Raw genomic sequence first — 72,089 nt, forward strand, 5'->3', positions numbered from 1 at the left:
CAAAAAAAAGATTACAGTGATGCCAACTGTCTCCCTAGATACTTGCTCTATCTGTCTCTCTCTTTCTCACTCATATATACAGAACAGCACTGACATGATGAGTCTGCGTTTTCTGATGCAGCTACATCAAGTCTTACTTATATTGTTTTCTATCTCAATTACCAAATCAATATTGGAGTCTTGGGGGAGCTACAGACAGAAAAAGAATGAAAGAGATTAGCATTCCACAAATTTTATAACATGACCCTCTCCATCTCACACACACACACACACGCACACACACACATATTTCTGACCACATGATTTGGTTTTGGATTCTGCATCGCACTGAGTCTGGACTCAAGTCTGATTCTAGATCTAAATCTGAGTCTTGTATTACCTAAGTCAGAATCTAAGTGTAGTTTGAGACTAGAGACTAGGTCTGAATCTAAGTCTGAATCTGAGTTTTTATTTATGTCTGAACCCTAAGCACCTGTGTAAGTGAAATCTGAATGAAGAGAGCGTTCCCAGAGTAAATACTAACGTTGCTTTTTAAATTAAGTTACTGACTCTGAAAACCGCCTAATGTGTTGGAGAAAATTGTTGAATGTTGAAAGCAGTTTGTGTCTGCACCATGTTTGGGTTGGCAAGTGAGGGTGGTCTCATCTTCTCAAGTGGAGGCTGGGGGGCCGGCTTCTTCAGGAGCCTATGAGTCGAGAGAGAGAGAGAGAGAGAGAGAGAGATTCATTAGTTCTCAGCTTTGATAACGAGAGTAGCATTCTTTGTCTTCTCCCAATGTGCAACTCTTTTGTGTTGCCTTGATTGAGCTGCCAGCTGGGATTGTTCTGAATAATCATCAGTCTCTAACAGCGGGTTATCAGACCTGGCCTGCTTCAGGCACACATTTATTTGTTATTGTGAAAGCTGTCAAGTGCACCATGGTGTTTTCTGGACTTGCTGCTGATCTTCCAACACGGCAGTGATGTCTTCCTGCAAGGTTGGGCATCACACACCATTTTTTCCCAGATTCATTTGGAACAAAAGCAACATTTAATCACAGCTTCAGTTTCTCTCCCTTAAAGCCGAACAGAATAAAGATCATCAGCTGATGATATAGTAAGTGTGGCATTGTAACTGTTCACATCCTGATTCCTTTAGAAAGCACACCAGTGGTGCAACAAATGTAGCCTAAGTGTCAGCGTCTTACTCAGTCAGAAAGTCATTCTGATTATGTGTCTGGGTCTGAATTACATTACTACGTTGTTCTTGTACATGCATCCTGCCTCACCATTCTTACGGCTGGACCAGCATTTAACACATTATCACCCTAGGTGTCCATCAAAAAGTGGGAAATCAAAAAGTGGGAATGAATCAATAGGAATTTTTTAAAAACATTAAAAAAATGTTTAAAAGGTTTTTTTCACCCTACCATGCCACCGTTTCCAAGAAACAGTATTCTTCCTGGTTGCCAGTTTATTACTGACTGGCAGTAGAACTCAATTTAATGACTCAGTTCTTTCCAACAAACATGCTTAAGTAGAACAAACTATGCAAGGTTAACAATAACGACTCAGTAGAGCTGCATAGATCTATTCACACAGTTTTATTGGAGTTTTTCCTCAAGCCCAAGGTCCAGATTGAGGAAAAGCACATTTTATACAGTTGTATGTGCAAAAGTTTGGGCACCCTTGGCCAAAATTTGTAGATTTTTGTAAACACAATCTGTAGCAAACAATTTTATTTTTTTTAGTTAGTAAGTGGCATGTGCAAAATGGACACCCTTGCATGCACAGCATGGTTAAAATCTACCCACAGATTTTCACATAGATAATGTTCAAGACAGGGGAATGAAAGGGCCTTTCCAAAAGCTTCATCTTGTATTTCTTGAAGTAGTTGTGCAAGCAACATTGCACAGTAGAATTGTGCACAACCGTTCCTGTGTCAGCTATACCTTCCTGCAGGTCCTTAGTGTCATATAGGGGGATTTCCTTTGCCTTTCTGGACAGTATGTGCACTATATGGCCAAAAGTTTATGGACACCTGACCATCACACCCATATGTGCGTCTTCTCCAAACTGCTGCCACAAAGTCGGAAGCACAGAGTTGTCTAGGATGTTTTTGTATAGTGTAGCATTACAGTTTCCCTTCACTGGAACTAAGAGGCTGAAACATGTTCCAGCAAAACAATGCCCCTGTGCACAAAGCAAGCTTCATGAACACTAGAAGAACTCGAGTGTCCTGCACAGATCCCTGACCTCAATCCCACTGAACACCTTTGGGATGAACTGGAACTCCATCTGCACCCAAGACCTCCTCACCCAACATCAGTGCCTGATCTCACTAATGCTCTTGTAGCTGAATGAACATAAGTCCCCACAACCACACACCAAGTGGAAAGCCTTCCCAGAAGAGTGGAGATTATAGTAACAGCAAAGGGGGAATAAATCTGGAATGGGATGTTCAGCAAGCACACATAGGTGTGACGGTCAGGTGTCCACAAATTTTTGGCCTGTAGTGTAGTTTGCAGTTCTATCTGTCAGTTCTATATTCTATTGCCTTGACTTCCACAGTTCCCTTTAACTGCCATTTATTAATTTAATTTTCAGCAGTGGAAATTGTGAGCTTAAAGCACTTTGATATATTTTCATTGCCTTCTTCTGCTTTGTAGACATCAGTTCATTTCATTTTCAGATCCTCTATTAGCTGCTTAATAGACCCCATGGTTGTTGAATCAAAGATTTTATTATGCTCTGGAATTGTTATTAATAATGATAATAATGACAACCTAATGACAATTTTTGACCTGCCTAAGAAGTTCTAACGAGTCAGTTAAGGCCTAATGAGTTAATTAAGTTCTGAGACTCCACAACTGGAAGGGTGGCCAAACTTTTGCACATTCCACAATTACTATGATTTTTTTTTTCCTTTTTTTAAGCTCATCAGTATAAAGTAAGTGTGTAATAACATTTGCAGAATTTTAAAAAAAATGTGTTTTTCTGCTGAGGTTGTATTTATTTCTTTTCACTTCGAAAATCAATTTTAAAAAACTTTTGCATGTACATTCATACTGCAAATCTCCCATTCTACCACATCCCAAAGATGTCCAATTGGCTTCAGCTCTGCTGACTGGGGAGGCCATTGAAGATCACTGAACTCACTGTCATGTTCAAGGAACCAATTTGAGCCGATTTGCACTTTGTGACATGCTGCATTATCGTGCTGGAAGTAGCCATTATGGGTGGATGGGTAAGATGGGTAAATTGTGGTGATAAAGGGATGCAGTGACAGTACTCAGATAGGCTGTGGCATTCAAACAATGCTTGAATGGTTTTAAAAGCAGCAATGTGTGCCAAGAAAACATTCACCACACCATTACATCACCACCACCATGCCGAACTGTTGACACAAGGCAGTTTGGGTCCATGGATTCATGACCCTATCATCCGCATATCACAATATTAACTGAGATTCATCAGACCAGGCTAAATTCTTCAACAGTTCAGTTTCACTGAGCCCATGCCCACTGTAGCCTCAGATTCCTGTTTTTGGTTGACAGGAGTGGAACCTGATGTGGTCTTCTCCTGGTGCGGCTTGGCGTGCTGTGCATTTTGAGATGCTTTTCTTCTCACCACGGTTGTAAAGAGTTACAACTATTTCTTGTAAACATATTTTTTGGAAGTAGGTACTTTTTGTAAATAGGTACAATTGTTAAGTATGGTGTAATTTGTAAGCAGGGTCATATGGTGCGGGGTCAGTTGTAAGATCTTAATTAATTAGTTCTGTGACAGATACTGTATAAGTATATTTTGTGCAAGTTTCTATAATGCAGGAAAATTACCCCTTATGTACTAGGTGTACAGTGTTCTCCAGACGAAGGTGTACAGTGTTTTCCAGACGAAGGTGTACAGTGTTCTCCAGACGAAGGTGTACAGTGTTTTCCAGACGAAGGTGTACAGTGTTTTCCAGACGAAGGTGTACAGTGTTCTCCAGACGAAGGTGTACAGTGTTCTCCACTGTACAAGAAGCACTTTCTTTGCTAAAGCGTATTCTTAAGTGGGTGCATAAATGTCAATCATATGAATAATAGCTGCTGTGCTCTGGTCTTTGAGCTTCATCCTTGAGCAAAGTAGCAAACCATTTTGACTTAAATGGAATCTCTTTTGAGCTTTGTTAAATACTTAAAAACACGGATTGATAACACTGTTAAAACTAACCCTACACTGTCAACCATCTTGAAATCTGATATGCTGGCTAACCAATCATGTGAACTAGACAGTGATCATAACTAGCCTATTCTGGTTTTGGTTACGGTTCTGCATACAAAATGAACACATAACTCAATAATGATTTTGGAAAATGACATTTTTGCACCTTAAAATCTGAATTCTGATGAGAAATTCTTTACTGTAGCTTGTTGCTGATTGGAGCAATCGATAGTGTTACGACTGACCCCACTCTCTCTCGTACTTATTGTCTGATGGAATTATTATAACGAGAGACAATAACTTGACATAAAAACTGTTCTGATTATTCAGTTTCTACATTTGTAATCAGATACTTTCCATTTATCAGGTTGACATTTAACTTCATGTTCTTTTCTCTGTCACTAACTATTGTTAAATGTAATATTTTCATTTTCCCCCTAATCTTTATGCATAACAGTGGCAGTTTGAGTTTGGGCAGTTTTATGGGTTTGTCATTCATTTGATTGACATTTACGCACCCATCTAAGCCATCCACACACCGATTTAATTTTGCCCTGGCTGTAATTAAGCTTTGTCTACAGGTTACTGTAAATTAAGAAACTTATGACATTTATTTCCGCTTGGTCTTTAAAATACTGCCTTTTTATTCCACACATCCTTGTTTTATTTCTCTGTGTAAGTCGAAGTGTTCCATAAGGATCCTATTAACATTCATTTAATCATTTCGATAAACGTGTAATGATTCATGACTCTCCATTATGGTACTCTATTGAAATAAGATTGAAAGCTTCCCTTTTGATCTAAGCTCACTATTTCGTAGACTTATCCCTGTCCTTTCAGTAGCAAATCTCTCATTATATACAATTATTCCACACATTTTATGAAACTTTATAACACAGGTCTGTTCTGTTTCTCTCATTTAATTCAGAGAGCTACTCATTCTGTTCCTAATTGTTTTTGCCAATATCTTAGAATCAACATTCATCAGACTTAACCATCTGTAGTAGGCTAATCATGAGGGTCACATTTTATATACATATATGTATACACACACACAGGGAACTATGCTTGGTCGGTTGGTCTACAACACTTCCAGTCTTTTTGAATTTGTTAATAAGTTTGGCAACAGTGTCGTGTGATGTGCTTGCCATGTTTCTTGTTAAAATCCAACGCAACCTTGCGATAGCTTCCCAATCCAGCCATGAGAATGATTTTCATACATTCTTTGTTAATTTCTCCTATGTATGGAGAATTTTGGGACACCCTGTATAAATAAAAGGATAAAAATATAAGTATAAATAATAAAATATAAGTATAAATTCTCTAAAAATCTCAATTTTCTCAATTAATCAGTGCTTCACTGGGGAATCTGTGCTGTATATGGATTCATTCTTATATTTTCAAACTGACTTTTAAATATTACTGATTCACACTGTGTATAGCTTATAACTTGTAGTCAATCTATGTTTATTAATTTATTAATGCAAATATAAAGCTTATATTTTTCTCCACATTGATTCATGCTTATTTGCACATTTCCGTTTATATTTTATTTTATTTGGATTTTTATTTAGCAGTAAATGGGTAGATTAAAGTTTTCTCTTTTGCTGTATTTTTAAAATGATTATTAACTTGTTGTTCTTTTAAAATGATTGTTAACTTAAATTAACTGTCATCGAGGTAGACAGATACAGATGCATGTTTATGAGTTTTATTAAAACCACTCAGACAATCAAAGAAAAGGGCTGGGCAATACTCAAAACCAAAGACAAGTTAAGGGTAAAGCATTTGGTAAATGGGCATAAATAATAAATAAATCTATTTAAAATGAAGATTGCTCCCAGTAATGGACAAATGGCTGTACTTTTGCATAAGTGGCTGTAAAGTGACTGAGTTCCAGAAATGGCTTGTGAGCCATTTCTGTGCCATCATTCCACACACTATATGAACCTCAAGAAAATGCCAGTTGTGGCCAACATCTGGGCCACACCAACTTTACTATCTGGGTTCCAGTGCTCGTAATTTTGCTTTGCCGCACTGCTTTGTCATGTCACAGCCGATATGAGCACAGGGTTAAGTAGGATTGTGGCAGCGGTGTTAGATATCATCATTTCTCTTGGCCCTGACCTTTATCCAATTCCCTGATGTCCAACAGGCACGTGTGAAACAGGACTTCCAAGCATTTGCTGGTCAGTTATTGTGGCTACTGACTGCAGTCTTGTCACAGTTATAGCCTAATCAGAAAATAAATTTAATTATCATAAGAATTTAAAGTTAAATTAAAAGCTTCAGCTGATTTGCAATGCTCATTTGTTAAATATTAAAATTTTGCATATAAACATACAATCAGCGCATCTTGTTTTCCTGTGGCACTAACAAATTAATGTTACAATCTTTTTTGTAGCTACAAATTTTTCTATTTCAAAATTGGTATTAAAAAAATCAATTAAAATTAAAATAAAAAACACACATTTCTCTTACTATCCTTGTGAGGACCATCCACTGACATAGTTATTAATGCAGCTAATTCATTTGTCTAAAAAGAAACCCCTTGGCTCCTTAATTTATTTTCTTTAATAAAAGCTGCACTTTTTATTTTATTTTTTATTTTTTTGGTGCAAAATTCCTATCCACACACATGCACTCTTTTTTCACACTCTCTCTTTCTCTCCAGCCCAAAAAAAAAAAAAAACCCAGACTCTCTTCTCCAACACTTCACTTAATTAAACTCTGAGTCCTATTCATGTGTGTGGGTGGGTGTGTGGGCGTGTGTGTGTGTGTGTGTGTGTGTGTGTGTGTGTGTTGTGGGGAGGGGGGGCGGGGAGGGGGGGGGGGGCAACTTAAAAGCTTAAAAGTAATTAATGAATATTTATGCAATGCATGCACACCTGCACACCACACACACACACACTCATCTTCTTAAATTAGAACGTGTGATCTGCCACTAATAGGCTCCACTTGAACAGGTTTGATTTTCTAACATAACACCACACTCTTCTACCCATAAATGCTATAACTAAAATAACTACACCACTTATCGGCTAAAAATATTATCACATAAAGTAATGTAATTGATTATAGTTGATTAATACAATGATGATTAATTAACACATGCTAAACACTCATGCCTGAGGACGCCAATCTTACAATTCCCATGAAATTATCTAGAGGGATTGTGTGAACAGACACTACAACGGTCTCCCAATGCTATAACGCTCTCTCACATCTTTTGAAGCTGTTGATTTAAAACATTAGCACAGAGAAGTGACAACAGAAGGAAAAGTCTAAGGTCAACGAAAAAAAGGAAGAAGAGCAGAAATGTTGTTGGAGTGATTCAGAAATGAAGGATGTGTGGGTAATTTTAAAGACTTTGGTCTGTGTTATACAGTGGGGTCCAACAATGTGAGCCCACATTGAAAATCTCGGAATTTTTTTTTTTTCATTTAAAATTGGAATTGGAACAGAAGGGTTTAGAATTTTGAAATATTTAAATCAAAGACATTAATTGTTCAGTATCTTGAATATTTAATAATTAAGATTCTGCGCTATTTCTAGTTCCCTATTTAAATGTAAGCAAATTTGTCATATTGACTATGTTAACTGCTTTGTACGAAAGATTAGATTTTCCTCACGTCTAATCTCTTCTACTGAAGCATGTGTTCAGATGACACGCTGATGGATTTGATCTAAAATGGATCATAAGATTTTGCACAAACTTGTGAAGTCCATGCCTCGAGTGCGCACAAAGGGGACACACCAAATACTAAGAACTCTGAAATTCATGTAAATATTTAAAATATTCTACTTTTCACTAAAGTTGTTGTCAATAATATAACTTAGTAATAAAAATAGTTGAATTAAATTAGAAAAGAATGCAAAATAGAAGCATTTTCACTTGTGTGCTCAGACCTTTGGACCTCACTGTATGTGCATCTAAACTGCTGACTTTAAAGCTGATAATTTGTTGAATTTATTGATTTGCTGATTTTATTAACCTGTTTCATCCATCTTAACAGCAGCGTATGTCAAAAATGCTGTGCGTCAAAAGAACAGGTGGCTGACAGATGCTTTTGCTGTTTGGTTGGTGGTGAGAACAGACTGAATCACAAATATAATTGGAAAGCAATTCTGACTAACCCTACGTTCACACTAGCATGCGAGAAGTCACTCATGTCGCTTGTCGTTTGTCTCTTGTGAGTGTGTTGCGACCATTATTGTTGTTGCTTGTGGATATGTACTGTCGCGTACATTGAAAATAAATGGAAAATGAGTTGCTTTTTGCTCTGTAGTGTGAACATTCCACTTAACACTGCTCGCCAACACAGTACAGTAACAAATCTAAACAGCAGTTCTGTTTGTTTTCTTTTCGCTGACGTTAATCTACTGTGCCAAGAGACACGAGATAAAAATAAAAGCTCACATGCATTCTTACCCCTGTGTGCTGTGTTTCCTGCTGCCAAATTTGTTACAGTCACCACCCCATAACCTCCACAACAACCACCTACTAACATGGGTGGAAAAGTACTATAAGCTAGCTATTTTTTATTTATTTATTTATTTTTTTGGCTGTCTTTTGGTTTGTATTCTCTATTACTTCTTGTCATTCTTAACCCTAGAGTGAGAAAGAATCCACCATTTCTGCATCTTTTTTTCTAGTGCGACGTCATTTTTTCATTGCCGATCGGCTCTCATACTACATGAACTCCCAAAATAGTGGATTAGGTAATAACCAAAGAGTAAGTCAGAGCACTAGTGCACTAATTATTGACGTTAATACTGCATTTAGTGATGTCCAATTACATTAGTTTGTTGTTGTTAATGGGATTTGTACTGAGCATATGGTTGGAGGGATGATGGGGTCCCTGAGGACAGCAGAGCTTTATAAATAATCTGATCTGGGAAACACACACACACACACGTCTTCTCTGCGTCTCTCACTCTCAAAGACACAGACTGTAGCAGACAGAAGACACATTTAGCAAACCATAGGCTTCCTATTAAAGGAGAAAGTGAGAGTGAGAATGAAAATAAACAGAGAGTTAGCTCTGCTGCGGAGTGACAGAGGAACATTTTAAAAAGGGATATGTTACACCAAAGTCGTATTTGCACAAGCACTACATAACGCAAGCACAGCGGCTCGAGCAGCCCCGTGACCGCTCAGAATTATGGCACCAAACAGCTCAAATAGAGATTTAAAGTAGCAGAGAAGAGCAAATTTCCCTGCCATTGATGAAATCAACAGAGCATCTGGAGCAACCGTTGACAAATTTGATGAACGGAAAAAAGTGCACCTGCTATCCATGTCTGTATTTGTATGTGTTTAGAATAGAGTATATGTGTTATTGTAAATCACTGAATATAAAAAAGAGAGTGATGTAGTGGCTTGGCTGAGAGGCACCATGTGAGAGCGAAGGAAAGTAAAGCTGGCCACTTCATTCACACACACATTCACTGGTGCCACTGAAGTAGCTACAGACACTGAATCGAACCGACAGTAATCCTCTATGGAGCTCACTCTCTAAATACTGCAAAAAGGGAAGGAGACAGAGGAAGAGAAGAGAAAGGAAGAGAGGGGATAACATAAGCAAGGAAGAAAAGATATAGAGAAATTTGATGAAGATGGGAAGTGTTAATCACAATAAGTGTGGAGAGGGACGCTGAGCATTTATTTACCCATCTCCAAGTCGAGATTAATGAAGCACATATTCAGGCTCTGGAGTAGGAAAGGGATTGAGGGCTTTAGTCAATGCTTCACAGAGTTAATGAAGAATTAAGAGGGGCAATTCTGGAAAATTCAAGGAAAGGCATATTTATGATAGTGTTTATATGCAATGAGTTTAGAGACAGAGAGAGAGAGAGAGAGAGAGAGAGAGAGAGAGAGAGAGAGAGAGAGACTGTTCATGCAGCATTAATAAGCAATATTTTTTCCTGCATTTCCAAATTCTCTACTCTGTCAAGTTTCATGACTTTATTTAGTCTGGTTTCTATGTTATGAGTATAGTTTTCTCCAGTATTGATTTGTCAGTTTATTAAAGACTCATGGAAACAAATGAGGCTAAGTCACACTTGGTATTCTTCTCTAGCTTCCCAAGTGTAACCTTACATTCACACTGGCAAGTGACTCATATCCTAGCTTCACTGGCAGATTAGCAAAGCAAACTAACTTTACCAGCTACATACATGCATCGGCGGCACCAGCAATCTCTGCTAGCTTTATTCTTCCTCGTAATATACACATTAATGAGAGGTCATATTATGACCTCTTATCACATGAAATCATGGATATATGTTTTCTTCCACTTTTGCAATAAATGGGAATTAATTGCAGATGGGAAGTAAAGTCGTGTGTGGGAAGCTGAAGAAACTTCGGACCAATCCTGTGGTGCATGTGGTCCAAGGTTTCTTCGGTTTCCCACGCACAACTTTAATCATTTGAGCCAATGATTTGAGAAAATATTTTGTGACGCATAAGCATACATATTTAAAATAAATGTTCACTTGTTGCTTTGTCACTTGCTAGTGTGAAAGTATGGCTAAAAGACAAGAGCACTGCTTTGATAAAAAGTCAGACTGATGCAATAAATACATGAAATATTAAAGTAAACAGAATCTACGAATAGTACATGCTTATATGTACACTAAATATAGAGGAAGTTAAAACTGTCTATTTTTTATAGTGAACAATTAGTAACAATTTCAAACAAGCCTATTAATGCTATCCAGAAGTATCCATCATTAAAGTTAGAATTTATTATTATTATAGTTATTAGCCTATTTGACTATTAATAATAATAATAATAATAATAATAATAATAATGTGTCCGGTAAGTAGAAATTTCTATGAGGAGGAATTAAAAATCTCTGTATTCAATTAATAGCCAGTATATTTTGTTTGTACATGTTTAAAATTTAAATAAGTTTGTACTAAGGCACTCACAGTGGCTTCGTGTTTAGCACATTTACTTCGCACAACAGGGGGTGGGGGTGGGTGTGCACAGAGACTGCATGTTCTCCCCGTGATTCAGGGGTTTTCTCGGGGTGCTCTGGTTTCCACTCCTAGTCCAAAGACATGCGTCGTAGTCTTTTCTAAATTGTCCGTAGTGTGTGTGTGTGTGTGTGAGATTGTGCCCTCCGATGGGTTGGCATCCCGTCCAGGTTGTCCCCTGCCCTGTGCTCCGAGTTCCCTGGGACAGGCTCCAGGCTCCCCGTGACCCTTGTGTAGGATAAGCGGTATGGATGGATGTACTAAGGTGATCCATGAAGTGTATTTTACAATTGAAGAATACCCTGGCTGCAAAAAGTTTGAGAACTCCTGCTGAGCAATAACAATTCAAAGGTGTTTTGTTGTGGAGAGAAACCTCAGTATGTGTTCCAGTAAGTGTGCCTTGAATGTGTGCTTTGTGTGAAAGATTTGAACTTTCTTGGTTCTCCTTGACCTTGTTTTTCTTTTTTCTTTTTTTTCCACGTATTGAGTTATTGGAATTCATACATGTGTGTATGTCTATGCATGTGTCCTGTAACTTCAGGAACACACACACATAAACACAAACACACACTTAGCTTAACGGAACGTGATAGTCCTTGAGTCCTTGGGTGATTTTGTTTAGCGTAGGTCAAGAAATCTGCAGGAAAAAAGTATGTTCACTCTAGAACTGATATGTTACATAATTAAATGGCACACAAGTGACATGTCTGCTTAGCTCTAGCGTAGCATAAACAACCTTCTATCCATTATACATTGCTGCTGACCCTGTTCCCATAGTGATGTTAGTGGGAATAGGGAACAGTACACTTTGATTTTATAAAGAAAATTAACGCCCATAAGTACAAAATCTTAACTAGAAAATGGTGGGTGGAGAAAGAGTTCGATATTAGATATAGGATGCAAGGACAGCAAAGAAACAGCATATTTGTGTTTATTTTGTGTTTATTATTCTGCTCTGAAATGTTGCAGATTGTAATTTTAAATACAGTTCAAAAACGTATATAAAAGAATGTTGTGGAATTTGAATCTATAGAAAATAAGGCTGAGACAAATGTGAAATGGATGACAGAAACTGTGTGATTTCGCAATAAGTGATAAAGCATAAAATAGGCTATAGTGCCACAATCAGGTCAGTGTGGGTCTCTTTACCTTTCTGCCAAATTTGGTGTTTCAGGGCCTTACAGTCTTTCCTCACCTCATGATTTATTGGAGAATAATAATAAGAAAAATCAGAACAAAAGCAAGGATTGCTTGGACCCCTAATAACAGTGAAAAGTTGCTGTATATTTTGTGGCCTAATGTCTCTCCCTGTCTAAGAGTAATGTTTTATTTTTTCAAGTTGACAGTTTTCTCTCTCTAAAGCTGCACAAATACAAATTTAATCCATTGCTATGGTTACAAAGGTAAAATAACTACCCTGTGGCATCATGATGTTATTATATTTGATAAAGGCCATGCTAAGGTTGTCTTATAAACATAGAATGCTTTCACTGAACATTATAGAGCTGCTCAATATTGACACATTTTGTGTGTGTGTGTGTGTGTGTGTGTGTGTGTGTGTGTGTGTTTGTGAAAGAGAGAGAGAGAGAGAGAGAGAGAGAGAAAGAGAGAGAGAGAGAGTCTGGGCGTGTGTTTACCCACATGGGAGTGACAAAGTCATTTACAGCATACACACTCTCTTTTTCATCTTCTTTTTTTTTTTTAATTAACCAGTGTGTGTGTGTAAAGTGTGCTGTAATTAAGTCAATTAATCAAGAGTGAGGCAGCATAAACCCTGGGCATGAATGCCATCATTGTCCACTGAGAAATGAGAAGAGAAAGAATGAAAGAAGAAGGAAGAAAAATAATGAGAAAGGTAGGAAAAACAGAGGGAGAGAAAGAAACAGGAAAATGCTTAATGACTTTGAGTAAATAGCCACAATTATAGCTGTTTCAGAATCTCTTATATCAAATTAAAATACCCTCACCATCCACTTTATTAGGAACATCTGTACACCAGCACATTCATGCAGTTATCTAATCAGCCAACCATGTGGCAGCAGCACAATGCATAAAATCATGCAGATACAGGTCAAGAGATTCAGTAAATGTTCACATCAAACATCAGAATGAAGAAAAAGTATGATCTCTGAGGCTTTAACCATGGCAAGGTTGTTGGTGCCAGATGAGCTGGTTTGAGTATTTCAGAAACTGCTGATCTCCTGAGATTTGCACACACAACAGTCTCTAGAGTTTACACAGAATGGTGAACATAACACATCAAACCTTGAGGTGGATGGGGTACAACAGCAGAAAACCACATGAGGTTCCGCTCCTGTTAGCCAAGACCAAGAATCTGAGGCTATCATGGGCACAGACTCACCCAAACTGGACAGTTCAAGACTGGAAAAAGACCAGGTGATTTTTTTTTTTCTAATCTTCAGCTGTCCAGTTTGGGTGAGCATGTGTGATTCCTGTTCTTGGCTGACGGGAGAGGAACCCAATGAGATGCTTTTCTGCTCACCACAGTTGTAAAGAGTGATTATATGAGTTACTATATCCTTCCCTGCAGCTCAAACCAATCTGGCTATTTTCCTCTGACCTCTCTTATCAACTAGGTGTTTCCACCGAAAGAACTGTTGCTCTCTTAATGTTTTTTGTTTTTCGCACCATTCTGTGTAAACTCTTAGAAACTGATGTGTGTGAAAATCTCAGGAGATCAGCAATTTCTGAAATACTCAAACCAGCTCATCTGATACCAATATCCATGCCATGAACAAAGTCACAGAGATCACACTTTTTCCCCATTCTGATATTTGATGTGAACATTAACTGAAGCTCTTGACCTGTATCTGTCTGATTTTTTGCATTTCTCTGCTGCCACATGATTGGCTGATCAGATAACTGCATGAACATGCAGGTGTACAGGTGTTCCTAACAAAGTGGATGGCGAGTGTATATATGCCTCAACATTTAGCTTTTTGGCACACCATTCAATTGTGAGGAAATAAATGTTTGCCTTCACAAAGCATGCAAATTAACACACATAATCTCTTTTCTGGCAAGATGAGAAATAAACAAAAGTTGGCAGCTGAATGTATGAGCTGCAGTTTCCACTAAAACAGAAAATAAATATTAATCTTACACTGAAAATTGGCTGTGTGACATATTTAGTAATGTGGTTCTAATTCAAGGGGTAAATAAAGACATCTGCACACCCATCCCACACACTTAGACTTTGTATGGAGTTATATTTCTGTTTTATTGTTATATTTCTCCCTAAATACCCTCTCTTGATAGTTCTTGAAATAGCTAACTATAAGGATAACTAAGGGTTAAATTGCTTTTTATTGATGTGTGTGGGTTAATTTAAAGTATTATAGAGCTGTGATAAGGTAAGACACTCACCATATTGCAAATCCATAAATGCATAAAATAATTTTTTTTTTTTTTTACTTATTTATTTATTTTTAGTTTAAATAAACTAAGGTAATATCCACTTTCAAGAAACAGTTATCAAAATCTTCATGTTTATTTGCAGTATATACAGTATGTACACATATACCCATGTAACACATATAGGATCGTAACACACAGTGTTAATTTTCTTATTAACTAACACTTCATATTTCAACATTTGCCGAAATGTATTCTAGTTGGGTAACTGAAATAAAGTGTTCTTGGTAGAGGACTCAGATTTATAGACCCTATTGTACACCAGCCTCTGAGTCATGCCTAATAAATAAATCAAATCTGTCCAGAATGTTTATCCTACGCTTTAGTGTAATGAAAGGCAGCAAGTGAAGAACGTGAAGCTATTTCCTAATTGTACCTCTCCTTAGCAGAGATTAAACACATTTTTTACAAAGTACTGTGTGTGGGTGTGTATGAGTGCACATACAGCATGTGTATGTCAAAGATGGCTTGATGCTAGATTTTTTTTCTATGTTTATGAACCCCATATATGAATCTTTATCTAGGGGAAGGAAATGTAATATTCCATTTAAATAAACCAGTATTTTGTTGGAAGAACTTTTAGACTTTTATAGGTAAGTTGTAGCATTTTGTCTGCATGATGTAATAACAGTATGTTTCTTATGTTTCTTACAGAGAAGAAGATGCAATGTTTCTTTGATAAGACATGGCTGGCCCAGTAGTGTTTTCTCCCTGAGCTTTAAGCAAGAGATTAAATCAATAATCACACCAAGGTTACACTTGATAAAATCAAAAGGCCATCATATTTTCCCATGAAAGCAAACAACTAGCTTCTAGCCGCATTTGGAAAGAATAACAGCACTTCCATATTTTTGGAATTAAAGAGGAAGAATTACTCAATATCCACATCTTGATTCCATTAGACACTCTTTACACTTGTTCATTTGGCACCCATTGGCTCCTGAGTGGCACAACAGAAAAGTGTTCACCTTATCATCAGTAGATCGAATCCTGATGATGCCACAGCCATCTGTGGCCGGGAGCTAAAGAAAGCAGAATTGGCCATGCTTTCAGGGAAGGAAGGGTGGCATACTCTCTCTCTCTCCCCTATCAACTACAGTGACACTACAGTGACACTAGCCAATCATGGGCATTTGTGAGCTCATGTATGCAGAAGTGGGTAGATAGCGCTTTCCTCCATGTGTGTTACAGAGCCCCCTGATGTTGCATGGCTTCACGTGCCTTTGGAGGAAGCATGTGATAGCCTTTACCCTCCCTGGTTGGTAGCTGTCATGTGATAGCTGCCTGCCTGATGGGAATTGGTCATGACTAAATTAGAGAGAAAATCTGGGAAAAACAGTACTAACAACAACAACAACAACAAGTTTTCACCCATTATTTGGTTTAGCTGATACATACAGTTGAGTGTTATCAACATAGCAATGCAAATTAATAAGATATTAATGAATAAATGTGTCTAGTGTCAGTATATATACAGAAAAAAAATGAAGTCTTGTATTGTACACATTCACAATTTATATTCTCAACTTGACGGTGGTCAGATAGATAAGCTTTGAACCAACAGAACATCAGGTTCAATGCTACCAGGGAAGCCAGAACCTTTGTATCACAACTGAATGTTTAATAAAGAATAAGTGACGTTCGGGTTTGTCAGAAGAAAATATTAGTGTGCGCAAGTATAGCATAGCAATGAAAATTAATAGAATGTTAATGATGGTGTCCAGTGGCAGCATATATATAGGAAAAAAAGCAATGGTCGTAGGAGACAGCCTTGTAAGACACCGGATTTACACAGTCAGGGATTTTTCCTTTGTATTGTGTCTGTGTTTGTTTCTGTTTGTTTTGGTCCTCTGTCTCCCCCATTATGTCATTGGCTTATTACCTGATTGTGTGCACCTGATTGTGTGCACCTGTTTTCTTTTAGTTCTTGATTAGTTTTCCCATTTATACCTTGCTGTGTGTGTGGAATGTTAAATCTATGTTGTGCATTGTTTTGCTCTGATACCTTATTTCCACGCTCTGGTCTCTTGATTTTTGATTCTCGCCTGTTCTTCTGGTTCAGATTATAGATTAGTCTTGTTGCATTTTTCCTGCCTGTGACCACCACCATGGAGCTCCTTCTTGAACTGCACATAAAATCACACAGAAAATCTACTATTTACATTTACAAATTGTTTCAATGATTATTACACTTGATTACAAATTCTTCTTCTTCCCTTACTTCATATATAACAATAAATAAGCATGTTTAACAAATAATAAATAGATGAAATAATTATCATCAGGACTTTTTTTGTACATAGAGGACCACATTAACTGAGTTAATATCAGCTGTTAAATGTTAAGAGATGCCAGTATCAGGTGAATACATGTGTTACTATTTTAATATAATATATGTCCTTCACGCCATATAATAATTTAATAGAACTAGCTCAAGCTAAACAACAATGTCAGTCATTTGTCAGGAATGACAATAGTAAAGTGAGTGTCGGTATTTAAAGGTAATGGCACATGGTAAGCAGGCTCCATTAGGTACAGGAACTCAGAAGGTCAAACTCACTAATAACTCAGGACATGCCTTTTTGAACTAGAGAGAGAGAGAGAGAGAAAACAAGAGAAGTATTTATCATAATTTATACCACAGCATGGTTGAATTCTCAAATCTGTTTGGTCGTGAAGTTTTTTGTGCAAAATGTCCTAACAAGGGAGTCGTTTCAATACAGAGGAGTTTGCGATTCTGGTTTGTCTGTAAAATGGCATGCTACATTTTTGAGACAGAGAGAAAGAGAGAAAAGGACATGCTGGAGAAGAAATGTCTGTATATCGTTGTTATAATGTAAGTGATAGCAGGAACTAACTTGTCTTGAAGATGTTCTGCAGCAATAATGTATCTATAAACTGTTAAAAAGTGTGACATGCTGTTCATTAATAAATTATTTTCATGTAACCACACAGTCTCTTGTGTACCTTCTACATACTGTATATACCCCTTTTGTTTGGTGAAGCTTTGCATGTGTTTGCATTTCCAGTTCTTAACAATATCCCAATGATTTCTGATATGTTTCTGTAATTTCCCAGTCTTACTCACCTATTGGCTAGTCATACACTGACTAGTCTCCTGATTCTGTGAATCGCAAGTAACCTAGTTCTCTTGTTTGAAGTCTTCTAGTTGCCTGATTTCCTAGTTTCTTATTCTAGTCATGTCTCATCTGTCTTCTCCTGTTTTAGGCATACTCTGTCTTTTTGCAGTATAATTAAAGATTTGTGATGTGTTAAACAGGACAAAAGAGAACATCTGCAAATGTATTCATGATTTCAGGTTTCATTTTCTGATAAGAGAAAGAAAGAAAGAGCTAGGATGAGAAAACAAGCAAAAAAAGTGATAGAGACAAAGTGATAGAGACAAAATGATAGAGACTGACTATGAGAGATGATTAAATAGAACAAAAGAGAACATCAGTAATCATACACATCTTTACAATATTAAAATGTCTTATGACCGAGGGGGAGAGAGTCTTTATGTGCCAGGCTTGATTACTTTGATTATACATAAAAAGACATTTTAAATACCATATAGATTTATCATACAGTTTATTTTCAGGGTCATTTATGCAGATTTAGATTTTTTTTTAAAAAATCTATAAAAGTGGTTAAAAATCTTTTTTTTTACTTAAACAAATAGGTGAGTTTAGTCACTGACCCATGTCCTCTGTCTTTTATTTAAACAGAAAAATCTCTCTCTCTCTCTCTCTCTCTCTCTCTCTCATACACACACACACACACACACACACACACACACACATGCATACGCACACAGTAATTTATCAGTGTGGCAAAGCCTGCCAGTTTTTCACTGGCTCCGAGGAATAACATGACAGTCCAGTGTAGATCTCTACAGCAGCACAGTGGATTTACAGTCTGTCACTGCTTTCTCTCTCTCCCTCCCTCTCTCTCTCTCTCACACATACACACACACACAGAGAGAGAGAGAGGGATTCAGAGATAGCACCATGCTGTTATTGTGACATTTACTCCTACAAAGATACATATGCAGTAGCCTATTTTCTTCATGTGCATGTGCCAGTCATAAAACACCATTCGACCTGCATAATCATCATACTCTGCACTACAGCACAATCCAGGCATATGCAGTGCCCTTTTCAATGTAAATAATATTCTTTTAGGCAATTTTGAATTGAAATATCATATTTGCAAAATGATAAGAGAAAAATACAGCAGACCAAAATGCCAATTTCTGCTTCTTTTTGGCTTGTGCGTGTTTATCCCTATTCATCTTGCTAGCTGTGTGTTCTGTGTGGGTGAGGAAGAGGTGAGGGATTAGGGTCCTAAGTACTACTTAAAGTTTTGAAATGCAGGTTGGAAGCATTATGGGTAGCAGCCTATGAGTGTGAGTATGAGTATCATGATGGTGAATTGGTTATTTTGTAACCCACATTTTCAAAAGTATAACATTTTCAACTGAAATAGGAACTTACCTGCGTGTTAGCATAAACCTACAGAAGCCCATAATTAGCATTCCTCTTAATAAGACCTTCGACTCTTTTCTTTATATATTTCTAATACAATTTCATGAAATTACCAAATCATGCAGGCGAATAACCTGCTTTTTCGACGTGTCATTAGCATTATATTACAGCAACAAATCCCATTTCTGTGCAGTGGAGCAGCTTTTTTGTTCACAGAGTCATTTGCTGTGATTAGCTTAGTGTATTGTTCACTGGTTTGGTGTTTATTAGGATGATTTGCTAGTGCGTTGACAGATTAATGATCCTCTAGACAAAAGCTTCTGCCAACGGCATAGTACTGTATATAGCACTCTAATCTCATTTGGATTTAATGACAACAATATAAACAGCAGTCGTGTGGATCAGGTGCTTTTCTCATCTTGTCAAACTTTGTGCAGGCTTTAATATGTTCTAACAGAGCTGCATTTCAACAATGAGAAAATAAAACCTTGTATTCATTGGTGCTCAGTAACATAAAGATGCTCATAACCAGTGCAAACATGGCAGTTAAGGCACAGAAAATTGCAATTAAGAGGGGCAGGAATATACAGTATATAATATATTCATAATTGTCATAATTGGCCACAGTCATAATTGTCATAACTGGCCACTTTAACAGAAACACCTGTACACTTGCCTCATGCAATTCATGCAATTACCACTCTTTACAACTATGGTGAGCAGAAAAGCATCCCAGAATGCACAACGCACTGAACAAACAGTGTTTATATATATAAACTTATAATTCTTTGATAACATGAGAGTATTATGTGTTTCTTATTTATTGTATATTAACATAGATGTAATTGATTTTCACTTTTGGGGTTAATTATATTCTACTTCTCTACTTCTGTTTGAGAAACATGCAAAGAGAAACATATTTCAGTTCAGTAAAACCTGCAAATTTCAAAACTTCATAATAATATGAGTTCATATTTCATTATAATAGAATAACCATAATAATCCTAATAATAATAGACATGTTGAAATTTGACCATGTAAAGGGTTTTCCCAGGCCTCCACGCATAAAAGCTTATTTGTTCATTAATTAGATTATTTTTTTATTAAGTCATTTATGTATTAAGTTTATTTATTTTTCCATTTTGGCAGATCTGGCCCTTTCGCCAGTTAATCAGCTGACTCGATGAGGACAGGCTCTAGCAGGTTGACTGTTGCATCAGCTTGATTTTATTGTTCCTAATCAGCTAAGCATGTACAGTAAATCTAGGAACAATGAGTAAATCTGAGTAAAAGTGAATCTGTGAAAGTTAGTAAAAAAAAAAATCTTTATAGAAATGCCTACTAATCAATAGTAATTCAGTATGCATGTCTTCACAGCATACTGAAGCTTTAAAGTGAGAGATTTAAAGTCCATCATAGGTTTATTTTTCATTATAGGGAAGTATTTAAAAGGTATTGCGAATGGATGGAGGGATAGTGCCCTGGTGGAGGACAGATGAGAAATATTGAGCAGATAGAGGATGGTTGTTTTTTCCCTAAAATTACCTCTCTTGTGATATTATCTCTGCTTTTTATATGTGATGCATCTTCCATAGTAATGTCTTTATGCTATATGCACTACAGCTTTATTAGTCCTTGTTTTACTGCTTCCTTCAAACAATTAAAACATTTGAAGTTGCACTGAGTTAGCGTCATACTGTATAGGAATAATTTTACATGTGCAACTGCAATGTATAAATATATTATAAATAAAATTCTAAGGACAGCTTTACAGCTAAGAGAAGCTCAGTTGAGATAGAGTAAGCATTCTGAGCAGAAATCAGGAGTTAATCAGGGTAGTAAGGTACAGATAGAGGTGAGGTGCTAACCTTTCAATCGTCTGTTCTGCCTGAGAGAACAGCAGAAATAAGAAAATTTCCATTATAACAGAGAGAAACAGAGAAACGGAGCAGAGGGAAGCAGGTGCACAGAGCTGGAGGGAAAGAGACGTGCGAGAACGACGAGAGGAGATAATCAGACGGAATAAGAATCATAGAATAAGCTAATACAGAGGAAAGGCGGAGAAGATGCAAATTGAAATACCAGTTCAAATCATTTTAGGAAGTTACAGAAATGACTAGACTATGCAAATAGTGTGTGATACAGTGGAAGAGAACAAAAAGAAATGATAACACATTTGGACTTTCACTTTTTCTCAATCACAGCATGACTCTGTTTAATGATCAAACACGAGAGTAAACACATAGGCTCGAATCAAAAAATGAGAGCAAAAAGACCAGTTTTTGAAATAGTGAGACTCATAGCAGTTATGACTCATAGTACAGTATGTCTGTTCAATTGTATATGCAAAAACCTTTATCATGGCAGCTGTTCTCTGGGCTCATTTCATCACTGCCTTATCTCACAGTTATCTGTACAATCTGACATTTGTGTCATCCTTGATTTTACTTCAACTTCCTTGATTCTTGCTTGTATAAAGTGTATCCACTACATAACAGTATAAAAGTCAGTGTTCATTTTAAAAATTAAAATGTATAAATTAAAAAAATTAATAAAAAAAAAAAGACAGGACTCTCTCTTTCACACTCAGAGAGGGAAAATCCTTCCTGTATGGGTGACACTGGACTGCGGTATTTTCAATCATTCCTCTTTTACAACTGTATACTATAAAGCAGTCAAACAGTTCTGAATGCGTCGAAAGCATGTTTATTACGAGCAGGACAGTCTTTACGATTACAGCAGCAGTTCTTAGGTACAAGTCTAAAGTATCCAGATGATTCCTTATGCAAGGAAGCAAGGGTGAGACTAACTAACTTACAGTACTAAATAACAGTACATGAATAATCATGCACTAATACCTGAATTACTTACTTGCCTAAATATGAATTAATGATGAGTTAAGGCATGTACTAATCATGAACTAATGAAGAGCTAACCTTAATGACATGAGTGAATTCATGTGTGAATAACAACCACCTTAAATACATATTATTACGTTTGTTAGTTAACACATAGGGGTAAACTAAATCAAAAATGCTCTATAAGAAAGAATATGAATTAAACAAGCAGAATTTCAAATTGTTTATATAATTTGCCATATGCAGCTACTTACACAAACATCATTGGATGGCGCCGGATTACTTTTACATTTTAATTTACATTGATCCTCCTTATAGAATGTAGAAAGACGCACTAATAATAAACACCAATAATTTCATCTCAACCCATTTTGCATCATGGTCTGTCATTCCCAGACTAAAACGCTGGAAAATAATCTTATGGAACACTGGTTTTAAGTGTTAATAGATAAGAGCGTCTGCTAAATGAATGAATGTTACTGTATTAATTTCACCTTTGTGGGCAAGGGAGCAGTGCCCCAGGCCTTAGCCACCCAGAGTACATACTAATACTACCGAGGGATTTGAAGAGGAATGGATGGAGAATGACGGAGATTAAAATTAAGGTTAGCTCTTCATTAGTTCATGATTAGTACAAGTCTTAACTCATCATTAGTTCATATTTAAGTAAGTATTACATTCAGGTATTAGTGCGTCATTATTCATGTATTGTTATGGTAAAGTGTTACCAAGTTTACCATAATACAATAAATAAAAAAAAAAAACAACTTAAGAGAAAAGTTCAGAGCTTGATAAAACAGAAAACACATTTATAATGTCTGCCCTTTTTTTTAACCACCAAATTAGTGAGATTTAATGCATTTGGCATACATCCGTAACTAGAGTGACTGTGAGTGAAATGAATTCAGAAGTGACATGAAATCTATAAGTGAAAGCTAACTGTATGTAATTATTAAAAATGTCACTGCACAGCACTGAGCACATTCTATTTTTAAAGGGAATGAGAGGAGCTTATTTGATTGCCTTTCACCCAAGCACAACTCTGGATAATGTATTCATCCTTTCCTAACCCAACCCTGTTTTACAATTACAAACCTGCCTGTGCTGATGGGCATAAAATGATCACAAATGTGTCTGCCACACACGCCAACACTGCAATCTCATTCCTTATTTTTGCTTTTGTGTTATGATCACAAAGAAACGGCCATCAGACTGAATAGCACTGAAAATAGAAAGAGCTAAAATAGAGCATTGGACTAGAAAATTCTACAATAAAGATTATTAAAAATGTGAAGATTTTTACAACACAAACACACACAAATGCAAGTCTTACTATCCATGTGAGGACGTTCTATATCATAATTATTAATAAGCAGTGCTATGCCTAAACCTAAATCTAAGCCTCAGTAAACAAAAGGAAACATTTTGGCACTTTTAGTGTTTTAAATAAAAGATGCATTTTTAACTGTATAATAATAATAATAGAAAAGCAGTTTTTAAAGCAGTCAAAACTTTCAGATATTTCTATGCTTGTGGGATATTTGACCCCACCAAGAAATAAACACACACACAAACATACATACACACAAAGAAAAAGTGAAAAAGACTGACACACCAAGTCTCTCTCATGAATATACCCAAAATTTCACATAATTCCTCAAGTTTCTTTGTTGTTTTAATCTTTCTCCCACCCTGTATCTCCCTCTTTCTCCCTTCTTCACTTTCCCCTCCTTCTTTGCCCAACCAGAACACTTCTTAATTAGCTAATCTTATGAGCTGTGAATGCACATGTCAGAAAAGTCAACAGGAGATTACATCTTTCGGTGAGAACTGCTTCTCCAGCTTATGCTGTGTTTAGAGGCCTTGCAGCAGTAATTATGCCTGTTTCTTGTCTGGACTCCTTAATTAGGGTTAAGACATAATTAGGACAATGTTAAAAAAGCAGCACCTAGAGAAGCTCTTCTTAGCCCATGAGGGCAGGTCATTCCAACTGATCTCTTATTGCCTATGTTGATATATGTGGAATTATATATGTGCAAAAGTATTTGTGCACACACACTATAGACCCCTGGGTGAAACACGTCACATTGACATCAGCCATGCCTCTTGGTTGCAAAAACAAAGTATAGTGATTTTCCATTCAAATACCATTCAAATCTGACACTGTTCCAAGGCAACAAAAGACGGTTGTGGTTACAGGCAATTGGAGGGATAATTAGCTGTCTTTGCAGTGCTCATTTCATCTCAACTAAGAAGCCACTATCACATCAGTGAAGTTGGCTTGCTAACTAAGAATTTAACAGACTTAGCATGCTAGTTAGATAACTTACTTAATTTAGATTGCCCTAACAAACCTACATACATAGCTCGCTTAAAATCTACATCAATAAACTGGCTAGCTAACACTAGATACTGTAGCTAGGTCACGTTGTTACTGAGGCAGTGGCTATAATGGACACATTTAGCTAGCTAACTTTGTTCAGGTAATAAGTGAGTTTATGGCATCTAGCTGGGCAGCACCATGGCTTTCAGTGCCACTACGACGTCTTCGATGTTGTAGTCGTACCATGAACATGGTCACAATGTGATACGTATATATGTACGGTCATTGCAGGCTAGGCCACAACTTAGCATTATTTAGCCACTGCCAAGCCATGAATATCTTCTAGAGTTACACTACTTGAAAGTGTTAAACAGAGTATCCACTTGTCATTAGTGTAATCCTTAATAATAAGTGAATAACACTTTAGCTAATCTCAGTCCAATTCCTAGATAAAATTCTTGATAGATTCTACAATCAGATTATAACCAAGTAGCATCAGGTTGCTAGGCTATTCAGGTCTTTTTGCAACCAGGTTGCATGCACATCTCTTTTTGATTACTAACGATAAAGGGGTCTATACACAAGTAATAGGCATCTTAATACGTGATTGAACATAAATTTACAGATTTACAGGTTTTTGGTATAAAAAGGCCACCCTGTTCATGTGTCCTCATGTTACTTTTAAAACTTTAGGAAGTTACAAACATTATTCAAGGAGAGTGTAAAACTTTTCTAACTGAAAGTATTAAGCAAATGTCTTAGGTGCCCTACATTTGTGTGCATTTTTACTAATGCTTACTGCATTAGTAGTTCTTGAGTAGAAAAAAAAAAGGGTTACAATAGAACTGTAGGTGTTTCTACAAGAAGCCTGGAAAAAAAAAATTAATACCCAATTTATTTTGAAAGCTGCTGTAATAACCAATTTATTTTGAAACCTGCTCTAATAACCAATTTATTTTGAAAACTGCTATAATTCGCTGTGTGATGAGGCAGGACACAAGTGTATTTACTTAGAAAGGGCTTTATCGTGGTTAATCCAAGGATCATAGTCATAGTTTGATGCAAGGCTCAAAACACATGCTGGCAATCACAAAAGAGGATAAACTAGAAATCAGAAATGTACAATAGCTTAGGCAAGACTTCACAAGGAGGACAACAGGGAAAAAAATGACCAAACTAATCAAGGTATAGCACAGAACAGGTGAACACATTAGGGCAACCAACCAATGCCATGACAGGTGCGAAGGCATGAATAAAAAACAAAACAAACGCACATGAATGAAAGAACTAAACTAGAGAAAGCAATGCTAGCTTATAGTTTGATTACATTTTTTTTTTATGTTTTTTGCTTGATATAGTAATTATTTTGAAACGTTTCATTATATTTTATTATTAGACTGTACTATACAGTATATCTTGAGAATATGAATAAGAAAATATACCATAGATGAATTATATAATGATGAAGCTTTAAGTTATGGATATGTTGATATTATTTTAGTATAAACACAGTATAAATACTGCGGTTTATAATTATTCAGTTTGCAGATGTTAATTTTTTTTTATATTATCCTTTAACAGCCTTTAATGTCATGGCAATAATTTTCCACTGTATGATCCAGGTCACCATAGTTTAGTGATCTTAAGGGCCAACAACATATGACCTCTAACCTTCGGACACTGGCTCCCGCACACACACGCGCACACACACACACATACACATACACACATATACACACACTTCGTACAGCCACTAGACAAGCATCAGTAAAAAATTAATTTATTAGATGCATTCCCATACTCATGTAATATCATATTATATTCTACTTCTTCCCGACTTAATCCTATAAGAACATTCATACCACAGAAAATGAACCATTGATGTCCCTATGACAAATTGGAATTGATTTGTGGCTGGGGGGGATTTTTAGTGTCATGAACTTACACTGCTGAAAACACCTTGCAGCCATTAGCATTCTGAGTGATCGCTCCTTGGTGGCGAGATTTTCACGCCCTGAATAAAATCAATTGCTATTTTTTCTCATTTTTCCCCCACCATTTTTTGCCCTTTCACCCACAGGGTTGCCATTTTAAAAGGAAAACAGGAATACAGTAGAAATGCCCAGCATGTGAAAATGTAGCCAAGCCATATCACGTTGGTTAAAACTGGAATCTGTGGTCTGTGCACCATTTGGAGTTCAGCTGGAAGTCACTGGATATTGTGCAGATATAGAGACCAGTGCTTGATGGATGTAATTGAGTAATGTGACATGGTGAAAAGAAGTGCAATATCCTAGTGGTTCACAAGTTTAGGCGTGAACTGAAAAAAGGAAGTGGGTAGTGAAAGGTGTAAGATCTTGGCGAATCATGAGCTAATAACTCATGAGACCACGTTATAAATCGGCAGAAGTAAATGGTAACCGTAAGTACCATATTATACCAGTTTCAACCACAAGGGGCAGGTAATGTGTGAAAATAAATCTAATCTTATCTAATGGGGTAATAGCTATTAGTTATCACATGGGTTTCAGGAACAAAATATATAACCGTAGCTATCTTTTAAGCCTTTGTGCCTTATCTCATTCCTTTAAGGGATTTAATCATTTAAAACAGCTTTTATAAAACGGATGGTTTCAGTTCTCAGATCTGATATCCTGACCTATGCTTGAAGCCATTGTAAAATCCTCGATACACACACACACACACACCTGTGACCGCATTACAGAAATTGAATTCTGTATTTATGTCCATGGTTTTAAACCAATAAAACCATTATACTTAGCCGTAGCCCTGTCCATGCTACATTGTGTGGTAGTATAACTGTTTATTGCAAATATTATTAATAATAGATTTAATTATTTAATTATTTATTACGTATTAAAAGCAGTAAGCCATTCAAGGATATGCTTTACTCTGCTACACATGCGCTCTCTTGGGCACATCGCTATAATTTCACATCTGTAGTTAAAAGTGAGTGAGCTGTTTGTACAGATTAGCTATGTACCAGTTTCCTAGCTAAAGAGATCGGTTTTTATATTTGGAAGATGCTGTTATGTGTAACATAGCTGATGGTTATTTGTAAGATGGGAATTCAGAAAGGCTTGTACGTTTGTACGTTTAAACTGAAGACGTGATAGAAAGAGTTTTTTTGGGATAAAGATGACGTGGTAAGTTTGCGTTCGGGTCTCTGTTGAGTGTTTACCACATGTTTACCATATTGTTGCTTCTCATTCAGAATAAATATGATAACAGTAGTTGATAAAAACAAGGAAATATTTTCTAAAAGTGAATCTATAATATTTAAACAATTGGTTGTGGTGCTTTCAAAGTGTTTCGAGGAGTGTTGAGTCTCTATCTTATCTTATGCTCGAGGACTGTGAAAACAATAGCCTGTACAGGCAGGCAGGACAGCTTGTGTAAACAAGAACGACAACATGTGTGTGTGTGTGTGTGTGTATGTGTGTGTGTGTGTGTGTGTGTGTATGTATGAGAGAGAGATTGTGTTTTCCTATGGGGGGCTTTGTGTCTGAAAGAATAAAAAATATGGCAGACCATACAGGATGAATAAATGTGCTATGTTGGTTATACACTGTGTGTGTTTGTTTGTTTGTGATGGGCTATAATCCATAAAAAAACTTTGTTTACCGTGTAGCATCATCACTTGAATTTAAAAGGTTGTACAAGTAGTGTGTGTGTGTGTGTGTGTGTGTGTGTGTGTGTGAGAGAGAGAGAGAGAGAGAGAGAGAGAGATTGGGAAAAACCTGTCAGAAAGAATATGCCAGATCATACAGCATCAACAAATGGTTATACACTCTGTTTGTGTGTGTGCGTGTGTGTGTGTGCGCACGTGTGTGAATTACAGAAAGTATAGTCTTGCTCTCTCTACCACCAGCCACCAACCAGCATGAAAGCATAAACCACAAATGAACACTGCAATATGTCACGTCAACATGAACCATACTACGAGTGTGTGTGTGTGTGTGTGTGTGTGTGTGTGTGTATGTGTGTGTGTGTGCATGGATCTTATTTTCCTCTTCATTTTCAGGGAAAGCGCAACACCTGCTACTGTTGATGCCTCTTATGGGGTCTGTGTGTGTGTGTGTGTGTCTGAAAAAGAAAAGGTCAGATGGAGTTATGAGGGAATGTCAGCTGCCCATCTCTCAGTTTGATTTTCTCATAACCTCCAGAAATAAACATCAAATGCTTGAGGCAGACACACACACACACACACACACTCACCCACACAAACATAAATGCCTCCCATCTGAGTCACAAAGGTCTGATCTGATGTGAGAAATCATAAGGTAAGAAGGAGGGTTTTACTGTGTATATGTGTGTTGTTGGATTTTGGTGATAAAATTCTACGTCTTTAAATGAACACGCAGATGAACAGCGCAGTTGTTGGAGAGCAAATATGTTGTACTGTGAAGCTCTCAGCACCACACACACACAAAATGTGCTAACAACCAACGATTACAATAAATGAATATTAATTAAATACATGAATGATATGACTGAATTGATAATTAAATGATGGAAGGAATAATAAAGATAGCTGTAGGAGGTGAAACCAAATTTGATAACAGTAGTTGATGAAAACATTATAAATTTATTTACTTTACAATTTCCTTTTGAAGAAACGAGCTTTAAATATTTAATATATCACTTCCTACAGCCTAAGAAGCTGTTTTCTTGCACAGCTGATGAAAGATTTATCTGAAACTTCCTGTTTGCCTAGAGACTTTGTGTATTAGACTTCACTTACTACATCTACTATTTGTACTGAAGTACACGGCAGTTACTTCCTGGATTCTTAGATGGATGGATGGATGGATGGATGGACGGATGGAATTGTTACTGCTGCTTTCGTTAAACTGCTCCTTACCCAACATAATCTATGCATGCAAACACTTTAGACAAGGTTAAAAAGTCTATAAAAAATATTTCCATATCATTATAAAATATTTCTGGTTTTTTAAAGTTGAAGTGTCAGAATATGTTACTGTAAGAGAAAAACTATCATAGCCAAAAACTAATTTTTCATCTTTTTTGGTAGTTTGTCAGATTTTTTCCAGATGGACACACATATATCACACATACAATACATTCATTCAATTTAGCCAGCATGCATGTCTGTGGAAACAAAAATGACATTCAGACATAGTGAGGAGATAATTGGCGAAGGTGATGATGAAAATGACAGTCTGGTGTGTTTGACAAAGTGTAGAGCAGGTCCACAGTCATGAGAATGGCTTGGAATATGATATACCGTACTGTATGTCATTTGCCACAGGGGAAAAGGCTCTTTAATTTTGGGTGGAATTTCCAAACCGTAATTGTAATCCTTAAACAATTCATGGTAGAGTTTAATCAGGGGTGGTTTCCTTATGCCAGTCTTTCTTATGCCATATAAGGTGCAGTTGTGCTTGATTAATGATCACTGTACTGTTTATGTATGCACAGCAAACAATTTTTGACCTAAAGAACAAAGTCACAGCATTCAAGGAAAAGAATTCGGCTGTGGGAAACAAAGATCAATGCTGGTAAATTTCTGTTTCCACTGATGAGCAACAGTATTGATGAGACTGAACTGGAAGTTTCGAGTTTCAAGTTTTAAGTGGTTTTGAGAAATCATTTGTGTACCCTCAAAGCCAGTCTGGACAAATACTTTCCAGAATGTAGCACAAAACAGAATGACTGGCTCATGGAACTCTTTCTGATGAAGCTAGAAACTCTTACCGTAGATGAGATTCAAGAATAACTCATTGAACAGCAGAGTGACAGATCTGCAGAGATGCAGTTCAACAGCCAGCCAGAACTTAGTTATTGCTTAGTTTTGCTGTATTTTCAACCAGAACTTAGTCACTGCAGGACTGCTAAATATTGCTGAAGTCACGAAGCAGTAACTTTAGCAGTGACTAAGTTCTGGTTGAAAATACAGCAAGACTATCCAATCGTGACAAAACGAGTAATGAGAGGCCTTCTGCCATTTGGCTCATCATATATACTATGTGAACCTGGATCCTCTCCACTGGCCATCCTGAAGCCAAAGTACAGGTCAAATTTGGAGGTGGAGAACAACTTAAGACTGGCTATATGTAAGACACAACCTGATATTGAGAGGCTCTGTGCATAAAATCAGGCATACCCCTTACAATAAAATGAGTAAGTTGAATTACATTTAATTTATGTAGAAAATTAAGTTTTGGTTGATTAATGGATGACATAGTCTGCATGTGAGTACATGTCTATCATTTAAAATTGAGGGAAAATGTATTTTTATTTATCTTTTATTTTCATTTTATGATATTTTATTTCATTTCATTTCATTTTTTCTGTCAGTTCATAATAGACTCTAAAAGCTCTGGGCAAAATGAATGATGTGGCCCTTGTGTTCAAAAAAAAGCTGGAAAGTAGAGCCCATAATGAAAAGGTTTGAATATGTCTGGCTTAGGGTATTGTTATAAATAGAACAGTGCCTCCTCCTTGGCCAATTAAATGAAGGTGATGTACTATATAGCTTTATCCGGGAGGGTTAGACACATTTAAAGCTGAGTACTTGACTGGTGTAATCCAAGTCTCTGTTGAACAAAGTATATTAATTCCCTGGTCAGTTGTAGTTTCATTTACAATAAGAACTTTAGATGTAAGGGATCTGATATTTAGCAGTTCTACCTTCAGTTCAAATGTGCTATGCATTTGGTATGATCTAATTTTATGTTAATTAGATGACTAAAATAAACTTTCTGAGATGTTCTATCACAGTCTCAATATGGTGGAACCTAGGTGACATCTCAAGATAGCTAGCAGACAGTCAGTTTAGCCTTTTTGTCTGCTGCCTGCCCCTGGCTCTTGATTGTCACTGATTAACTTAGCCTGTCATAAAACAGGTGAGCTATGTTACAAGAAATGAGAGCAACACTTTCCAGAGTGGGATGAATACCATCCCACCCTAAAATGCCAGATTTGGCCTTTAAAAAAAACACACACATTGTTTTCTGAACATCGGCTTTCATGCTCTTTCTCTCGGTCTTCTGATTGGCTGCTGGCGCCAGCCTGTCACCATGTAGGCAGACACCTTTCATGCCTAAAGTTGGAACATGATACCAATTTAACAGTGATTGTGAATTATTATTACGGATTGTCCGAGGACTGATAAGTTTTCCTATTCACGTTCACACTTACAGCATTTGTTCTTATCATACGGAATCTGCCCTCTACTCTCTGAATAGAATCCGTATAATCCACCTCTTCATGTAAATATTAAATATAATACAACACGTGAAATGGCATTTTGTTAAGCCGGACAGAATCTCTTTAAAAACTCTAATTTAAAACTAATTTCTAAAAAAATGTATTTTAATTGTCTGAGACAGCTTTCATAGACCTCTACTGAACTGCGTCCTTCTTTTCAGCAATTTTCTTAACATATTTTTTTATAGACATTTGTTTGGAGATAACCATTTTTGCCAAGATACAGACACTGGTCTATGTGCAGCAGTTACAGTATTTATGTAAATCACTGGCTTCCATGTTGCCTGTGTATGGTAGTTTTAAAAACATACCCCATTTCCATACAAGAGCTTATATAAGTTAACTTAGCTAATGTAGCCTTATGTTTATGTTCTTATTACAGTACCATATAGTCTCGTTAAAAGCCAAATTTTGAAATCAAAATGAAGGCAATAAGCAAATACCTGCTTATTGTATAAATAACCAAGATAATTAGTGACACCAAATGACTGCATGGACGTGCATGGCAAAGGCTAATTGCATGTTAATTGTTAGCTATTAAATTAGCTATTTAATGAAGCTATACGAGTCAGAGTTTGAAGAATCCATTGTTATTCCCATAATGGGGGAAGATATTGCACAAACAAGATGGCATATCCAAGCAGAATGACTGAAACCTCATTGCGCTTCAGTACATTGGTCTTTTATAAATTCCCATCTCAAACTCGAAAACATGATTTCAGATGGAATAACTGGATTGCTGAAGTTAAGCTGAAATCACTTATATTTTTAAACTTCTAGAACAATTAAAAATATGACTTTTTTTTTTTTTTTACAGTGTATGACATATGTAAAATTGTGGAGAGGACTTTCTGACAAGACTGTATAGAACAAATGATAATAGGATATATAACAAAACTATTGGATAAATCTCAATCTGCCTAATCCAAAGGTATAGATGAATCTTATATACAATGAAAAGTAGTCCTTAAAAGTAAACAAGAATTTTTTTTTTTTTGTACTGATTGTGTATGTCATTATATTCCATTCATCACATGCCACCGTGTTCTGGATCAGTGGCTGATGGGAGGAAAACGAGAACCTCATAATGGCTTTGCTCAACACATTAATGAGAGAAAAATAAAGCGTGATAAAGACAGATGATCTCTAATTGGATGGAGACTAAATGGCGCATCACCTCTTTGGTGCACGTCTTCATTTGTTTGCAGCACAAACACGGCCTTGTTAGTTTGGGTGCATATTATTACGCTGTATGATATGACTGATTAAATCATTATTGCCCATAATTAAGGACAGATCATGTGCTTTAATGAAAATGTTGCAATTACATTTTGACTGTGCGTGTGTGTTTGTGAGACAGCACATGCATCCTCTCTAAAGTTTTCATAATTCATAATAAAATCTAAAGTTTTATTATGAATTATGAAATTGTGAATTATAATATAATATAATATAATATAATATAATATAATTATGAAAGTATTACTGTGAATTTGAGCCTAAAACAAACCATTTCATCTGGATTTACACTACATTATTTTTTTTGTTTTGTGTGTTAATGCATATAGTCATTGCCATTTTTTGCATTTTTTTTACTGATTGTTACCTTGGTCTTATCATGGTCTTATCGTATCAAATATCTTTTATTTTTTACATTCACATAAAATCTATTCTCATTCATTTCTACAAACATCTACAAATCACAGGTCTCCACACTAATTTCACAGCCCGAGTGTCAAATGCAGTGCTTTAAATGGTACATTACACAAAAAACGAACAGAGTGAACGAGTAAGAGAAAGATTGTTGCTGACAGAATAAGTGTGTGTATTGGGAAGATGGTGTGCTCAGTGTCAAAAAAGAAATGAACTGAAGATGAGTGTGCGTTTATTACAAGGATTCGATGAGAAGCCTATGGAATGGGGAAGAACGCAGGACAGCAAAGAAAAAAAAGAGGAAAAGAGACAAACAAGACTTACATTCCACACAGTTTGCTACATAATGTTGGCATATAAATTGTATAAGATATTCATTTTTGAGCTGTGAATATTGTAAAATTCTTCAAGGGGCTGTTAATATTGTGTGATCAGGTACTAAACACTCACGATAGAGCTTGTAGAAACATGATGCTGATGGCATAATGGATGAAATAGCTCAAAATGTATATAAAAAATGTTATTTATTTATTTATCTATTTATTTATTTAGGCTCAGGAAATCTACAAAATCTTGTACAATACATACTTTTTTGTTGTTGAAAAAATTATTATATTGGAAAAAAATAAAATAAGTCACTTATGGTCCAGTAAGAAAATAATCATTACATTGAATAGAATATTGCCAGAATATTATGAATAATAATAATGTCAGATTCTTAAATGCACCTGAATCTGACAGTGTACCTGTATCTGACAATCCTTAGTCTATTAGACCTTAGAAGATCAAATCCTCTACGACTGGCTAGCTTTCAGACGTTGTAAAACAACTAAAAGTGCATCTGCCAAGCTCATACTGTCACATTATCACCAAAGAACTTGTCATTTCCTGTGCCATCCATCATCTCCCACCAGTTCATTCTCAATTAATGCAATTAGAGGACAAAGGCAAACCGTTCACCCGTGACAGGGAGTAATTATGGCAGATAAACCATAGGGGTGCCAGGAAGACATGTATCATCACTGATTGAGCAGGTCCCCAGTTTCTCATTTCTTGTGACAGGAATCATACATCTTAATGAGACACCAGGACAAAGAATAAGTGCTAATCATTCAACGACAGAGACCCAAGAAGTCTCTAAGCTACTCTTGAGTTCACTACACTCAGTTCACTTCCTTTACTGTAACTCTGGATTTAACTTGTAAATCAGTTCACAATTCATTGATTTCACTACTAATGAGTAAACATTTTATCATGTTCACTATATACAATTCAAGATTCATTTGCAGATGATTTATTAACTTCTCTTCAGCTCTTATGCTCACTACATCTAATTAATTTGCTATTACAGTATATATACAGTACTGTGCAAAAGTCTCAGGCACCTTATTTTGTCAGTACAAACTTTGTTGTACATTTTTATTTTATGACTTCTACATTATTGATTCAGTACAAAAACATTTTAGATTTCCAAACATTAGTTTTCCAGCACAAAATTAAATGTTACAGAAAAACGTTTGTATGTCAGTAAAGAAAGCAGAATATTACATAAGAGACACTTTTCAGACTAAAAACATAATGAAGGCTGCTGGGTTTTGCTGCAAAAATAAGAAGCGAGTCTCCAGAAGAACTGTGGCTGCTTCTGCAAGATGCTCAGTAACACTTACAGCTCATTTCCTTATAAAACTGCACACACTGTACCTGAGACTACTATTTTTTTAAGCAAAGGGTCATCACACCAGATATTTTTTGCTCTATATAGTATTTAGAAATATTTAATTTTATTATTTTTGAAGGCATCTTTGCTCTACAGCATTTCTTTGCATGTGCCTAAGACTTTTGCACAGTGTATATAAAATGAAGTTATTATGTTCACTACACATTATTTATATTGCTAAATTAATTACATATTATTTGTTCACTTGATTGTAATCCTGGAGTTTACTACACATGGTTCATATGTTCACTTGAAATGTATGCAGATTATTTATTTATTTAATTAGATAGTTATTTTAGGGTTTTTTTGTTTGTTTGTTTTTAGAATTGTTTTTTGGCATCATTTATCACACTCCATAATTAGTCAGTAAGAATCAACATGATCTCACACTTCAGAATTTGTAACAATTCATACAACTCAATTACGGTTAGAGGCTGCGTTAGCTTTTGGACTAGAGATGTATCCGAATATTAACAGTATTTGAAATGTGTGTCATAATAATGTGTTCTAAATAGATTCAAAATATTTGAAAATAGATACAAATAGGAGGTACACTTTTTTTTTTTTTTTTGGTTAAAATCCCGGATGTGAGCGGGAAGTTTTTAATTTTCTTGTGGGTGAGCGGTCACATATGAAGCTCACAGGACAAAGACCACATTTATTCATGTGAATGTAAGTCGCTGAGCAATGCATTTAGTGTTCATTCATTCATTCATTCAGAGTATCGCTAACAAGTAAAAGTAAATAAATAATAAATATTGTGCTAGAGGGATTAAAAACCGTCATACGTACATCTCTTGGATGATGTAGCTGAGGTTGAACTCTCACAGCCAGAATTCACAGATCATCCTCACAGTGCTGCCATTTTTACCTCCAGGTTTTTTTTCCAGTGTTTTCCGGGGGCATAGTGGTAGGATTCATATATAATAAAAAAAACAAAAAAAAAAACCACACACAATATATTAAAAAAAAACTTTTCCAGATTAAGCCACACCATCTCCAGGTGTAAATCTAAATACATATATAGATATGAATCTTTGAAGCACTAAATAGATACAAATACAGATAGTGTCATTGCATTACAACCCTAATGTTTACCTTTTCTGAGGATAAATTGCAGTTATATTGAATAGCATCGTATTGCACATGTAAGGTTATTCAGTTGAGAACTACACTTAACTAAAATACCAAAATTTGTACAGAAATATATAGTATATGAATATGTCCTCTGCTTCCTCCATTTTTTGTCCAGTGTGTGCATGTGTGTGTGTTTTCTTCTTAAATATAAGTGGACATTTACCATGATAAACACAGATAAGACGCACAGACACATTCTTTCTTCAGGGCTCTGTTTCTGTCACACACATAATAGCTCTAAATGACAGAGATAATCTGAGACAGCATGTGTGTGTGTGTCTTTTTAGATCCATCTACTGAGCTAAATTATATAATCATTATTTCACTTCATGCCTAACACACAGACCATGTCCCATGTTTAAAATAGGGAGCATATCTAATATTTATATGATTGACTCCTGGAAGGCTATAAAATCCTGATAGAAATCTTTGATTGACTCAGTGCTAATAGAAACTCTCAAGCATAACACATTGTTCTTGATCTCTGACAGGGAATTAAACACATGTACTGTATGCATAAATAATGGGGAGGCTTTATTCTGCCTAAATATCACTGAAAAAAATGTGTATCGTCCATGTTTTCTGTATTGTAGCCACCTGTAATGTTAGTCCATTGAGTGCCATTTTGTTTATTAGATTGTTTTTCCTGTATTGTTTCATAGACTAGATTGCTTCACTGAGCATCATGAGGAGAAAAGAAATGTCTGAGCACTGCTGATTGTCGCCAGGAATTTTTTATCATGTGTTCACTGAGTGTGCAATAATTACGCTCATCATAGCATAAAGATAAAATCGTAATTGCGTTCGGCTTTACGAGCACAGCGAGCTAATGAAAAAAAACGACATCTGTTCTCCCTGTTCACCGGACCTCGTTAAAACAGGAGGAATTCCTTTGCAACAGAGGAATAAAGCACATACAAAAGCCTCAACTAATTAAGGAAGAGTGTGTGTGTGTGTGTGTGTGTGTGTCTGTGTGTGTGTGTGTGTGTGTGTGTGTGTCAATCTGTGGGATGTTCTGTTGTGTCTGATGTACCTTAACATGACACAATTTTTAATCCTAACTTTGACCTGAAACCCAATTTTAATATAAATGTTAACCCCAACTCTCTCTCTCCCTCTCTCTTGCAAACACACACACACACGCACACACACACACACACACACACACACACACATGCAAAACGAAGCTCCATAAGGTGCTTTGTATTTTTAGACTGAAGCCAAGATTTTTGATTGTTCTAGCTTTAAACTGTTAGTTTTACACGCGCACACACACACACACACACATACACATACACACACACACACACGTGTACATTCTAAGTAGAGTACTAAAAATACTCACCAAGTATTTTTCTCCCCAAAAGCAGTCAGGTTGAAAAGAATACGTCAGCCACCATAAACCATTCAATATAAAAACTGAAAATGCTGGTAGCAATGTTGCCAGCCATTAGCTGTTTTTTTTTTACAGAGACACAGCAGTAATAAAGTTTTTACAGAGCAATTTTGGTGCATTCCAACCAGCACACAAAACTACACGGGACTATTAGTGTGACGAATTCCCTCTCTTGGTGCGTGACACAGCTCGAAGCGCAACAAGTGTTGTTCTCGTGTTTTGTTTGACCTCCCTCCATGTTCTTCTTTGTTTGCAATGACGTGCATTTTGTTTTGATAGTCTTTGTCATGAGTCTTGTCTCCACCTTGTCTTGTCAGTTGTGTGTTCCCTGAGTGTGTCCAGGTGTTCTGTGTTTAGGCCTTGATTAGTTTGACTATTTATATCCTTCCTGTGGCTTTGTCTCATTGCAATACCAAAAACCTGTATTGTCTCACTATTTTGTGGGCTACTGTGAGGCACGGTGGTCTAGCAGGGTTAGTTTCAAGTTTTTGCAATTCAAGAGCTCTAATCATATGACAAAAGTCAGTACAGGAAGGTCTCTGGCCATTTGCAATGGCATTCTGTATGCAAACTGGCATTGTACCCCGGTGCACTTGAAAGGTGTCAGGCCATGTAATGTATACAGATGACTCACTAGATGCAAATGTGGAACATGTTGAGCTCCTGGACTTACATGGGTGAATTGAGTTGATGGAGGCTTTGTGAGACAGAGTGGCAAACTTCTGCATTGTGGTTCTGTTATACAAGACAAAATAGAAATATATGAAATCTTACCAACATAACTGTATACATAGCAATAATTCTATAAAATCTCATGCTTCCTAATGGACCACACATTACCTTGAGGCTTCCAGGCACTGAGACATTTTCAGCATGGATTATAAGAAGTTTGTCACACAGCACACTGGAGTATATTGATGAAACCAGGGCAGAAAACCCAATAGGGCTGAGCAATATTCAGGAGCAATGAATAGGCAGGAAGTCAGGCCTTCAGAAAAAAGACGCAAACATAAATATAGTCAAATCTGGGAAATCCAGGACCAGAAGCATTAGTAGGCTTAGTACTGTCATTGACAGGCAGCGAGGGATTATGAGAAAATGGGCCCCTGGGCACATACATTTCTAGATAGAAATGAGAAAGACCGTTCCCCTTTGCTATTTCCGAGAACCAGTGTCAATGAAAAGCCATAATGCAACAAGCACATTTGGCCGTAATGGAGAATTATTCTGAACAGTCCTGTTGAGCTTTGATCATCTTCAGGCTTTATAAATTGATCTAAACTGAATTAGTTGATTGTATAAATTGCCATGAAGTCAGATGGATATGCAGATGCCAGAACCATTGCCTTCTCACTGTCAGGGGCATTGGATTCAGACTCTGCATAGAGAGACACTTTGAACAAACTGCATAGATGCCTGTAGGCCTTCAGGCGATGTCCGAGGCTCTGAGTGAGCGTGTCAATGGCAACCTTGAACACGTGTACTTGAAAGTTGTGTCTTCCATCAAGCCTTCTCTCCCCTCTCATCAGCAAATGTCTTGCACATCTTTCTCTGATAGGTATCATGTCTGTGCTTTAGGTTAACACCAGGTATGCTCAGAGCTGGTCTCTTTCTGTGCAGCCACAAAATCGCTCAACAATTCCAGTGCCTTAACTGCTATATCGAGATTTATATCTCTTCACTGCAAAATAGCGCTAGTTGCTTGAAATCCTGATAAAACAGTGTCCCAAAACTTAGCCATAAATGCCATTTCCATTTTGCACAGTGCTTTCCATTTTTTCCTGTGTCATCCATGGACAAAGATCTAAGCCTCTCTGCTATCTTTTGGTAATTCTGCCACAGTGCTTTCTTGGAGTCTGCACGACATCTCCAGCATGTAGTGGAAAGAGATTTAAGAGTTAGGTTGATGCAAAAATTGGAATCTCCAAATATTCCTCCCCAGCGACGCACGGACTGCACCTAGTCAAAATAGTTGCCAACTACAGTTTCTGAAAGTTCTGACTCCGATCAGGTGTAAAGAATGAGCAGCACAGGAAATATAATGAATCAATGGATTTATTTTTCTAATGTGCTTGCTATCCATTGTATTTTCCTGACATATCACTCACAATCCCAGATCTTGCACAATTGAGACATCACAATTAGCTAAGCTTTCATCTGTGTGACTACTAATGGGCTCAAATCCTTCAAATCATTCCACTACATGGCCTTCTTTGCTCACAAATCTGAATATAAATGTGAGCTGGTCTACATGGGATAGATCAGGGGTCAATAATTAAAGAAAAATATTTAGCATCATGCAATTCCTTTACAACTGACTCTCTGGTTTTCTTTCCCATAAATTCTGTGAACTCTCTGCAAATTGTTGAGGACAAATATGAAACACTGTTCCTTCCCATCTGTTCAAACAAGGCTGAGTCTGTTACAGATTCATACCATGCCTTGCCTTGCTCTCTTTCAGGAGGCTGTATAGTTGGTCCTCCATGCTAAATGGCCTCCTTCAGAAGCGCTATGCTCACCACTTCCCATGTTCCCATGCCTAGCACTACATATTTCAAGGAGTCAACACACCAAGTTACACAGCACAAGAGCACAGTGTAGGTTTCCTGGTATATAATATTTCACAGCACAAAATACTTCAACAGGTAACATATAATATTTCACAGCACAAACTACTTCAACGGGCAGCACTCTCAGCACCTCTAACAGCCCACACTGCTCTGTAAAAAACAACTCTATGGTCAAGTGACAATACAGCTGTATAGTGGTCTGGAGGACCATGCTATTATACGAGTTAGGGGCCCTATTCAGTCAAAAACTTGCGAGGTCCCAATGAACCACATCTTTAGGGAACTGCCACATTTATTTTTTATTTATTGTTTTGGAAGAGGGTTCTTTGTGTATTTTTCTCTGGGCACCTCTAAGAGACCTCTTAAAGCTTCTAATGGTGCCATTGTTTTGTACTTTCTTTTTAGATTTCTCCTCAAGAGTTGTAGGACCCAAAGTCCTAACAAAAACAAAAGTGATAAACACTGACTTTGAAGGTGTAATGATGGTTTCTTTCTTGTTTCTTCTTTCTTTCTTTCTCTCTTTCTTTAAATAGGTTATTTATTCAGTTTATCAGGGAGACTTTGACTCCTTGGGCCCCTGGGCATATCCCTGGTAGGCCCATTCTGTAATCCACCCGGTTGATCAGAATTCTCGTGATAGAAAATGGGATGTGAAGGATCATTGGTTAAAGGCTCTGGGTTACTAATCAGAAGAACAAGAATTCAAGCCACAGAACAGAAAAACTGACACTGTCAAGCCCTTGAGCATGGCCTGTAACCCTCTCTGCTCCATGGCTGACCCTGCACTCTGACCCAACAAGCTGGAATATGCAACAAAATAAATTTCACTGTACTGTGCATGTGACAATAAAATATATGTGACAATATGTGTCACTAAAAGCTTTCTTCTTCTTCTTCTTCTTTCTTCTAATAAGGTGCAAAAATCCAAGGTGCAGAAGAACACCATCAGAATAACAGAACTTGAAAAAACTACAACAAGCTGTGGAAATAGCAGCAGCAGACATTCATATAAACCAAGTATAGATAGATTTTATTAGATTTTTATTTTATGACTTCTACATTATCGAGTCAGTACAAAAACAGATCTAAATTTGGAAATTTAGATTTCCAAACATTAGTTTTCCAGCACAAAATTACATGTTAAAGAAAAATGCTTGTATGTTGGTACAGGAAGCAGCATATTACATAAGAGACACTTTTCAGACAAAAGACATAATGAAGGCTGCTGGGTTTTGCTGCAAAAATAAGAAGCAAGTGTGACAGTCAAAGTCTCCAGAAGAACTGTGGCTGCTTCTGCAAGATGCTCAGTAACACTTACAGCTCATTTCCTGCACAAATTGTACCTGAGACTACTTTTTTTTTTAAAGCAAAGGGTCATCACACCAAATATTGACATTGTTTCATTTATTATTCTTTACTGCACTTTATAGTAGTTATATATATAAATAAATATATGATGACATAATGAGTGCGTGTTCCTGTCTCTCTAGGATAGTATGTTTGGCTGGATCTTTTTTTTAGATCCTTTGTTTTTTCTCAACCATTCACACTGATGGTTCTTGTGATAATTCTACTACAGTCTGCTTGTTTGTAACAAATCGAAACATTTCATACATTAATTAGGTGTTAAATGCATTAATTAGCATAATTTCATACATTTTATTCTGTGGTTTTAATTAGTGACTTGAAAGTACCTAAAGTTAATTTTTCCATCTTTATCTTTTATTGTTTCACAGCTTAGCTTCCCCACCGTAGTTTCTGTTTATCACTGTCCCTAATGCTATCTGTCCCTATCTCGAAGTGAATAATAATAATGAAAACCCCCACAGTTTATATTGAATTTAGCCCGCACATACAGATACACAGGGAATATGTTACTGCGATCAGGTCAGATCCCTGAGGTGTGCTAATTGAGCACTCCCTGCCTACATTAACTTATTCCTCCCGTTCAATTGCTCTTTTATCTTCCCTTTTTATTTCTCTTTCTCGCTTTCTAATAACAATGTCTTGTGCTGCAGTCCCCGGCACAGTGCTTCCTGCTAATGCTCCTTTTTCCTCCATAAAATCTTCTATACACTGCTGTCTCTCCCCCACCCCCTCCACTTTACTAAGCCTTCTGAGACACCTTGGCCCTCACATTCAATATCCACTAGCACTTTAATACCTACGTTATTGCAACCTCTATGATTCCAGTGTTGTGTAAATTGAATGTTTTCAGTGAAGCAGGTGCACTCACTGGGAATTCACAGGATAACCTAATCTGGTCCCTTTTCAATTTCAGAGAAGTGCCTGACCCTTGCAGCCTTGCCTTTTACCCTTCCACTGTTTTTTTTTTCTCTCCCTCAAAGTATGAGGTATTAGATAATTAGGCCACGTAATAAACCCTAATGTCAAAGGGGGTAAAATTACCCTTTAAATATTTTAGTGAAAGTGGAACAATACTAAAAAATACATTTTCCAACATGCAACTAGTGTTCAGTTGAAGTTTTCTAGTGGATATGAAAAAAATCAGTAATAATTTTTAAAAATCACACATCCATACATACAAACAGACAGTATATACAGAGAAACTGACAAAGAACAGGTGAAGGAAAAACATCATGTGGTCTTGGCTGGCAGGAATGGAACCCAACATGATATTCTTCTATTGGAGCCTATCCGCCGAAGGTTCAACCAGTTGAGTGTTTTGAGATGCTTTTCTGCTCACTACGGTTGTAAAAAGTGGTTATTTGAGTTACCATAGCCTTCCTGTCAGCTGCAACCAGTCTGGCCATACTCCTCTGACCTCTTTCTTCAGCAAGGCATTTCCGCCTGCAGAACCACCTCTTACTTGATGTTTTTGTATTTACTTTTTGTATTTTTTTTTTTTTCAATGTTTTTGTGTTTTGCTCTACCATGAGATCAGCAGTTTCTGAAATACTCAAACCTGGCACCAAAAACAATTTCACAGCCAAAGAGATTTTTCCCCATTGTGATGTTTGATGTGCAAATTAACTGAAGCTCTTCAACTGTATCTGCATGATTTTATGCTTTGCTCTGCTGACATATGATTGGCTGATTGAATAATTGCATGAAAGTGCATGTGTTCCAATATTGTAGTGATTATATTCAGGTTATTACTGTATCAGACTATCACGCAAATGTCCAATAATTTTGAAGGAGAACAAAATATTCACAATATTTTGAAGAACAACGGTCAGAAGGACCAATTTTATTTTTTAATTCTATTTATATTATATTATATTATATTTATATTGGTGATTGGGGGGCTGCAAAAAGCTGTGTGAAATTGAGTTAAGCAACTGTAATTAGATATGTGCATTACAAAAGTTTTGTTTGAGCATATTTTTTGAAAAAGAAACAATTCCAGTTAGGCTACCATAGTCCCCTTAATTAAATAAATAATAGTAGAAACAAAATGCAGAGAATAAATGATGAAATCTTAGCCAACTGGACAACTACTGTCCCAAAGCTGCAAATTAATACAATCCCAACCACAACTGTCACTTAAGGCTGAATGATTTTCCATAAGAGGGCTCAAATTGGCTTTTTTCTGCCAAAAAGCAGCAAAAACAGTTTGCTATTCCCAGCTAAATGACCATAACATGGAACCTAGAGCACTCTGTGTGTGTGGTGAGTGTTTTTGCCCCTTTCTCTTTTTCTGATGTTTGGCCTAACAGCGCTAATCTTTTTTTAGTCTAATAGCTAAGAATAACAGTGCTTTTGGCTGTTTGCATGTGAAAGTTTTCACACTGCACTCCTACTCTACAGCATGAGAGGGTACATGAGGCTATATAGTTATACTGGATATTTCAGCAGGTCTTGATGGTATGACAATATTTAATAATTTTGATACACAATTATACACAATTTTATTGTGAAATCTGCTGCAGGATGGATTTGGGCCAGAGAAAACTCGAGCTTCTGTTTGATGATCCTAGGTTGTGACTTTTAAATGCATGACATTGGGCTCAGGTTTAAAGATCACCTTTGTTACTGTAGTCATTCTATATGTTCAAACACCCACAAAAACACAACCCATGTTAATTATTTACTCGTAGAAGCTATAAAGAGGTGTGCATTTTGGTCATGTTCATAGTTCAAATGCTCAACAGACAAAATGGGCAAGTCCATTAATTTCCCGACGATGACCTCAACAAAACATAATTGTTTATGCAGATCGTCTTTGGCTGTTCTATAAATTAGGCTGTATTGTGCCACATTAATGCAGTGTCATGCACAGAAAGATTAAAATATTGTTCCATTTTATTGTTTAGAATAATCTTATGGTCAGTGCAGACATTTTACCTTTGGTGCTTGGACCCCTAACAATTACGTATTTTAAAAAACTATCTATTAAAAGTTATGTAAATCAGTTGCCTTTGTAGTTTGCACTACTGCATGTGGTAGAAATGGGTTTTTCAACAGTTTTCTTCAATTTCTCATTTATATCCTGCTAGTAAACATCTCACCACTACCTGGCATCTAAAATTATTTTATTCATTACATAGACTGCTAAAAAAAATAAATAAATAAATAAATATAATAAAAATCCTAGAAGAGAGCAATGTTGCTTTACCTAGAGGCATAGTTTGATTATCACACCACTTGGATATTCTGCTATGCTTCAGTGATTAGATTCAACCAGGACTCCCACTGAAGTACAACCAACAAGATAAAACCATTCTCACTTTGCACAGACATGTGGAACATTCAGCACATCTGCCCATCTGATGAAGAATCATCAGCAGGATAGGTTTTAATCATGCCTCCAATATACAGTGAATCCTATACATGAATGTGACAGAGCAGTGAGCGAAGCACAGATGGTAGATGGAAATGTAGAGATTAGTATTAAAAATGCATTTAAGAAAAATCTGTCATGTGTCATAACACAAGGTAAGGTTTTCATTGCATTGTATATAAGGGACAAACTGTACAATAAATCTATGCAACAACTATGCAAACACAATATCATGGGTTTCATTACATCACAACTTCCTATTATCAAATAGGAGCATATTAAATGCCATAGAACACTCTCTCGTCAGTCCAAAGAATGAATTGTGCAATTAGGGAAACTGCTAGAAATGAAATTTTAATGTGACTTGTTTAAAATGGAGGATCACCCGGCCTTAGTTAGTAGTTCATCAAGACAATATATAAAATAGAAAGTTTTCCCTGACTTTCACTTCAAACCCCTGTTTAATAAAATCTTGTGACATTTGATGTGTGACTTTGTCTATACAGATAGTCTTAATGGGACAGATCAGGTATAATATGGTACAATTTAAATTTGAAATGTCAGTAAAAGAAAATGTCACTGGTTGCGTATCTGCATCAGCTACTGTTCTTTGAATATTCTTAAGACGAGAAAAAAGATAATGTCATCAAAAGATCACCAGTCATGGAGAAAACGAAACACATTTAATTTCATTTACATTTACAGATTTAAAAAAAAAACTGTTTCCATAACATTATCACATCTTCTCTTTATAGGTTCCTTGTTACTTTCACACCTCAGACATGTTAAAATGTATATGGTAAGTGTTCCTATTCAGAGTTTTCTTATGCATGAATTCAAAATACATGGGGATAGAAAGCATGCTGGCGAGACCGAGATAAAAAAGAAGTAAGAAAAATTATGCAAATCAGTACAAACACACCTACAATGGCTTAATGTGAAGAGAGAGAGAGTGATAAAGAATGGAAGAAAAAGCATCTACCCACATGCTAATGGAGTTGCTTAGCGATTTGAAGTTCACGAAAGAGCTAGAAATGTATGTACACAATGCATGCATCTCAGGAACTAGGGCAATATCAACATAGTCTTATTCATTCAACATGACTGAAAAGACAGGATGAATTAACAAATTGTGTAGCACACCAATTTACTCAGGTGGTACTCAGTCCCAAATCCACAGAAAGACAAATCATTTTTGAATAAAGAATAGAGAAATCCTTGTGTGATATGAGAAAGCATAGCTAATCATCATGTTCACACATTGTTGTGATGCTATATATTTCATTCAGATTTCTTAATCAGGAAAATGGATGCAACTACATGCGTGACTCCTTTGTAGGTGGGAAGAGTGGGTGAGGACACTGGAGGAAAACTTCGTCTGAGAAAGTGATGCTGATGCACAGTTTGTTTCGTAATAAACAAAAAAAAAACTCAAGGTAAAGTCAATACAGACAGCAGGACACTTTCATGGCTCCATTTTCAGCTCCAAGAAGCATCATTCTCTCTTAGTTAAGGTTGTCTCTCTCTCTCTCTCTCTTCCTCTCTCTCTCTCTCTCTCTCTCTCTCTCTCTCCCTCTCTCAGTGCAACAGTGCATATAAACAGGTTATTATTCTTTAAAAATTGCTTTGTTAAACAAAAAATTAGCCCATTACCTGCTCGTTTTCCATGACTCCTGCCTTGCTTCACAACCAGCACTCCATCACATCCCTTCTGCCAAAGCAGTTTTTTTAGTTTTAATGAAAACAATGCAGCAAACAAACCAAAGGGGTTGGCACTACTCAGAAACATGAGAGCAAACAGGTATAAACTAGACAAGATCAACGTGCTACACATGAAGCAGGCTACAGGCAAAACACTAATCAAGAAAAGCATATGACAATGGCTTGGAACCATCACAAACACAATGGACCTCATTGGTCAACCTTTTAGTAGAATTGTGTATATGTGTTTTCATAAGTGAACTAAAAAATTCCTGCCAGATTTACAAGCAAATTTTGGTAATGCTGATTTCCTTCCTAATCATGTGCATATGTTGGTAAGCGCCAGTTTACATGTAAATTAGCAAGCGCATCTACGACACAACTGATTTACATTTAGCCCACAAAACTCCATAAAAGACAAAAACCTTGCAGTGTTAAATCTTCCAGTAATGCAGCTCGGCCATTGCAGCGCATCAGCTACCACCACTTGATCCTTTTATAGGGCACCATTTCTTAATTGAATGACTAGCCTTGTTTGGTTTAACTTTCTTTTAGTTTGCTTTCTTTCAAGTCATTATTATGAAATGATTGAGTTTCACGAACTTTGAATTAAACCTATGTATGAAAATGAAATAAAGAATCTATTTAAACTTGACAACTTGACAAAATTGAAGTAACTCAACAATTATTTGAGATTCCCAATAGTGAACTGCTTTATATGTAAATTTACACAAGCTTTCGTAAGATATGAAAAATTTTCCAAGCTAACTGGATTTTCATGAATACACAATTACTTCATTCATATCTAGCATGAATGAAAAAAAAAAAAAAGCAATGAAAAAAAGTTTACCTCTTTTATATTATTACTTCCTAGGAACTTCCCAACAGCCACATACTGTACACTGGGCAATATTTATTTGGAATGCCATAGTCTCAGGAATGATATCTTTTCTACTCATCTAATCTGCTGAACTGATGAAACATCTTCAAAAACAAAGTCCAACTGATTTACTTCTAGGGAATAATTATTGGAGCCTTACATATTCCTAATGATCTGTTCTCTTGTTACCTATAAAGGCTCATCATGCACAAACCAAGGAAATGAGAAAATAGAAACAGTTTTTTGGTTAGCCTGATTCATTCTTCTTTCACATTCAGAGAAAAGTTGTTTGATTATGAGAACGAATTGGAGATGAGTTGTATGAGAAACGATTTAACATCCATTTCGAGTGGATGAAAAAAGCATGCAAATGACAACCACATAATGGGCTTGAAGAAGGCTCAGATAATATAAAATCACTCAGACAGATAATTGCAATCAGTGCTGGTAAAGACTGCTGCACATGTGAGAAAATGGGACTTGTGCGTCTGTATGTGTGCTTCCATCAACAGTTATTATATTGAATATTCTAAAGTGGAGCAACAAGGTGATGTCATCAAAACATGCAGCCAAAAAACACACTGGATCATCCTTACAATACATGTATGACAATATATAATGTTATTCAACAATATGTAGTCACAATATTAGAAATATATTTTACAATATATAGAGATTTTTGTCACTTTTCATATATGGGGGAATATATGGAAAATAGTTATTTTTTGTCATATATTTCACTTATATTGAATATGAGATACTTGAGTTTATTTTAATGGTATAAATATGCCTGTATTTGTTCTGCATTTCTACATTTGAGAAAAATTGAACAATTAAGACAGAAAAACAAATAAAAAGCTGTACATTAGATCTATATAGGAGAATTTATTTGTGCATAGTATTGTTATACTGTAACTATATATACAGTAAGGTCCAAAAGTCTGAGAGCACTAGTGAACATGCTTCTATTTTGCATTCTTTTCTAAATGAATACAACTATTTTCATTACAAATTATATCACTGACAACAACTTGAGTGAAAACTAGAGTCTTTGAAATATTTACATGAGTTTAAGAGTATTTCTTAGTATTTGGTATGTCCCATGGACTCCACAAATTTGTGCAAAACCTTATGATCCATTTTAGATCAAATCCATTGGAATGTCATCTGAATGCGTTCTTCAAAAGAAGAGATTAGAGGAAAATCTTGTACAAATTTTGTACAAAGCAGTTAACATGGTCAATATTACAAATTTGCTTACATTCAAGTAGAGACCTAGAAATAGTCTTCTAAAGAAAAAAAAAAAAAAAAAAAAAAATATATATATATATATATATATATATATATATATATATATATATATATATATATGTGTATCAGTATATACATTATATGATATCTTGGCCTAGTCTTCAGAATGGACCGTCTGTATTCTTTCTCAAAATTTCACATTAGCTTTATAGTAATTCCATCCCAACATTTTAGAAAAAGTAATCACAAAGAGAGTACATTTCATCAGTAAACAGAGTTGTACGTGATGCACAGCAGCCAACGCCAAATTGAGGAGAACTAAAAACAAACACACGCCGTCACACATGACAGTGCTGACAGGAACTAACTTGGCAGAGAACTGTGGTCTATTAGCTTGCTAAACCATGTGTTCTAATTAGGTTACACTTTCCAAAATGTGTTCATTTTCATCTTTCCACATTCATGTCCATGCTTGAGTGTGATACCCAATATGGCCTACTGATAAAATTACAATTGTCAATGTTCTTTATTGTAATGTGCATAGAAAGTATAATGAAATTCTTAATTGCATGTTGGTCCTCAAAACAACACATAATAACATGCAAGTAAGAATTCCACTGTAATTTTGTGCACATGACAGTAAAGAGCTTTGACATTTTTTTATTACAGTACGTCACACATGACATAAGTTAATATGATGCAAACGAATGTTAGCTAACTTCCAAGATTCTAATGGCAGCAAGGTTACAATGCCCATGCTAGTATTTTGTGCTGCTCAGCAATGGTGCACTTCTACCAAGATACAAAAAGACTGCTGGTGCAGAATTTGAGCTATGTACATTACCCTAAGAGACTAGCCTATGAGATTCATGTTTGACCAATTTCCAATCAAGGCAAACTGAAGCTGTACCATTTGGAACAAGGGTCACTGATTTACTCCCTTAAATTAATATAAATATACACCCTGGCTATGACATTTAGAATTCATGAGTGTATAGTGGTGTTTATATGTGGGAGACAGAAAACGCTGGCCACAGCAAACCACTTACATAAATTTTAAATTCCATGGTAATATGCCTGGCCTTTCTGTCTCCCACTGCATCCAACATTCCCATAAATCTGATGTTTCCTAGCATGTAATCTCTTATTTTTCTAACACTTTTGCTATCAAATAAGCTGCACTAAAAGCACAATTGTTTATTCTTCCATCCATAACTTTGTGTGTCATCATACTCTCTAATAATATTTCTACTTTCTCAAACTGAAATCCCATAAGAAAAATGGGCTTTTGTGTGTGTGTGTGTGTGTGTGTGTGTGTGTGTGTGTGTGTGTGACTTTTTTTTTTTTTGACAGCTTGGAGTATTTGTGCATAAATGTTTCCTGGGAAATTTTTCTTCTTCGTCTCTGCCACAGGTGATTTCTCATCAAGCCCTCTGGCCTTCTCTCACTTCAAGAGAAAGGTCAGCTCTAAACATCAGTATACTCTAGTGGCTATTTTTACACATACACACACACACACACACACACCAAAATGCCTCAAGCATAAGGGCTTTGTAGAGATAATGTCAACAATTGAACAGATGGACAGTCCACTACTATGAATAGATTTGCAAAAACATGAGTTTAGGCACAACATTTATCCAGAGTATGCTGCACTTGGCTCCACATGAAGCAAATCATCAAAAATTATAATTACAGTGGTAATTATGTACTGACCCAATGATTCAGAGACCGTCACAAGCACCACTGCAAATACATTTAAAATTTAAAAAAATCTGAAATGTCCATTAAGAGGGACAAAACCAGCAAAAGCAAAATATTCCCTGTGGAAAATCTTTCAACATAATGCTATTTTATTTTACTGAGAAGGAAAAAAAAATCTAGTACCATTTCACTTCCTGCTATGAAAAGTATGCAACTGTGTGTGATTCACTAAAAGAGAGATGAAGAAGGGGGCACAATGAAGAAAAGTGGTGAAATTTTCAGAAATGTGTTGCTTTTTTCTAAAGCCTGGAGCAAAAGTTTGTGATTGACGGCTGAAATTCCAGATACAGCTGCATCCTTGAAAGAGCTGCTCATACCACTAACTTTCTGAAAACTTTTCAAACTGATTTTTTTCCACAGTGCAATTGAAAAAGAATGTGAAAAGAAAATTAATCATTATAATACTGCCATAATCCTACCACAATAGGGTAAATGATCATTTCTATTTCTCTGCTTTCTATTAGTCTATAGAACAGTCTAACTTTGTCTCTATTTTTATTTAGAAGAAGAAGCCTTTATTTGTCACATGTACTCTACAGCACAGTGAAATTCTTTTCTTCACATATCCTAACTTGTTAGGAAGCGGGGCTCAGAGCTCGAGGTCAGCCATGACACAGTGCCCCTGGAGCAGAGAGGGTTAGTGGCCTTGCTCAAGGGCCCAACTGTGGCAGCTTGGCAGTCCTGGGCTTGAACCCCCAACCTTCTGATGAGTAACCCAGAGCCTTTACCCTTGAGTCACCACTGCCCCTTAGTTTGGGTACAACTAGATTTTTCCAACAATTTTCCACTCGCTGTATAAGACTCGAATTGGCATTTTTTTTTTTTTTTATGGGTTTATGGAGTTTTCCACTCCACAACTATGCTGTTTTCCCCATTTGCTCAGGTAAAATGATGGAGAATTGAAAGCTTTAGAAATGATATAGACTCTAAATCCAGCACTGCATTTACTGTTCCAAGGATGGATACACCTGTGGTGGATCATTCGTCTTTCACTTTGCCTCCTGTGGACAGTATCAGCCAGGGGCTTAGCATGAATACATCAAGTGAACACCAATAGCAAGGAAAAACCCTAGAGGAGATATTTCATGACATGAAAATGCAGGTAAAGGTGGCAGGGACTATTTTCTGCTCCCGACTGTACAGTTGATCCTAGTGCTTTCATATAGGTGTTAAGAGAGATACATGCTCTATGTGGGCCATTGGATTACCACTGGGCTGTAGCCTACACTTCCTCTGGAAAGCCTGAGAAACTAAAGAGCCTTCAACTTATGTTTGTCATTTGAAATCTCGCCATTTCCAGTTACTAGTAATTATCTACCTGAGGTGCATAAGCATTTGTTTTTTGTTTTTAATGTATCTTTGGTTGAGGCCCAGCATCACAGCACCCTACCAATAGTGCCAGTCTGCTCTGCCCAGAAACAGGATGCAGACTAGGAAGAATGTGAAATCCTTCAGCTTAAAAATCCAACTTAACAGGTGACTGGTTAGTGTCCTTCATGTGAGCCATCCATTGTGGGGCATGCTTAAAAACCTGTGGATAACTACATTTATTAGTGATGTTTAGTGATTTGATCTTTTCGACCAAAAATGGCAAAAAAAAAAAATTAAAAATTAAAAAAAAAACTCCTGCACTTTTATTTTTAGCTGAAAGAGAAAAAAGCTGAAAGTTAAAAAAAAAAACAAAAAACATTAAATATGCCTACAATGAAGTGTCAAATAACACTGTACAAATAATTTTAAAGGCAGTTATACCTGGGGGAGATAAGGAAATATATTAGTATAATAGTAAAGACACCACATGATCTGTACTGCTATATTGATAAATGTGACAAGTTCATGTACTTTGAGCGGAAACCAGAAAGTAATAGGAGCAGGGAGGGCATTATGCTGTCATTTTAGTCAAAATGACAAATTTTAATGGCATATTAATAAAATTGCCCTAAAATAACTTTGACAGTTCCACTGAAAATAATTAAAATAAGATTCAAATTCAGATTCCCCCTTCTGTTTTTTTTTTTTTTAACAAATCACACCCTGCTTATACGCTGCCGTAGTTTCAGTGTTGACAAATTTGGAGGGGGACTGGAAGCGGGTCTCATGGGGAAAAAAGTTTGAATATGTCTGGAATAGAGGGTTGTAAGGTCACAGCATGCAGTAGTTTTGCTAAGTGTCCATTTAAGCCCTAGTGTCTAGTGAGCACTAACATTGAATTCCAAGTACAAGGGGATTAAAACACTCATCATTGAACCGCATTACCTTATGACCTAAAAGAATAAACTCAGCCAAAAGACCACCAAGGGCCAAACCATTACCTATTATTACCCATTAATTAGCATAATGACAGGTTGACCCATGCTTAGCCCTATGGTCAACCACAGATCCACCTGCACAGTGGGGAAAACCAGCTGTTCAAATTTCCTGCCAAAGCTTTGACAGGTTCCTACAAATAGAGAGAGAGAACCAGGACAGGGAACTGAGGCCATTAGATTTATCATTGTTGGATAAAAGTAATGTCATATTGTGATGAACCCAAAGGGAGCAGAAGTCCATCATAATCCAATTTGGGCCATTTTTGCAGAGACAGGGTCATGTGGGTTTTACAATGGAAGGTAGTTACATTAGACAGGGACATGCTTTTTAAAGGCATAATAGCCCAGAGAAATAGAGATCAGTTTGTGGATTAGAAATTTTAAAAGCTCTGAAACAATAAATTATGTGTAATGATAAAGATTAGGGTAAATGCCCCATAGGGTTTTAATGACATCTTTTTTGTTCTGTCTCTGAAATTATGCATATGTCTATATCCGTCTAATCTTAATAACCCATCATAACCTGTCACCTGCAGAGATGACACTCCTTCCTGGAATATGTCACTCTTTTCTTTTCTTCCCACTTCTCGATGTATTGGATTTAAACTAAATTATATGGAAATAACCATAGTAAATAAGAAAACTCAATACATTACAGTATCTGCTTACAACTTTGCATTTGAAAATAGCATTCAATGCCATACAACACTGCAGCAGTGGTTTAAGAATTCATTTTGCAAAGGAGATATACTTCCTTATACTTTATCACTTCCTTATACTTCCTTATACCTTATTACTTCCTTGAGAATTGCTTTTAGCCATTAGTAGAGTGTAGAAACCAGTGTAGAAATATAATTTCACCTTACTTTGATATCTATAAACATTTTACAGTGTTTTAAATAAAATAAACAAGCTAACTAACTAATTAATTAACTAATTCATTAACTCAGTAAATGCTTTACCCTCATCAGGGTCTCGGATGATTTCAGGAACATTGAGTACAAGACAGGAACACACCCTAGACAGACTTGGCACGGCCTCTCCAGTTTTGGGGAAGAAGCGGAGATCCCAGAGGAAATCAACATAGTCATAGGGGTGAACATGCCAACAGTTTGCCAAAATGGCAAAATATTAAGCTTTTAATGATCTTAACAACAAATCATTAGTCAGAAAATTAGCAAGAATTAAACAAATGCACTCCTGAGAGCTCCTGTGCCACCATTTGCTCGTTTAATTTTGCTGCAGTGAACTGTTTGTTTGGGGAAAAGCTAGAAACAGGCAAATTCATTTATACAGTCTTCCTGTATGCAAAGGTAAAATCATGATAATGATTAAAAGGTATGATGTAAAATTCAAACTAACACATGTCTGGGTGTACAAAATTTTATTTTTTTATTTTATATCTTCTGGGATTTTTTTTTTCTTAAAAGATTAGTCATTATTTGGTTATCACATCTGATAACAAGCTCATAAATGGAACCAGGATTGATAGAGCAAGAAGAGAATTTTTGTTTAATTCTTGCTAATTTCCTGACCAATGATTTGTTGTTAAGATCATTAAAAGCTTAATATTTTGCAATTTTGGGCTTTTTTTTTTTTTTTTTTTTTTTTGCCCAGGCGTGTAGAGGGACAATAAAACCAGTGCTTGGCCAATATATTGAAGCAGTTAATACAGCATGTATTTAATTTTTTGATGACCCATAAATATAATATACAACACATTATATGATTGCTTTAATACTGAATACCTGCTAGATACATCAGAGCAATCCAATAGATGAAACAGTGAAACAGATCCTTTAATTCGTAATAACAAGTAATAGTAGATCAGAAGAGAGAGTGAGAGAACAAAGAAAAATTCAATTACCGATACTAAGAAAAGAGCCTATGAGAAAAAATTTAATGCACAAAAAGAGGGGGAAAGGGAGATAGGTGGAGAGAGATGGAGAGGAGATGTGCAGCGAGCAGATCAAATGATGCAGATTTGAGAGATGGTGAGTCGAGGCGGAGATTAAATAGCCATAAATGCCTTTTCCTATCGACTATCGTGTCACATAGCATGAGATAAGAAGTTTTTAATGTAACATGAACCCACTTTCTCTCTCTCTTGCTCTTGCTCTTTCTCCTTCTCACACACACACACACACACACACACACACTGTACTCCACTCTTTCTTCCTTTCTTTCTTTCACACACACATGGGAGGTCAAAAATAAATCACGCTGTAATTAAACTTTACTTAGAAGAAACAGACATCAAATTAACAGTTGAGGAAAGATAAAGCCTGTAATATTAATAGTTTTGTCACACTGCTAAAAGCTGTGAAATGTAAAAAAATGATGAACATAATAATAATAATAGTAATAATAATAATCTTCCACTCTGATATTATGTCCGTCTCCTTCCTATTCACTCAAATCCTCTCTAACTGTTTCCCATTTCTCCTTCTCTCAATTACTGCATTTCTGTTTTCTTCTTTTTTCCTCTCTTTCCTCCTCTTTAGTTGCCTTCATGCATAAGCACTGTAGATTAAGTGTCTGCATCCTCATTTAGACTGCAGAATGACACCAATCAATGTACCAGAAAGTGCTAATTAGTCATGTTTCAGCAGCCACCATTGAAAACGTGTGTATATGTGTGCGTATGTGTGTTTGCGTTTAAATGGTGTACAAAGCCGGGACAGGCTATTACAGTTATTTGTCCTATTATAGGCCATACTAAACTAAATAAAATTATGATTTCTATGGAAAGAGTAAACAATCTTCACAACCGAAGAGGCTAAAAATGCAACAACACAAATAAAATTACAGAAGTGCAATTTTTAATGTTTTCTTATCAGAAAGTAAAAAAATTTTAAAAAATAATTGTACAGCTTATCTATGCACACAGTCAACAAAACTACATTAACAAAAAAAGAGACCTACTGTACGTATTTCACCAGATAATGACAGATATTTGCAAAACGTGCTTTAAAGGCCAGTTCACACTGGATACACGTAGCATCATGTCACGCATCAAATCAAGACCTCATTAAATTACATTTTAAAAAAGCATTTTGATCCACCCAAGCAACACCACAGGCATGTTAGTGAATTATAAAAAGATAGCTCAAATATGATGATGAACTTGGTTTATGCTTCCTCTATTTTTTTTTCTCTTGAATGAAGCGTAAGCTGCATAGATGTCATGATTGTGCAACCTGTAATAGCACAGCAAAGTGTTCGTACACTATGACACTCATTTTAAACCAATATGGTGAAACAAAATAAACACAAGTATATCAGATATCCGCCGTCTCACTGTCACGTCAAATTTTTAGCTGAATGGCTTTGTAATTACAGTTGGCCAACTGCTACAGGCAAAATAGGCTTAGTAAAGAAGTAAGTTCCTTTACCTCTTCCTTTGGTTTATGGGTGCTTTACATCCATTCTATTGTATTAGCATCATTTGTGTGGTACTTCCGCAAAAACGTTTAAGTTACTATGCAGTTACTATGGTGGAATATTGAGCAAATTCTCATATCTAGTTCTTGTATTTTATTATATAATCATATATAGCATTATAACTGTTACAAACTGAGGGATGCTTATACAGAAAAGGAGGTAATGAGCAACAGAAGAGTGTAATTACTAAATGAGAGTTTGCTCAGCTTGAATGAGAGGGAGTTGAATGAGGTCGTCAGTCAGTGGGAGAGCTCTCCAACTAGGCTTATTTCATGAATTATTAAACATTAACCAGTTAATATCTCTCAAACAAAAAAAGCAGGAAATTGCAGTAAATTCATCTATTCATAACTGATAAGCGATTTTGATAGTTGCTAAAAGAGATCAAAGAGTGCTGTTGCTCTTTCTCCTGTCAGTAGCTCGTAGGGAAGCACAACAGAGACATGTCTGGTATAGATTGACTGATAGCTTGATGTGACGCTTGATGCTTCCCTTGACGTGATGCATCCGGCAGGATAATAAGGCATGTATTACTAGCAAAGTAAAATGCATGAGCATTGCTAGGAAGTCTGAGCTAGCAGAAAGGCTAACAAACACCTATAAGTGCTCTTGGCCATTTCCCAAAGGCAATATGAAGTTAAGATTATGTTACTTATAAATGTTATTATAATGTTATAGTAACTGAAAGTAAAGTATCTGTTCAAAGCAATCTACCTTATAGTAATCTTTGTTGAGAACTGCTGACCAGTGTACCAAATCTCATGAAGTTCGCAAAGTAGTTAGTTTTTTATTAAAAGAGTAGTGCAATTCTCGTCATATAGATCATTTACAGACTCTTAGGTTTGTTGTTTGGGTTGTTATGCAGGTTTTTTATTTTAAATTCATTTTTCCTTAGCTAATAATCTACTGCAGTTAGTTGCTAGCTTCTTGAGAAACAATAGAACTTGATGGAATAAGATGCTAACTACAGTATAATTCAAATTTCATTATTTTGCCATCATTTTTCTCATCTGGATTTCATAGAATTGCCTTCTCCTAGAACACATGTGAGGCTGCTAGCCAAAATGAGGAACCTTTAAAAGTATGCCTCCTTTTAAATGCCTCCAGTCACATTTTGCAGGTTTCTACAGAATCAACCACATGTATCTGATCCACCAAAAAGATTCATCCTTCCACTGACACAACTGTATTAATCTAAATGTAGTATTTTATTTTTGAGACTTGTCCATATATCAAGATAAATGCAAGAGACGAATTCGCAAGAAAAACAACAAAATGTAAGAGTATTTTTAAAGTTTAACTAAATCCCTGAATATGTCTGCCTCTTTCAATCTGAACATTTACCTGAAGAAGAAGAAGACGAAGAAGAAGGGTGCCACCTCAAATATTAGAATAAAATAGACATAAATAGTAAATTTTGTTCCATTTTTTATTATATTAAAAGTATTGGAGCCACTTTGAGTGTATGTTAGTGTTATTCATGATCTACACTCTTAGGAACATCTGTACACCAGCACATTCATGCAGTTATCTAAGCAGCCAATCATGTAGACCAATGCATAAAATCATGCAGATACAGGTCAAGAGCTTCAGTTAATGTTCACATCAAACATCAGAATGGGGGAACAAAGTGAAAAGTGTGATCTCTGTTACTTTAACCGTGACGTGGTTGTTGGTGCCAGATGGGCTGGTTAGAGTATTTCAGAACTGCTGTGATCTCCTTGGATTTTCACTCACAATAGTCATGAGTGTATGTTTTTTATAATGACAAACTGTACTGACAGGGATCTTATGAATTAGATAATTCTCCTCGCCATTCCTTCATCTACAGTACTTCTCTGTGTGAATTAAAGATACAGCTGATTTACTTACTCTTACACTGAGTTCAAAATGGTCCCCTACACATTGTTCCCCTATACTGGAAAATTGGAAACGCTATATAAAACCTTTTTAAAGGAACAGAATTGGGGTACACCTCATTTCGTTTTATACACTACTTTTCACAGGTTTGTTCATGATTCTTTGACAGTAAACAATAAACATTTATTTGACTTTTGAACACAGTTGTCTATAAACTGAACATGCATTACTGTAGAAAAGGCACAAAACAATTAATCCACTCCTTACATTTGTGAGTGATCTGAGGACAAGTCTGAAGGGACATAGCCTTCTTAAGCCACTTTACTTTATTGAGTGTGCATGTAAATCAAAACAACAATCCAGGTCAATTTTTTTTTTTTTTTGCTTTATACACTACATATTGTACACTACCTACAGTGCATCGATTTAAGACAGTGTGCTGAATTTGATTCGCATACACCTTGGCATGTATTGAAGGCAGTTTCAGGCGTAGCTGAGGATAATGTCTGTTGTCAGTCAGCTTGAAATTTTTGTCATTTCACTGCTCATATACGGATCTGTGCTGCTTCAGAGATCTGTTCACTTCTCCTCATCTGCTCATTGCTCCAGGTGTGGGGTCAGTGGATCAGTGCTATGGGTGATAAGGAGGCAGTTCTGATGCTTTTGTTTTACTGCAAACCTTAGCAATGCCTAGACCAGGTGTAGGAATCTGGACATTTTTATTTCTAGATTGGTTGTATAACATAGAAAGGGGATACATGTGCCATGCTAATGAGGTCGCCGTGAGATTAGCTCAATGTCTTTCCAGAAAATGAAAGGGTTATGTGTTGCTAGTCAGGGGATGTCCTGTATTGTTGGAATATGACTGGATTTTGTGATCATGAAGAAAGCAGTTTTGGTAGGAAGCACAACAGAGACATGTCTGGTATAGATTGACTGATAGCTTGATGTGACGCTTGATGCTTCCCTTGACGTGATGCATCCGGCAGGATAATAAGGCATGTATTACTAGCAAAGTAAAATGCATGAGCATTGCTAGGAAGTCTGAGCTAGCAGAAAGGCTAACAAACACCTATAAGTGCTCTTGGCCATTTCCCAAAGGCAATATGAAGTTAAGATTATGTTACTTATAAATGTTATTATAATGTTATAGTAACTGAAAGTAAAGCATCTGTTCAAAGCAATCTACCTTATAGTAATCTTTGTTGAGAACTGCTGACCAGTGTACCAAATCTCATGAAGTTCGCAAAGTAGTTAGTTTTTTATTAAAAGAGTAGTGCAATTCTCGTCATATAGATCATTTACAGACTCTTAGGTTTGTTGTTTGGGTTGTTATGCAGGTTTTTTATTTTAAATTCATTTTTGCTTAGCTAATAATCTACTACAGTTAGTTGCTAGCTTCTTGAGAAACAATAGAACTTGATGGAATAAGATGCTAACTACAGTATAATTCAAATTTCATTATTTTGCCATCATTTTTCTCATCTGGATTTCATAGAATTGCCTTCTCCTAGAACACATGTGAGGCTGCTAGCCAAAATGAGGAACTTTTAAAAGTATGCCTCCTTTTAAATGCCTCCAATCACATTTTGCAGATTTCTACAGAATCAACCACATGTATCTGATCCACCAAAAAGATTCATCCTTCCACTGACACAACTGTATTAATCTAAATGTAATATTTTATTTTTGAGACTTGTCCATATATCAAGATAAATGCAAGAGACGAATTCGCAAGAAAAACAACAAAATGTAAGAGTATTTTTAAAGTTTAACTAAATCCCTGAATATGTCTGCCTCTTTCAATCTGAACATTTACCTGAAGAAGAAGAAGACGAAGAAGAAGGGTGCCACCTCAAATATTAGAATAAAATAGACATAAATAGTAAATTTTGTTCCATTTTTTATTATATTAAAAGTATTGGAGCCACTTTGAGTGTATGTTAGTGTTATTCATGATCTACACTCTTAGGAACATCTGTACACCAGCACATTCATGCAGTTATCTAAGCAGCCAATCATGTAGATCAATGCATAAAATCATGCAGATACAGGTCAAGAGCTTCAGTTAATGTTCACATCAAACATCAGAATGGGGGAAAAAAGTGAAAAGTGTGATCTCTGTTACTTTAACCGTGACGTGGTTGTTGGTGCCAGATGGGCTGGTTAGAGTATTTCAGAACTGCTGTGATCTCCTTGGATTTTCACTCACAATAGTCATGAGTGTATGTTTTTTATAATGACAAACTGTACTGACAGGGATCTTATGAATTAGATAATTCTCCTCGCCATTCCTTCATCTACAGTACTTCTCTGTGTGAATTAAAGATACAGCTGATTTACTTACTCTTACACTGAGTTCAAAATGGTCCCCTACACATTGTTCCCCTATACTGGAAAATTGGAAACGCTATATAAAACCTTTTTAAAGGAACAGAATTGGGGTACACCTCATTCCGTTTTATACACTACTTTTCACAGGTTTGTTCATGATTCTTTGACAGTAAACAATAAACATTTATTTGACTTTTGAACACAGTTGTCTATAAACTGAACATGCATTACTGTAGAAAAGGCACAAAACAATTAATCCACTCCTTACATTTGTGAGTGATCTGAGGACAAGTCTGAAGGGACATAGCCTTCTTAAGCCACTTTACTTTATTGAGTGTGCATGTAAATCAAAACAACAATCCAGGTCAATTTTTTTTTTTTTTTGCTTTATACACTACATATTGTACACTACCTACAGTGCATCGATTTAAGACAGTGTGCTGAATTTGATTCGCATACACCTTGGCACTTGAAGGCAGTTTCAGGCGTAGCTGAGGATAATGTCTGTTGTCAGTCAGCTTGAAATTTTTGTCATTTCACTGCTCATATACGGATCTGTGCTGCTTCAGAGATCTGTTCACTTCTCATCATCTACTCATTGCTCCAGGTGTGGGGTCAGTGGATCAGTGCTATGGGTGATAAGGAGGCAGTTCTGATGCTTTTGTTTTACTGCAAACCTTAGCAATGCCTAGGCCAGGTGTAGGAATCTGGACATTTTTATTTCTAGATTGGTTGTATAACATAGAAAGGGGATACACGTGCCATGCTAATGAGGTCGCCGTGAGATTAGCTCAATGTCTTTCCAGAAAATGAAAGGGTTATGTGTTGCTAGTCAGGGGATGTCCTGTATTGTTGGAATATGAGGGGATTTTGTGATCATGAAGAAAGCAGTTTTGGTAGGAAGGACTCAGATGTTCATGATTATGGGTATGGTGCTCATTTTAATGGGTCTGACATCCAGGGCATTGGAAAATACTGTAGGGATGCTCAGCTGTCTTGTTATTGCCTCTTCCAACAACTTCCTTGCTGGCCTGGAATGAGCACAGACACACACAGACATACATTTTTGTGTATTTGTACAAGTAGTGGGTATGTTCACAGCATTTTCAAGATGTTTATTAGACCAACAGTAGTAACAAGTATAAAGAGAGGGAGTAAACAAGGAGATTGCAGAAAGACTGATGTTACAGCAGGCTACGCTGTCAGCAACTGCCTGGCTTGTAAATGTAAAAACAATACTAGACCATAGACTTGCTCACTATCTGTGTTGCAATTTCTACATGCATTTTCTGGCAACATTCTTAACTAATTAACCCTATACAATATCACTGGTATTGTTCTACATCAAACTGCTTAACATAGCTACTGTATATACTGCAGTAATTATTCAGTCAAGGTTTGTACAAGCTTTATGAACACACAATGATTGCACATTGATTTTATGAGTGAAATAACCAATGTGAGCTTTTGTTGCATGGGCGACTAGCAGGCAGTTTGTAGAATGTTCGTACTGAAGCAATGAATTGCACAGCAGGATCACCCTGGCATGTCAGAAATGGGCTCTGAAGCATTTATAACAGATATCCTAATTCATTTCAGCAGGTACCTATGTAGGAATGTTGATAGCAATTTTGTTATGTATAGTAGGGGTAATGTAACCAAAGCAGCCAGGCTGTAGTCAGAAGCATCTACGTCCTTAACAAAGATAAACTAACAAAACTTACCAAGCTAGTTTACACAAATACCAGTGACAAACTATAAAAAATTTAAATTCCTTGGTGGGTTACAGTGGCTTAAGTGGCCGGGGTTGGGGGTTCGCTTCCGCCCTGTGTGCACAGAGCTTGCATGTTCTCCCCGTGCTTTGGGGCTTCCTCCGGGTACTCTGGCCTCCTCCCTCAGTCCAAAGACATGCGTTATATGTTGATTGGCATTTCCAAATTGTCCATAGTGTGTGAATGGGTGTGTGAGTGTGTGGCGATTGCACCCTACGATGGGTTGGCACCCCATCCAGGGTGTCCCCCGCCTTGTTCCCTGGGATAGGCTCCAGGTTACCCCGTGATCCTCTGTAGGATAAGCGGTACAGAGAAAGGGAGGTCTCAATAAATAGCTACAATCTATTTTCTGTTGTAGTGCTGACAGGAAAGTGATACATGGTCTATCATGTGTGATACTAATTTTGTGGGCAGAAATTCTAGACATCACATTCAAATCAAAGCATTTTTTATTTGCCTCTACCACAGCTCTAACCACAGGTGTCACAGCATTAACAACATTTGTCACTTTCCCTCAAAGTACTGGATATCTTTCTTGTCTATGAAATAGTATATTTTGTTGTTGACTACATCATGTGCATTTAAATGGGTGTTGTTTGCCATATATAGCTATTTGGAGCCATTTCTTTTAAATAAATGTGTCTGGTCTCATGAGCAAAGCATTATAGCATGTGCAGGATTTATCATCGTTCACTGCATACTGCTGTTTGTACACACATTTGTTGAATGACAGTTTTCTAGCACAGATTGTCCACACACTTTGATACAGGAAGCTATGGATTCCATATCAGCTTAGGTACATCCAGTCTACAGTGAGGAGTGGCATTCTGTATAGTTTGAAAGACAGCCTCCTATCTGTCACAGAATATAACAGTGAGTCCAGATTCTACCTTTGGTGACACAGAAGCCTTTTGGTTCTTCCTTGATTTTGTCTGTCATTTACAGGGGGAAATATGCCTCTGAGATACTGTATGAATGCACCAGCATGCCTACCTCTCCCTACAATTACATGTTAAGCAGGGTCAGAGCACTATTTTTGACAATTTCCACCATTTCAAATTAACTGTGTAATAAAACCAGATGGACCATTATCTCTGAGGAACAAAAAGTGTCCCCTTTTCCAAGTGACCAGGTTTTTAAATTTTTTCAGTGTTCCACATGTGATAGTGTCTAAGTCTGTGAGGAAATCTGTGTAGATGTGGTCAAGTGTAGTCACTTTTATGTATGCTGTGTGTAAGGTAAATTCTAAGCCATCGTAAGAAATAAAGCTGTGTGTGTGTGTGTGTGTGTGTGTGTGTGTGTGTGTGAAGCCAAATAAATGAACTTAATTCCCAGTAGTGTGCCAATGGTGTTGTTTAATGAGGGTCAAGCGCTCAAACATTTTGACAAGGCTGTGTGATCCAATGCATGTAGAAAGCACAATTATTGTTGCACTTGAACACTTCAAGAGAATGATTCTCTCTTTAAATGGCCAGGGAAAAGAATAAGTAATGTATGAAATGTAGCTGATGGTTGTTAATGCAATACAAGCAGCTACTTACAGGGCCTGCTTAGCTTTTACTTATGAAAGAAAATCAATTTTGTGGCCTAGCCACATGAAAAGAGAATACATGATGTAATCAGTGAATCTGTCCAGGATCTTTGTAGAAAAGAGCCGGATGGATCTGGAGCCTATTCTGCCAACAATAGGAGCATGGAAGGAATACACCCTGAATGGGAAGCCAGTCTATTGCAGGACACCATACACACATTTTCGCCTATAAATAAACCTATAAATATAGGTTCAACGTAGTAGAGACGATAATGTTGGATGCCTAGCATGCTGTACCAACAGAATCATTACAGATAACAATAATTGACAATGTTCATTAGTACCACATATGTTACTATGTGAATAAAATTGATGATCTCATGACAATTTGAAAATTAAAGCCAATGGTGTGTGAAACGGGATATTCAGGGTGAAAGTCTGCCAGTCTGCCCTACTCTACAGTTTCTTGCAGGCTTGAACAGGGTTTTGTCTAGGACTGCCCTGTATTTGGCATCCTTACAACATGATGCTACCACAACCACGCTTCATTGTGTTGATGATGTTCTCAGACTGATGAGCAGTTTTGGGTTTCCTACAAACATTGCACTTTATGTCAAGGTCGAAAAGTTCAGTTTTGCTATCATCAAACCAGAGAACCTTTTTCCATATTTTTTGCTGAGTCTCCAACAGGCCTTTTGGCAAACTCCAAATGGGATTTTATATGACTGTTTTTCAATAATAAATGTCTTCTCATCACTCTTCCATATCTCCAGCATCTTCTGACCCTTGGCCTTTTGGTTGCTTCTCTGAGTTCTCTTAGTTCCCTCTTTACCAGTTACAGACACTTAGTGGATGGCCTCCTCTAGGCAGAGTAGCAATTGCCCCATATTCTTACTTTTTCGTAATAATGGACTTAATGGTGCGCCACAGGATGTTCAAATATTGAAATATTTTTATAACCAAACCCCTACTGATACCCTTCCAAAACATTACTAAAACTTTCTAATAAACTTTGGGGCTTTACAGGAACAGGTGTATTTATATTGAGATCACAAGGCACTTTAATTGCACACAGTTTGTTGACATTCAACTAATTATGTTACTTCTGATGGCAATTGGTTGAACTAGAGCTAATTTAGGGGGTTCACAGTGAACATTTATGCAATTACAACTTTTATTTATTTATTTATTTCTGTCTGTCTGTCTGTCTGTCTGTTCTGGGTTGAAATACTACAAAAGGTGGAAAAGGGGTGAAAAGTGTATCAAGTAAAATATTGTGTTTATAAATGATTCAATGAATGCAGCTCTTGTTAGTGGAGGTTTAATTAGTATGGTGTAACATTAGCACCGCAGTCCAATTCCCCTCCTGGCTAGATGTTTCAGCGCTCTACTAAGCTAGCAGCCCTGTTCATTAGCATATCTGTGTCTAATTAGAATTAGATTATTTAAGTTCATATTGTGACACTCTGTCATTGTGTAGCATGTAATACCAACGCTTTCTACTCATGAGGCTGCTGTAATGTTGCTGATCTTTGTCTGTGTATCATCTTTGCTCTTTTTGAGACTACCACCTACATTGCTTTGGATTGTGGAATTTATTAAAGATAATCAGCAGTTGTATCCGACTGCCTTACTTTGATGGCATATAGGTTGTATCAGTGTGCCATGCTGTCTGCCATATGTTTTGTTTTTTCACCTTTTTTTTAAACTAGAAATACAAAAAAGGAGACCTTCTTTATTTCAGACCTTCTTTGGTCTCTGAATGTGGTGCATTTGTCCAGACATATTCACATAACATATTTTATTCTTTAAAAAAATGGTGGTTCACAAACATTTTTCCATCTTCACTCTCAGAATAATTGGCTGCAATTAGAACACCATTAAAATTGGGTTTCCATGGGAACATTTTACTCATTTCAATTCTATGCAGCCCTTATCACATTCTTTTGTGCTGGGTTGAAAGATGGGAACAGATAGTGTGAGTCAAGGAAGAATGAATCTGCTGACACTTTTTCCCAGCAGGCACCAGGGGAGGTCAGAGCAAAGCTGACAATGATTCACTGGTTCTGTCCTAATTCATTCACTCCAAAATCACTCCAGCTGCCTTACATACTCACACTTTCACACACTTAGAGAGGAACTTCCATTTAAAACTGCAATGAGTGAGCTGAACTTTGGCAATTGGTGGTAAAAAAAAAAAAAAATCCAATTAGTTTGTCAGATAGAGACATGAAGTTATATTCCTAAAAGTCTCAAATAGGTAATCAATAATATGAGCACTTGTTTTTCTTCTTTTGAGTAAAAAAAAGGTCCTCATGAAAATGCTTGAATACTAGTTCAATGTCCCAGTTCATAATTCTTGGATATCACTGTTTTTAATAGCAAGTTTATCTACGAAACCTGATCTGTTAAACACTTGTGTCCCCTGCCTTGTGCCCTGAGTCCCCTGGGATAGGCTCCCAGTGTAGGACCCTGTGTAGGATAAGCAGTACAGAAAATGGATGGATGGATGGATGGATGGATGGACAGTATTTGGTATGACTCCCTTTTGCTTTAATGACAGTTTGCACTCAAGCTGGCATGGACTTCACAAGTTTGTGTAAAACCTGAAGTTTCACATTGGATCAAAACCATGGGAATGTCCTCTGAACACATTTTTCAGTGGAAGTGATAAATCTCAAGGAATATCTGACCTTAAAGGAGTTAGAAATGTCACAATTTCACAAATTTGCTTAAATTTAAACAGTGACCAACAAATTGCCCAGAATCTTGAATACTGAATATTTAAGATTTTGATCATTTGCTTTTCTTTGTTTTAATTATATATTTAAAACTTTCTGTTCATTTCTAGTTATAATGGGGAAAAAACAACAGAATTTCACTGTGATGTCAGACTTTTGGACCCCACTTTATCTCTTAATGTTCTAATGTTCTGTTTAAGCTTTTCTGATATTAAATGCTATATCCTTTGCCATTTATCTTTATATTATATAAACCATCATTTTGTAAAGCACTTTGAACTGTTTTTTGTATGAAAGGTGCTATATAAGTAAAGATTATTATTATTATTATTATTATTATTATTATTATTATTATTTAAATCTTAAATTGGATGTTCAAAAAGCACATATGGGTGTAGACCTTCTTACTGTGTTGTCTGCCTTTGGATTTATTAGTGCATTTGGTTTATTAGCAGGATTTTCCAATAGCTCAACATAATCAGCAATTCCAAAAATCATCTTAATAAATCTCATGCACATGGATCCTAATCCTTCCTCTGAGTCTCCTTTTCTACACCACTCCACCTCCACTGAATGCTCAAAAAATAACAGCATGTTTTTGGGAGGTGGGAGGAAACCAGAGAACTCAAAGAAAACCTAGGCAGAAGCGAGGAATGCATGAGTCCACAAAAGTAGTAACCTGAGCTCAGGATCGAACTGGGGACCCTGGAGCTGTGAGGAGGCAACGCGACCTGCTGAGTCAGTATGCTGTCCTGAGCACTTCTTAAAAAGCTAAAAATAGATATTTCTATTTGGATTACAAGCTAAATAGTTTGTATTTGGGTTTTTTTTTTTTTTTTTTGGATCTGAGGGGCATTTCTTAGATCTTGTTGTATTCAAAACTGTGTACATTAAGTTCTTAGTTCCAAGCATTTAATAGTGTGTGTGTGAGTCTGCGTGTGTGTGTGTGTGTGTGTGTGCAGTGAGAAAGACATAGTGAACAATCTATCCTTATCAGAAAGAGTGATGATAACGAACATTTGATGATAGCTTTCTCCTATTTTATATATTTTGTGGAAAGATCCAAATCTAAAGAACCCTTGAGGAACATTTTTTGCAAAATTATAGTTTGGTTTCCAAAATTGGAATATAATTTCAAATCTTTTCAAATCTTCTGTAATAGACGAGAAAATCACTCCCCATTTCACTACAACAATTTTGTGACAAAATTGCAACAAATTTGTGAAACCAAGTTTGCTCCCAAAACTTCTTTTTCTAACATTGTGCTTAATTACTGCCATCTGAGCACCTACTGTGTAGAATGTTGTATTAGCTCCAGGGCTTGGCTGCAGGTTTTTTGCTGTAACCAAGCAGGAGTTATACCTGAACCCTGGTCCTCGATCAACTATTACATGGGTCTTGTGCTTAGCTGGAATAAAAGCAGCAGCTATACTAGCCCTAGCATAACAATGGACAACCCTGTAGCCTTTGATGAAATAAAACTTGGAAGTGAACTCTTGGAAGACTGTTGGACACTATTGTTTTAAAATTTTAATAATATCTGTATATTTAATGCAGTCCTTTTTAATAAGAAGTTTTGTTTTCCTTAAGAATGGCACTTCAATGATCTGTATAGTGCCTCGAACAGAACAGACAGTCAGACACTCCAGAGTTTATGCTTGTGGGGATATTTAATATCCCACGCATGTCATTAATATCCTCTTTACCTTTTTCCACCTTTTATATTTCACTCTTTACTTGGTAAACAAACAAGCACATTTCGCTAATGCCCACAAATCCTCCTTGGGTAAACGATGGGGCACTTTGCAGCTGTGCTTCTTGAAGCAAATCAATATCAGCTGCTAATCACTATGAGCTTTGTTTATTTTACTGTTAATACCCTCTCCTGTCTATTGATTAGTTTCAAAATATCCAGGTTAATTAAATCAGGATGTTAATCTCAATGCCTTGTATCGACCAGGGCAGCCTCTATGTTCAGGTAGCAATCAAAGATGTGTTAGTGGGTGTTCGGGCATCTAGACCACCTATCTACACTTAGATTAAATCCACACACATAAACTCAGTGTCAATAAGGAAGCTCTGCTCAGCATCTCAAAGTACCAATTTAGCTTTCAGAGTTTAGCTTGCCTTTTACATTCAAAGCCACATCAATTAATCCTTTTGTCCTGTTCAGGTAAAAAAATGACCCATAGATTATACTATTGGTCTTGCCTTATACTATTAGGCAAGAAGCCTAAAAAAACGCATTGTGTTTGGCTTAATTGCTTTAAAATAAGCTTATAGACAGCACACCTACCATTGAAGAAGCTCAGTTTGTGTTTTGTGTTGCAGGTATAAAATTATTACAAAATGATGCTAATACTATAAGGATTAATACACAGTATAGAGTATATTGTCTATATAATCCAGTTATTATAAAACTAATGAACATAGTTGTCTTAGATATAATAATCTAGTTATTATAATTCTATTATATTGGTTTATATGTATTTTATTTATCTGTATTGTACACTTTTTAATGACTTTAGGGAATAGATGCACACTGTGAGTTTGAATCTATACGATGCCACATCTTTTTAAAGATCTGTGCACTATTATATGCATTATATTATAATGCATCAATAATTAATTTGTCTATTCATCAATCTTATTTATATGAATTTGTAAATAAGGATTAAAATCTGTTCAGAAATCTGACATTAGGTTCTTGCACAAAAAATTCTCATGTCAATTTGTAGCACTGGAAGTTCAATACTCATCTGTTGTTGATCTCTATGTCTGTGTCTTTTTCTCTCCCTGACCAGTGAGTTTTTCAAAGTTTTCCACTGCTTTTTATCTACTGTGCCACAGGCACAAGCACAAATAAGAAAGTTCAAATGCATGCTTATGGGAGCTGTACGTTCTCTGTTGAGATTGTCAGGTGTACTGCTGAGTTGTGGTATGTTTGTGTGCTCCTGTTATTATAAGCAATTTAATATTATATATTATTGTAGATAGTAAAAAGTGCATTAGCACTAGAAAAAGCACAACCGCATACACACACACACACACACACACACACAGATTTTCTCATCTATCACTTTGTAATAAAGGTGTAATGGAGCCTAGGAACGAGTGCTGATTTTCTTTCTTTTTTTTTTTTTTTCATTTTACTTTCCTTGCATTTCTCTGGTAGCCGTGGAAACAGCTGCTGGACTGATGGTGACAACAAAAACACAGATGGATGGAGAGAATGAAAAAAGAATCGACTGTTTCTTTCCCACATTCTTATTCCATCTTTCTGGCATCATTCATTCACTCTTTCTCTTATAGGATCATCTTCTAAAGCCACAGAGTAATGATATCCATTATTCAGGGCTCAGAAAACTCATTATATCTGTTTTATGTTTGTTTAAACACACATTAATATACAGATTCCATTTGTAAACCAACTTAATAGATAGATAGATAGACAGATAGACAGATAGATAGATAGATAGATAGATAGATAGATAGAACTGTATTGTTATTGCACAGTACAGGTACTCAGCAACGAAATGCAGTTTAGCATTTACCAGAAGTGCAAATATTAGCATTGTGCAAATTAACAAAATGTAGATTGAATATGTAAATATATGTACAGTAAATAAAGTATAGTCATAAATATACATAAGAGATGTACATTGTATATACAACAGTATCCAGATGATCCATGGATAATATACAATGTATATACAAATAATATGCAAATATATAAGGATAACCTAGGATATATACTACAAATCTACAATTATATAGAGATAATACAGGATATACAGTATAGAATAGAACTGCAGGATGATTACAGGCAGTTAAACATCAGTGGTCTAACAGTTTAGTGTAGAGTTCAGCAGGGTAATGGTTGTGGGGAAGAAGCTGGCCCTTAGCCTGCTGGTTCTGGTGCGAATGTCCCTGTATCTCCTCCTGGAAGGAAGGAGGTTGAACAGTTTGTGATTGGGATGGGAAGAGTCCGTGATGATGCTGCATGCTCTACGCAGACATCTACTGTGGTGAAGATGTTCAATGGCTGGGAGTTGGGCACCAGTGATGTGTGCCCATAACATAACATAGGATAAAATACACACGTAAAGCATTCAAAATATAAGGTCTATCAAGAAACTTCTTTGGACAGACTGTATTTTTACTTCATTTAATTCATATGCATTTTGATTTCAATTACATTTTAATACACAGAGAGACTAAGCACGGAGTGGACAGAGAAATCTGGGTCCCCACTGCCATTTCATATTTACATAAAACATGCAAATGATTAGCATTTTCTTTCAGAAAATCTGTTAATGTTTGGGACAAACCCAGCCAAAGCCAACAAATGCCAAAACATTATTTATTACCTGAAATACATTGGCACTAAGCACACACTTTTTAATTAGTCTTTAATAAGATGAGTATCTATAAAACTCACAGACTAAGGGTCTTTAAAGCGTGATGGCTACATGGCTTCTGTGACTGTACACTTGCCTTATAACAGTGTTTCATGAGATTAAATTTGTGTTTGACTTGAAACTAATTACAGAGTATACTGTATTGATGTTAAAATTTATAGTGATTAGCTGATTACATTCATGTTCTGTTCAGGTCAAAATTACCTTTTTTTTGTAACTCAAGTGGAAGTTAATTTTGTTTTTTTTTTTCATTTTACCTTTATATGCTTGCCTCAGTGTCAGGAATGAACATGAACAATTAATTTTACTTTACAAAGATTATTTTTCTTGCCCTGAGAGCAGAAAGTGAACAGGTTAAGCAGTTTTCAGCTCAGAGCTCACCTCTGACTTCATCACCCGCCTGGAAAACATAAATACACAATTCAAGCACGCACTGAATTTCCTTCATTTGTTTCTCTTTTTTTGTTGCGCTAGTCATGACGTTTTTGCCCCAATTACATCCTGTTCACACTTCACTTACACATGTTTCACTTCACTTGCACACACTTCACATGTACACTTTTAGTTTCTCAGAATAGTGTGAATTTCTATCTGTAAAAGAGCTATTTCAGCTTTACGTGGCCTATATTAACTTGTTGACAGTTAATTACTTACAGCATGCCATAGTGTACAAGAAAAAAAGACTGTGTCTGTATTGCAAATTACTGTCTATGTTATGCATGTTTAATTCTTAAACTTACTGTGTAAGACTTTCAATTAACTGGTAATAATTAAAATACATCATGGCCATTTGTATAATCAATCTGTTAAATATACTTAGCTTGTGTCTCAAATCTGCCCTTACCCAATACACCATTCATTTCTTCCTACTACAGGCTGATGCCTTTTTTTTTTTTTTCATTATTAAATAAACCATGTGAGACTGCCTATTAGTAATAATACTCTATCAAAGCCCACTGTACAAGCTGAAGCACTGTGGCCGTATGCCATGAAAAATAAGACACCTTATTAAATATAGTGATATCAGGATAATACTGAGATTGAAAGGCAGGAACGAGAAAATAGACAAAAGGTTAGTTAGTAATATAAACCTAATAGCTGAAAATATACTGCAAAATATACTGCATTTATCTAGTATTTCCCATAAGATTACAATTAATTACAATTAATTTATATGCATAGTCTTTTTTTTTGGCAAGTATTGTTTCTAATTTTATGCATTTCTAGAAAGAAGCGCAATTATTTGCAATAGAACAAGAACATTTAAAGCTTGAAATGAGGAAAAACATCTAAAAACACACTGAATAATCTTATATTTGATTTATACAGTACTAATCT

General features: G+C 36.3%; 1 long non-coding RNA gene across 1 annotated transcript; it reads right to left on the minus strand.

Annotated features, from left to right (window-relative positions):
- Nucleotides 1-449: 449 nt before the first annotated feature.
- On the minus strand, nucleotides 450-35,788 carry LOC113535675 (uncharacterized). The gene is made up of 3 exons (XR_008304023.1): nucleotides 35,689-35,788; nucleotides 16,610-16,730; nucleotides 450-685 (listed from the first exon to the last, which is right to left on the minus strand). It is a non-coding gene; the product is annotated as an uncharacterized LOC113535675 (long non-coding RNA).
- Nucleotides 35,789-72,089: the final 36,301 nt, after the last annotated feature.

Source organism: Pangasianodon hypophthalmus, chromosome 15, assembly GCF_027358585.1.
Source record: "Pangasianodon hypophthalmus isolate fPanHyp1 chromosome 15, fPanHyp1.pri, whole genome shotgun sequence".
NCBI classification, from domain to species: domain Eukaryota; kingdom Metazoa; phylum Chordata; class Actinopteri; order Siluriformes; family Pangasiidae; genus Pangasianodon; species Pangasianodon hypophthalmus.